Here is a 72,089-nt window from a genome sequence, read left to right on the forward strand (position 1 = left end):
GCCCATGTGAAATTACATTCATGCCCTTTACATTTGCTAATGACTATAAGGTAATTCATCGAGGTCTAAATAGCCTTTTCCCCTTTAAGTCGGTTCCCTTTCCTGCTGTCATGCCGAAGCTCCCTTGCGCGTAGCTTCGGCGCTGCATCAATCTTCGTATTGTTCGTGCTTCTCCCACTGTGGTTCTGATCCGAGTCCGAAGGTACCTGTTCATGTATTACAACTCCGGAAACATTGTTAAATCATGTTTTGAGGACCTTCGGAAGACGAAGGCCCCCAACAACAACAGAGTGTATAGAGATAAATGTCACAATAACATCAGAGTATTTATTACATAGCGGAAGTCTAATTACAAAATAAAAGGTAAATATAAAACAAACTAAGGATCATCCTTGGTGCAAAAGTCAATTGGGGAAACGCCACCTAGATCAGATCGAACTCCTCGCTTTGTGGCTCCTCCTGAACCACCTATTCTTCTCCTGTGGGGGGTGTGAGATAGCAAGGGTGACCTCACACATGATCATAGTTCAACAAGTTGTGGGGAAACCAGTGGGCATGAACTCACCAAAGGTGGGAGTTCATGTGATGTGTAAGGCTAATCAACAACAGGGGTTAAAGTTGAGCATTGCATTTAATTAGTTGGTCAAAATTTTATTAGCAGTTACTAAATGTAAGTAAATACCAAACCTTAAATAAAATAATAGAACAAAATTAATACATAATCCCATGCAATGCAAATGAAAAATTGAATTTAAGTTCCATAAATTAATCATGCGAGAGTCCTGAGCTACTCATGACCGCGAGCACGGCTAGTATACCAGTTTTACACTCTACAGAGGTTGTACCCTGTACCCACAAGTCATGTTACCCATCTGCCAAGGGATCGCGACTCCCATACACCTCTACCAAGGAAGCGAGGCAGGGCAACACTACAAGGCCTTTACAAAGTTCCACTAGCTTCCGAAAACCCGCTACAGTTTATGGGAAGAGCACTTGCAAGAATCCCCCATCTGACCGCCATCGCAGCAAAATCAACCTGAGAACCTCCTTGCATGCAATCCCCTACTGCCCTTGCCCCTTTCGGGTAAGGTAGTCTTCCACTAGCTTTCCTAGTTAGTTGGCCAAGGGCGTCCCATTAAACCCTTATGGTGGCACATGTTTCTCAAGTTAAGCTCCATGTTCCAATTAACATTAATGATCTTGACATGAACATAAATGGAATAACAAAATAACTGGAACATGGATATAATGAAATATTATCCCAAAACCATGTAAAGCAATAGCAAAACTACCCAAGTGATTCATGGATAACAAGGTAAAGAGATAAACAATCTAGGGTGACCTATCAGGTCCCATCAAAATTAAGCCTATGCATGGTAAATGATTATAAAGAACATTATTGGGTAACAAAAGTGAATCAAGGGCACAACTTGCCTTCAATGAGCTCCTGCTCGGCTACTTCTATCTGCTGGTCACCAGGATCCACAGTCATAGGTTCTTCTACTCGCCACAATACAAACAAGCACAGTATATAGAGAAAATTAACATCACACCAAACATATAAACAAAATACACAGTAATAATCTACACATTAAAATAAAATCCTAGGAACAAGAATCATATTTTTTGGAGTTATAGATTTTAAGATATGAATTTCCAAAGGTTTTATGTACTTGAAATAGGATTAAGTGAGAAATTAATTTTCTTGTTGTTTTCATGTCAAAACAGAGCCTCTAAGTGATAGAGAATAAAATTACAAAATTTTAGAAGTTGGAATGAATCAATTTGGAGCAAGTATAGATTTTCTATGAATTTATCAAGTTCTAGCAATTATTTCCATATTAAAAATCCATTTTCCAATTCATTTAATCAATTTAAAACAGCTCTGGACTGGGCCTCAATTAAACAGGAACACAGGGGGCTCGGGGTAACTTTTCCAAGACATAGAGAACAGTTGAATATGGATGGCGGGTTGAATCTCTAATTACCAGGGGGCTCTTTAACATAATGTACCCGCGAAGGGGTACCATTGATTTTCAGTCGTCCGATTAGAGGCTAGCGACCCATATTTAATCTAACATAAAACGAAACGGTAAGCGATCCCCACCGTTGGATCGGAGATCTACGGTCTGCGCTCCTCATAACCGAGTCCTAGCCTCACTCGTCCGATTTGGCATCAACGACCCAGATCTTATTTACGCGAACCAGTGTCCTGATTCTAATCTGAGCCGTCGCTGGTGGATCCAACGGCCGCGGACTCATCCTCCTCCCACAGCACTGCTACAAGGCGGCGCGTTCATCCGCGGCGGACGCCATCGCCGGTGACAGCCAAATCCGGCACCCCGACCCACATTACCCCACGTGACTAGGGAATTACAGAGAGGAAGTGATGATGATCTAAATCGAACACGCCATACCAGGTATTGTCGTCTCGACGGTGTAGGTCACATTGTATGGCAGAGCCGCGGCGAACCTCGATCACAGCGAGAAATTGACTCCCGATATCTCCGTCAAACACGTCCCTGAGCTCAAGCACCGTCGGCGGCTTCACCCCGATGACCCAGGCAACACCCAGAAGGGAGTACGGCGGTATGGGCGGTGTTTGCCGCAATGGCGCGATTCTTTGACCGCACAAGAAGCCAGAGGTGATGGGGAGGAGAGAAATGACAGGGAACTCACGACGCAACTATATGGTCTTCGCACGTAGAGTACGGGGTCGCGATTGGGTTAGTCCCTGATCGCACGCGCAGAGTTCGCCGCGGACCCGACGGATGCGCGTGTTGTTGCGACGGCTACGGGGTCGTGATGACAGTCGGGTCCCATGCTTCAGCCGCATCAGGACACTGACCTGCGCGGAGACGCTGGCGATTAGGGCCCAGATGTCGGCATGGAAGCACAGCGGCAGCGCGGTGGCCTGCTGTTAGCTGGGCCGGCGCATGCGGTCTGGTGGTCCGAGCGCACTGAAGTTGGCCCAAGCGAGTTTTTATCCTTTTTCTTTTCTTTCCTTTTAACTTTTTCTTTTAATTTCTAGAATTCAAATTTGAATCCAATTTTAAATGTGAACTTATATTCATTTGAAATGTACAAATTGAACCCAATAATATGGATGGTTTAACTATTTTTTTTATATATACATATTTCTTCATTTTTGTATATAAATTCTCTTTCTCTTCTCTAAACTTCAATTTGCAAATTGGGGTTAAATCTCCAAATTTTGGATTTTGATATATTCTTTTTTACACTGTTTTTTATATAGTCACAAAAATGCACACAGCATGAAACCTCAACATGATGCAAAATTTTGTGGTATGTCTTTTAATAATTATTTGTTTTTAAATGTGGTGATCACATGTGATGATGCATAATGGTCAAACTCACATATAGATGAAGTGAAATTGTGCCCCTTTTTATATTATCTCATACCAATTACAATTTGGGTATTACATTGAGTTTGAACTTAGACCCCATCAATCTTATGGATGACCTTGGATTCTTGCAAGGTTCCTTTAGCCATTCTTGCATCTTCTTGACTTCCGTATATTGATATGATGCCTTGGTTGCATGGTATCTTCATACAAACATAAGCTGAATGTAGGACTGCTTCAAAAGCCAGTGCTCCTCTTCCAATGATTGCATTATATGGGAACTCCATATTAATGATAAAAATACAAATTCTTATATTCTGGTGTTGTTGGTATAGCCGAAGGTAATCGACATAACTGATTTACCGAGAGCCAAGACTTACAGAGTGGGTAAGATGATTCTTAGATTTTATCTTCTAGTTCTTGTATTTGTTTGAAGGCTCCTGTAAAGGTGATTCTGATGTACTGCCAATGTTGACCAAGACATTATGGACTACGAAGCATGTCTGTGTGGGTTATCTTTGAGCTGAAGGTCTTCTTGAGAGAATGTGGTTGGTATATGGGACCGCTTGGATTTAATGTAGGGCCCTTGGACACCAACATTCTGCACCGTTCTCTGGGCTTCTATCTTTTGTTGATTGGTTTGATCCTTCGTCCCCTAGTGATGGGGAACATATACTTGTCCGAGGTTGATGACGAACCTTCAGGGCTTGCCATGGTCTATGTTGTGGCCATGAATTTACCAAAGCTGGGCATCAATGTTGGTCACATGTTTTTTATTTATGAAAGAGATAAAAAACAAGGCAACACAAATCAAAAGATTCTCCCTTCACCCATTTGTTATCCTTGGAAGACTAACAACTGGGAGAAGGTGTATAAAGATCATAACAACTTGATATTTTAATCCAATCTAATCCTATTCATTTTTGTTGTTCGATATTTCATGTTGAAAAAATTGATTACATATGTACCTTTGGCGTTACAAAGCAAGGTACAAAGACAAGATTAAATAGCTTCGAAGTCTAAGCGAATGGGTTATCCCTTAGACTTTTAAAAAATACCCCTATGCATAGCACTATGGTTCTATTTATAGTGGAGAGATACAACTTCGTATAAAATTACAAACATATCCATAAATCCTATACATATGAGCTACAAATCTTGTAAGGCTAATGTCGACTTTTCCTCTCTCGTACCGCGCCAACCAATCTTTTGGAATCTTCTTGCCCCTTCTGCTTCGTGAGTTAGCGCTTCGGAGACGATGCTTTTTCTCCCGTTCGTCCTATTCAGTAGTAAATCTATCGAGGCTAAAGTTGATTAGCTTTGTCACTTCCTTATATGTTGTTGTAGACGAAGTTTGAGTTCGCTACATGTTAAAAAATACTTGGAGCATGTTTAACTGTTGGTACAATGTTTCGAGGACCTTTGGCTAGGGAGGCCCCCAATAGGTCTCTGGTAAACAATCATAGCATGAGTTCATGAATCTCCTTAGGACTAATTCCTAGAGATGGACTTCTTGTGTAGCCAATTATAGAACTCTTTCGGTGCAATTTCTAATAGCTAAGATGGTAAAAGAGTTGATCCATTTCAAGAATTTGTCTATGAAAACTATTTGTGCACATAGTTGAATTGATCCCCGAATTCCTAGTGGTGGTATGTAACACCTCAAAATCCTATTTTGAAATTTAGGAATGATTCTTTAAAAGTATAAGAATTAAAATGCCCTTAGTAAGTGTTTTGTTCCCTTTGAAAAATTCTCATTCCCTAAAAAGAACAAATAGTAATATCAAAATATTAACCTAGACCTAACCTTTGAAAACTAGAGTTTGACTTAGATAATAATAATAATAATAATAATAATAATAATAATAATAATAATAATAATAATAATATGAAAAGACCTTTAGTTATCTAATGGTGTGAATTATTCCTTACTAAATTATATGTTTTAAAGCATTTTACTTAAAAGGAATAGAGCAATAAACAAATAAATAAAAAATATAGATTTCCCTTGCATCCATGGTGAGTATTTTTAATTCTGCATCTGATAAAGTGTTTGAAATCCACAACCAAATTTTAATGTGGAATTCAAAACTAAAGTAGAAAAGAAATAAAAAAGAAGAAAGCTCACCTCTACTCGTTGGGCCAATCTCCATGTCCCGGCCCAGCTAAAACCGCGATCTCCATTCGCTCTGTGGGCCTCGTGACCGGCCCAGCCTCGCACCTGCCAGCCCGTGTGGGCGCCGCGCTCGCATGTATCGCTGCCTGGCGGGGCCCGCCAGTCGGCCACCGTCCGCATCACCCCTCGCCCACTGCCAGCAAGGCCCGCATGACAACTTCTTCCCTTGTAATAGGTACGCAACAGACTCGAACTCATCTCCCAGATGCGAAATAGAATGCGCATAAGCCCCGGCCAGATAGTTTCCTCCTATCCGATCCTTACCCCATGCGCGTGCATGAATGTCTGTGTCGGCGATCCTTATATGTTCACCTGCGATCCTCTTCGTACATCATGTGCCTAGCACCGAGCGATTCGCCGCCGAGGACCATGCGAGCCATGATGAAGTGAGGATCGCCGCCATGATCAAACCACCTGAGGGCTTGTTCGGTTATTCCCAATACACATGGATTGGATGGGATTGGAAAAAATTGTGAAGAAATTTGATTTGTTTGGGTTTCAAACCCATCCAATCCCACTCAATTCACATGGATTGAGAGCTAACCGAACAAGCCCTGAATGTGGCAGCTCAACCATCATATTGTGGCCGAAGGCGCTCTCCTAGTCACGTAGAACATGTACGTGATATCAGCCGGACGTGAGAAGCAGTGGTGCAGAGGTAATTTCCTCGTCAGAGAGGTGGGCGCCGACACAGACCACACTGCTCGGTGGGCAGTGGACGTCGCAGATCCATCATGGGTAAAAACATCCCTGTTTGAGTCACCATATGCTCCGTGCATTACTTAGCACCTGTCATTTGGGAGTTTGAGCATATAACGCCTCGAATTTGAGAGTTCAATTTTTCTTTCTCCAATACTCACTAAATTCAGGCGTTACCTTTCCTCTTTCCTTTTCTTCTCGCTATGCTTTGTTCTTTTTCAAATATTATAGCGAGATTTAGCTCGAGACCTTGTGTGAGAAAACCCTAAAAATATATTCCTCGGTTGTTGCATCATGCCGGACCATGATTTTCTTGCTTGTGGTTGAGTGATTGGTGAAAAGCATTCTCGGAGTGGAACTTAGAGCTAAATGGGAAAATTAGGAAAAGAATAAAAAAGGAGAATTTCTCTCTCTCCCCCCCCCTTTTGGGCCGGCTTCCAGCCGCGGCCCAGCCGGCGCCCCGCCCCTCCCCTCCCCGTCGTGGGCCCCGCTAGGCGGCCCAGCCGACCCACGGCCCAGCGCCCCGCCGCATCCCCCCCCCCGCGCAGCACGCGGTAAAAACAGCCGCCGCCGCCACCCCTGGTGGGGCCCGCCAGTCAGCCCCACCCCCTCCCCAAACTGCCTCCCTCTTTCTCTCTCTCCCCTATACCCCTCGCGCACGTCTCCTTCTTCCCATTGTAGCTCGTTTCCCCCTCCCCTCCACCTCGACGCCGGCCTCGCCCCCCGCGGTAAGCCCCCTCCCACCTCTTCCCCTCGCCCATCCCCTCCTTCCCTTCCCCGGCCGCGGCGCCGTTCGGCCCGACGCGGCGCGTCCGCCTCGCCCAGCCCCTGGCGCGCGGCTCGACCCCCGCCCCGCCTCGTCCCTGCCCCGGCGCGGCTTCTCCGCGCGCCTCAGCCCGCGTCGCCCTGGCGCGCCCGCTCCCGCCCCGCCTCTCCCCGCGGCCTGGCACGCGCGTCCACGGTGGCGCGGCCCGGCCACCGCGCCCCGGTGCGCTCGGCCCCCTCCCCGCGGCGCGGCCCACCCGGCACGCTCCCCTGGCGCCGCCGCGGCTTGCCCAGCTCGGTGCGGCGGCCCGACGTGCCCCAGCCCCCAGCGCGCGGCCTCGTCTGGGCGCGCGACCTCACCCCTGTCTCGGCCCCTCCCCGCGCAGCGGTCGCTGCGGCGCGGCGTGGCGCACCCGCCCCTGCCCGCGGCGCCCGGTGTGCTCACCCGGCGTGCGGGCGCCCGACTCGTGTGCCCCGGCACGGCTTGGAGCTCGGCCCGGCATGCCTATGGCGCGCGGCCTTGAGCTCGGCCAGCGAGCGGCCCCCAGCGTTCGGCCCCGGCGTGGCCCGACGCTGCTCGCGGCGGCCTTGCCCAGGCGCAGCTCGCGGTGACCCGGCGCGACATCGTGGTGCGCAGGTTGCCCAGCGCGGCCCCGCCCTGCGCACGGCGTCTTGGCGCGGTTCGTCGTGCTCTCGGCGCGACGCGTAGCTCCCTACCATGTTCGTGACGTGCCCGTCTACCCCTAGCCACCCGTCTACCCCCCTTTATTTTATGCACGTCGATCATGTTATTTATATTAATGAAATGGAACTCTACTCAGAAATTGATCACGTTAGTTATCTCATGTAGTTAATCATTGACTTCGTTTAATGTCGACCAATTGAAAATAGTTGTAACTCTATTAGTGCATGTGATTAATACCTGTTAGTATGGCTAGGTAGAACTAGATGAAGTAATGATTAATTATACACCTACCTGTAATACGCTTTGACTATAGCTTTAACCACTACGAGACCTTCCTTCTTCTCTTTCTAGTAGTTGCGAATGCAAATCGTATATCATATTTTATGCATATTTAACTTATCTGCTCTCTTGTATGGTGTACTGTTTATTTCCTAATGCAAAGAGATGGATGTATGTTTGCGCTCGCATAGATAACAGTCTGGTTGAGGAGTCCGAAGAACTCGCAGGAGAAGCCCCTGAGCAGCAGCTGGTTGGTGGAGGCAAGTGTCCCTTGACCCACTTATGCCCAATACATTCCTTAATTCACTTTCCGCATTTACACAGTTTATACCTAAGGATTGACTAGCTTTTGTTATCCATGTCCTTGTTTACCTATTTGGGTTGGATTATTATGGTTTAGCTTTATGCTAGTGCTTAACATTAATTAATGAACATGATGAGATTTATTTATGATAAGTTGTTTTCCCTCTTATTTATGATGATATACTTGTGGCAATTAAGGGGACTCGAGTGGTTTATCGAGTGCCTCTTCGTAAGGACCTGTTCGTTGGATGACCGCCCGGGAAAACAGTGCAACCATGAGGGTGGAATGGGACGCCCTTAGCTGAATAATTAGAGGAACCGGTGTGTAGTTCGCTTCGCCGTCGTGCCGTTAATGGGGCTCGGTGTATGCGGCTCGCTCTGCCATGGTTGGTTTGCCCCTTGGGGAGGAGTGCGGTGCATTTAGGAAACCTAACGGGCGGCTACAACCCCATGAAATCTTTGTAAAGGCTACATAGTGATACCCTGCTGGGTCACCTTGGTAGTGATCAATGGAGAGTCATGATCTCCGGGCAGAAAGGGCGTCACGACTTGTGGGTAAAGTGCGCAACCTCTGCAAAGTGTTATGAACTGATATATCAGTCGTGCTCGTAGTTATGAGGGGCCAAGGGAGCTCCATTGATTAGTGATACTTGATCAGAGATGTTTGGATTACAGGTGGTGATGAGAATTATGGTTTTGGTATTGACTATGGTAATGGTAAGTGGTATTCTTTCCGTTTGGAAAGGGTACATTTGGGTTAATAACTTGGGTTAATACTAAAATCTGGCTCTCTCTACTAGTAATAATAATCTGACAAACTAAAAGCAACTGCTTGACTTACCCCCACATAAAGCTAGTCCACTACAGCCAAACACGACATTTGCTGAGTATGTTGATGTGTACTCACCCTTGCTCTACACACCAAACCCCCCCCTTCCCCAGGTTGTCTGCGTTGCAACCACTGCTAAGGAGAAGATGAATCCGTGGAGGAAGACTTCTAGGAGTTCCAAGATTATGACGAGTTCTAGGCGTGGGTTAGCGGCAACCCCTAGTCGGCTGCTTGTGAAGGCCGCGTGTATCTACGTTTCGTTTTCGCACTTTGATTATTGTTAAAGCCTATGTGGATGTCTCAGACATATTGATGTAATCAACTATTATACCTTCTTTTATGTTATTATTTTAGCACTGTGTGATGATGTCAAGTTATGTAACTGCTGTGTACGTGAATTGCTGATCCTGGCACGTACATGGTTCGCATTCGGTTTGCCTTCTAAAACTGGGTGTGACAGAGCACTTGGAGAGCTTATCGACAGACACCAGCCATGGCCACCGCCGTATGAGGCGTGGGGCCACCACATGACGCCTTCGTGGGGGGGGAGTTGGTCTTCGAACCGACCGTGGGTGGTCTGGATTAGAAGCCACCATACCATATCGCTACGACTGATCGCGACCGTTGATTATGAGGGTGGGTGATGATCTGAGCATTTTAAAATAAGAGCCGTAAATTCCCAATCTATGACCACCATCATGTACTAGTTCGTAGTGGATGAAGTCTAATCAGGACGCTTGGTTTAGGATCAAACGGTCATAACATGTCCATACCCCCTTGTCGCAACAGAAGTATAAAAGAGCCCGTGGCATTTATCAAAATAAAACCTATCGTCCTCTTTAGTTCTAAGGGTACTACGCTGGGGTCCTAGAATTTACAAAATTGCCCCTAGCATTCAAAAAAGGGACATTTACATTCCACCCACTACTCTAGACGTGTTGCTCAGTTCTACCCCCGTCCAAATTCTGTACTCAGTTTTCCCTCCCACCTGCACACTTCCCTCATCAATCACCTCACGGCGGCATTTCCTTCCGTCAACGTTCTTACAGGTGGGTCCGAAGCCTTACACGTGGGACCCGTCCACACTTTCCTCTTCTCTTCCCCCAAATCGAAATCGAGTTCCCCAAATCGAAATCGAACAGCACGCACCAGGCGGCTCCCCTCCACCACGCCTCCCTCGAGCGGCTCCCCTCCACCGTGCCTCCCTCGAGCTGTGCGGCTCGACGACTCTCCGACGAGCGTGGAGGTGAGTTGCCGCGGTGAGCTTCCGCACCGGCGCTGCGACCCGGCGGGCGAGCTCGACGCATTGAAAGTCGCCTAGAGGGGGGGGGGGGGTGAATAGGCAAATCTGAAATTTATAACTTAAAAAACAAGCTACAAGCCAGGGTTAGCGTTAGAAATAAAACTGAGTCCGAAAGAGAGGGCGAAAAGAAATCAACCAAAGAAATAGAGCGGATGACACGGTGATTTGTTTTACCGAGGTTCGGTTCTTGCAAACCTACTCCCCATTGAGGTGGTCACAAATACTGGGTCTCTTTCAACCCTTTCCCTCTCTCAAACGGTCACCTAGACCGAGTGAGCTTCCTTCCTTGATTTCCCGGGTCACTTAGACCCCGCAAGGACCACCACACAATTGGTGTCTCTTGCTTCGCTCACAAGGCTTTGAGAGTAAGAATGAGAGAAAGAAGAAAGCCAACCAAGCAACAAGAGCAATAAAAGAACACAAGCCGATCTTCTCACAAGTCCTAAAAACTAGAGTTGAATTGTGGACTTTGATTTGATCGGAGGCTTTGATTTGTGTCTTGGAGTGTTTGAGTATTGCTCTTGTATTGGATGAGGAGTAGTGAATGCTTGGATGCCTTGAATGGTGGTGGTTGGGGGTATTTATAGCCCCAACCACTAAAACAGCCGTTGGGGAGGGTTGTTGTCGATGGGCGCACCGGACAGTCTGGTGCGCCAGCCACGTCACCCAACCGTTAGGGTTCTGACGGTTTCGACCGTTGGAGCTCTGACATCTTGGTGCACCAGACAGTCCAGGGCCGCACCAGACAGCTACTGTTCTGTGTCCGGTGCGCCTCTGGCGCCTACTCTGACTTCTGTCGCGAACTGTAGCCCTGTCAGGACACTGTGCAGTCGACCGTTGCGCTAATAGCCGTTGCTCCGCTTGGTGCACCAGATAGACCGGTGGCACAATGGACAGTTCGGTGAATTATAGCGGAGTGCGCCTGGAGAAACCAGAAGGTGAAGAGTTTGAGGTCGATCCACCCTGGTGCACCGGACACTGTCCGGTGCGCCAGACCAGGGTTCTCTTTGGTTTCTTTTGCTCCTTTCTTTTGAACCCTAACTTTGATCTTTTTATTGGTTTGTGTTGAACCTTTGGCACTTGTAGAACATATAATCTAGAGCAAACTAGTTAGTCCAATAATTTGTGTTGGACATTTCAACCACCAAAATCATTTAGGAAAAGGTTTGACCCTATTTCCCTTTCAATCTCCACCTTTTTGGTGATTGATGCCAACGCAAACCAAAGCAAATATTTAAGTGCAGAATTGAACTAGTTTGCATAAAGAAGTGCAAAGGTTGCTTTCTTTCTTTTAATATTTTGGACCACACTTGCACCACTTGTTTTGTTTTTGCAAATTCTTTTGGAAAATCTTTTCAAAGTCCTTTTGCAAATAGTCAAAGGTATATGAATACGTTTGTAAGAAACATTTTCAAGATTTGAAATTTTCTCCCCCTGTTTCAAATGCATTTCCTTTGACTAAAACAAAACTCCCCCTCAATGAAATTCTCCTCTTAGTGTTCAAGAGGGTTTTAGATATCAATTTTGAAAGAGGTCATACCAATTTGAAATTATATCAAAAATAAGATACTAATTGAAAAACTTCTTTAATACCAATTGAAAGACTGCTTAAAAACTTTTTGAAAATTGGTGGTGGTGCGGTCCTTTTGCTTTGGGCTAATACTTTCTCCCCCTTTGGCATGAATTGAAAAAAAACAGATACTTTGTGAGTGAAATATGAGCCCTTTATACTTTCTCCCCAATGGTATTAGTAATAAGAGTGAAGATTATACCAAAGTGGAGAGCGGTGCGGAGTGACGGCGAAGGGTAAATAACACCGATAGAGTGGAGTGGAAGCCTTGTCTTCGCCGAAGACTCCTTTTCCCTTTCAATCTATGACTTATTATAGAAATACACTTGAAAGCACATTAGTTATAGACATAAAAGAGATATGATCAAAGGTATATAAATGAACTATGTGTGTAAAGTGTTAATCAAAGTTCCGAGAATCAAGAATGTTTAGCTCATTCCTAAGTTTGGTAAAGGTTTTCTCATCTAATGGCTTGGTAAAGATATCGGCTAATTGTTGTTTGGTGCTAACATAAGCAATCTCGATATCCCCCCTTTGTTGGTGATCCCTTAAAAAGTGATACCGAATGGCTATGTGCTTAGTGCGGCTGTGTTCAACGGGATTATCCGCCATGCGGATTGCACTCTCATTATCACATAGGAGAGGTACTTTGCTCAATTTGTAGCCATAGTCCTTAAGAGTTTGCCTCATCCAAGGAAATTACGCGCAACAATGGCCTGCGACAATATATTTGGTTTCGGTGGTAGAAAGAGCTACTGAATTTTGTATCTTTGAAGCCCAAGACACCAGGGATCTTCCCAAGAACTGACAAGTCCCTGATGTGCTCTTTCTATCAATTTTACACCCTGCCCAATCAGCACATGAATAACCTATTAGATCAACGGTGGATCCCTTGGGGTACCAAAGACCAAACTTAGGTGTATGAACTAAATATCTCAAGATTCTTTTCACGGCCCTAAGGTGTACTTCCTTAGGATCGGCTTGGAATCTTGCACACATGCATACGGAAAGCATAATATCCGGTCAAGATGCACATAAATAGATTAAAGATCCTATCATCGACAGATATACCTTTTGATCTACGGATTTACCTCCCGTGTCGAGGTCGAGATACCCATTGGTTCCCATGGGTGTCTTGATGGGTTTGACATCCTTCATTCCAAACTTGGTGAGTATGTCTTGAATATACTTGGTTTGGCTGATGAAGGTGCCCTCTTGGAGTTGCTTGACTTGAAATCCTAAGAAATACTTAAACTCCCCCATCATAGACATCTCGAATTTTTGAATCATTATCCTACTAAACTATTCACAAGTAGATTTGTTAGTAGACCCAAATATGATATCATCAACATAAATTTGGCATACAAACAAATCATTTGCATTGATTTTAGTAAAGAGTGTAGGATCGGCTTTACCAACTTTGAAGCCATTAGTGATAAGAAAATCTCTTAGACATTCATACCATGCTCTTGGGGCTTGCTTAAGCCCATAGAGCGCCTTTGAGAGCTTATAGACATGGTTAGGGTACTCATTATCTTCAAAGCCGGGAGGTTGCTCAACATAGACCTCTTCCTTGATTGGTCCATTGAGGAAGGCACTTTTCACGTCCATTTGGTAAAGCTTAAAGCCATGGTAAGTAGCATAGGCAAGTAATATGTGAATTGATTCAAGCCTAGCTACGGGTGCATAGGTTTCATCGAAATCCAAGCCTTCGACTTGCGAATATCCCTTGGCCACAAGCTGGGCTTTGTTCCTTGTCACCACACCATGCTCATCTTGCTTGTTGCGGAATACCCATTTGGTTCCTACAACATTTTGGTTAGGACATGGAACAAGATGCCATACCTCATTCCTTGTGAAGTTGCTGAGTTCCTCTTGCATTGCCAACACCCAATCCGAATCTCTTAATGCATCTTCCACCCTGTATGGCTCAATAGAAGACACAAAAGAGTAATGTTCACAAAAGTGTGTGACACGAGATCGAGTGGTTACCCCCTTATGAATATCACCGAGGATGGAGTTCACGGGGTGATCTCGTTGTATCGCTTGGTGGACTCTTGGGTGTGGCGGTCTTTGATCCTGCTCTTCTTGATCATCTTCCCTATCATTATCATCTCCCGCTTGATCATTGTCCTCTTCTTGAGGTGGCTCATCCTCTTGATCTTCATTGTCATCATCTTGAGCTTGATTCTCATCTTGGGCTGGTGGAGATGCTTGCATGGAAGATGACGGTTGATCTTGTGCTTGTGGAGGCTGTTCGGATTCCTTAGGACACACATCCCCAATGGACATGTTCCTTAGCGTGACGCACAGAGCCTCTTCATCATCTAGCTCATCAAGATCAACTTGCTCCACTTGGGAGCCATTAGTCTCATCAAACACAATGTCACAAGAAACTTCAACTAATCCAATGGATTTGTTGAAGACTCTATATACACTTGTGTTTGAGTCATAACCAAGAAAAAAGCCTTCTACAGCCTTAGGAGCAAATTTGGATTTTCTACCTCTTTTAACAAGAATAAAACATTTGCTACCAAAGACTCTAAAATATGAAACATTGGGCTTTTTACCGGTGAGGAGTTCATATGATGTCTTCTTGAGGATTCGGTGCAGGTAGAGCTGGTTGATGGAGTAGCAGGCGGTGTTAATTGCCTCAGTCCAAAACCGGTCTAGAGTCTTATACTCATCAAGCATGGTCCTCGCCATGTCAAGTAGAGTTCTATTCTTCCTCTCCACTACACCATTTTCTTGAGGTGTGTAGGGAGAAGAGAACTCATGCTTGATGCCCTCTTCCTCAAAAAAACCTTCAATTTGAGAGTTCTTGAACTTCGTCCCATTGTCGCTTCTTATTTTCTTGATCCTTAATCCGAACTCATTTTGAGCTCGTCTCAAGAATCCCTTTAAGGTTTCTTGGGTCTGAGATTTTTCCTGTAAAAAGAATACCCAAGTGAAGCGAGAATAATCATCCACAATTACAAGACAATACTTACACCCGCCGATGCTTATGTAAGCGATCGGGCCGAATAAACCCATGTAGAGTAGCTCAAGCGGCCTGTCGGTCGTCATGATGTTCTTGTGTGGATGATGGGTACCAACTTGCTTTCCTGCTTGACATGCGCTACAAACCCTATCTTTCTCAAAATGAACATTTGTTAGTCCCAAAATGTGTTCTCCCTTTAGAAGCTTGTGAAGATTCTTCATCCCAACATGGGCTAGTCGGCGATGCCAGAGCCAACCCATGTTAGTCTTAGCAATTAAGCAACTATCAAGTTCAGCTCTATCTAAATCAACTAAGTATAGCTGACCCTCTAATACTCCCTTAAATTCTACTGAATCATCACTTCTTCTAAAGACAGTAACACCTATATCCGTAAAAAGACAATTGTAGCCCATTTTGCATAATTGAGAAACTGAAAGCAAATTGTAATCTAAAGAATCTACAAGAAAGACATTGGAAATGGAATGGTCAGGTGATATAGCAATTTTACCAAGTCCTTTGACCAAACCTTGATTTCCATCCCCGAATGTGATAGCTCTTTGGGAATCATCATTTTTCTCGTAGGAGAACATCCTTTTCTCCCCTGTCATATGGTTTGTGCATCCGCTATCAATGATCCAACTTGAGCCCCCGGATGCATAAACCTACAAAACAAGTTTAGGCCTTGTTCTTAGGTACCCAAACGGTCTTGGGTCCTTTCACATTAGAAACAAGCACCTTGGGTACCCAAACACAAGTCTTGGAGCCCTTGTGTTTTCCCCCAACATATTTGGCAACTACTTTTCCTGATTTGTTAGTAAGCACATAAGCAGCATCAAAAGTCTTAAATGAAATGTTATGATCATTTGATGCAACAGAAGATTTCTTTTTAGGCATTTTAACATGGGTAGAATGCCTAGAGCTAGAAACCTCATTCTTATACATAAAAGCATGATGGGAAACAAAATGAGTCTTCTTAGCATGAATTCTCCTAATCTTGTGCTCAGGATAACCAGCAGGATATAAAATGTAGCCCTCGTTATCCTGAGCCATGGGAGCCTTGCCTTTAACAAAATTGGACAATCTCTTAGGGGCATTAAGCTTGACATTGTCTCCCTATTGGAAGCCAATGCGATCCTTGATGCCAGGGCGTCTTCCATTATAGAGCATGTTTCTAACAAATTTAAATTTTTCATTTTCTATCTCATGCTCATTAATTTTACTAGTTAGTTGTGCTATGTGATCATTTTGTTGTTTAATTAAAGCTAGGTGATCATGAATAGCATCAACATTAACATCTCTACATCTAGTGCAAATAGAGACATGACTAACAGTAGATGCAGAGGGTTTGCATGCATTTAATTCATCAATCTTAGCATGTAACATGGCATTCTCATTTCTAAGATTGGAAATAGAATCATTGCAAACATTTAAATCTTTAGCCTTAGAAATTAGTTTATCATTCTCAATCTTGAGGCTAGAAATTGATTCATTCAACTTGTCAATCTTAGTAATCAAACTAGCATTATTATTTTTAAGGTTGACAAGATAATCATCACAAACATTTAATTTCTCAACCTTAGCAATTAATTTGGCATTTTCAATTCTAAGGTTAGAGATAGTGTCATGGCAAATGCTAAGCTCACTAGTTAATTTTTCACACTTCTCTAATTCCTGAGCATAAGCATTTTTCACCTTAACATGTTTTTTGTTTTCCTTAATAAGGAATTCCTCTTGGCTATCCAAGAGTTCATCCTTCTCATGAATAGCACCTATCAATTCATTCAATTTTTCCTTTTGTTGCATGTTTAGGTTGGCCAAAAGAGCAAGTAAATCATCCTCATCTTCACTAGAGCTACCCTCATTACTAGATGTTGTATATTTAGTGGAGGCTCTAGATTTTACCTTCTTATTTTTGCCGTCCTTTGCCATGAGGCACTTGTGGTCGACGTTGGGGACGAGGAGTCCCTTGTTGACGGCAATGTTGGCGGCATCCTCGTCAGAGGAGGAGTCGGTGGAGCTCTCGTCGGAGTCCCATTCCCGACATACGTGAGCATCGCCGCCCTGCTTCTTGTAGTATTTCTTCTTTTCCTTCCTGTTTCCCTTCTTGTCGTCGCCCTTGTCACTATCACTTGATATAGGTGAAAGTCACCTAGAGGGGGGGTGAATAGGCAAATCTGAAATTTACAAACTTAAAGCACAAATACAAGCCGGGGTTAGTGTTAGAAATATAAACGAGTCCGAAAGAGAGGGTGAAAAATAAATCATAAGCGAATAAGAGCGGATGACACGGTGATTTGTTTTACCGAGGTTCGGTTCTTGCAAACGTACTCCCCGTTGAGGTGGTCACAAAGACCGGGTCTCTTTCAACCATTTCCCTCTCTCAAACGGTCACTTAGACCGAGTGAGCCTTTCTCTTCAATCAAATGGGACACTAAGTCCACTACAAGGACCACCACAACTTGGTGTCTCCTGTTTTGATTACAAGTGATTTGAACACAAGAAAGAAGGAAGAAGAAAAGCAATCCAAGCGCAAGAGCTCAAAAGAACACAATTGTCTCTCTCACTAGTCACTATTTGATTGGAATGATCTTTGGACTTGGGAGTGGATTTGATCTCTTGTTTGTGTCTTGTATTGAATGCTATAGCTTTTGTATGAGGTTTGAAGGCTGAAAACTTGGATGCAATGAATGGTGGGTGGTTGGGGGTATTTATAGCCTCAACCACCAAAGTGACCGTTGGTGAGGGCTTCTGTCGCATGGCGCACCGGACAGTCCGGTGCGCCAGCCACGTCACCCGACCGTTAGGGTTCGACCGTTGGAGCTTCTGTCTTCTGGGCCACCGGACAGTCCGGTGCGCCTTCAGGCGCCTGTCCTGACTTCTGCGCGCGCAGGCGCGCACTGTAGCGCATTTATTGTTCGTTGCAGATGACCGTTGGCGCTGTGTAGCCGTTACTCCGCTGGCGCACCAGACAGTCCGGTGGCACACCGGATAGTCCGGTGAATTATAGCAGACCTGCGCCTGGGAAACCCGAAGCTGAGGAGTTTGAGCTGATTCACCCTGGTGCACCGGACACTGTCCGGTGGCACACCAGACAGTCCGGTGCGCCAGACCAGGGCACACTTCGGTTTCCTTTTTGCTCCTTTCTTTCGAAGCCTAACTTGTTCTTTTGATTGGTTTGTGTTGAACTTTTGGCACCTGTAGAATATATGATCTAGAGCAAACTAGTTAGTCCAATTATTTGTGTTGGGCAATTCAACCACCAAAATCATTTATGAAAAGGTTTGACCCTATTTCCTTTTCAATCTCCCCCTTTTTGGTGATTGATGCCAACACAAACCAAAGCAACTATATAAGTGCGAAATTGAACTAGTTTGCATAATGTAAGTGCAAAGGTTACTTGGAATTAAACCAATATTCATTTCATAAGATATGCATGGATGCTTTCTTCTTATTTAAAATTTTGGACCACGCTTGCACCACTTGTTTTGTTTTGAAAATTCTTTTTCAAAAACTTTTGCAAATAGTCAAAGGTTTATGAATAAGATTTTGAGAAGCATTTTCAAGATTTGAAATTTTTTCCCCCTGTTTCAAATGCTTTTCCTTTGACTAAACAAAACTCCCCCTTAATGAAATCCTCCTCTTAGTGTTCAAGAGGGTTTTAGATGTTAATTTTGAAGAGGGTATACCAATTTGAAATTATATCAAAAATAAGATACTAATTGAAAAATCTTTTCTTAACCCAAATTTGAAAGACTATATTTTTGAAATTGATGGTGGTGCGGTCCTTTTGCTTTGGGCTAATACTTTCTCCCCCTTTGGCATGAATCGCCAAAAACGGATACTTGTGAGTGAAATATAAGCCCTTTTCATTTTCTCTCCCTTTGGCAAATAATAAATGAGTGAAGATTATACCAAATTGGAGAGCGTTGGGGAGCGACGGTGAAGGTTGAATAATTCGATGGAGTGGAGTGGAAGCCTTGTCTTCGCCGAAGACTCCGATTCCCTTTCAATCTATGACTTAGCATGAAATGCACTTGAAGAACACATTAGTCATAGCAAATGAAAGAGAGATGATCAAAGGTATATAAATGAGCTATGTGTGCAAAACATCAATCAAAATTCCTAGAATCAAGAATATTTAGCTCATGCCTAAGTTTGGTAAATGTTTTCTCATCTAATGGCTTGGTAAAGATATCGGCTAATTGTTCTTTGGTGTAAATATATGCAATCTCGATATCCCCCTTTGTTGGTGATCCCTCAAAAAGTGATACCGAATGGCTATGTGCTTAGTGCGGCTGTGCTCAACGGGATTATCCGCCATGCGGATTGCACTCTCATTATCACATAGGAGAGGAACTTTGGTTAATTTTGTAACCATAGTCCCTAAGGGTTTGCCTCATCCAAAGCAATTGCGCGCAACAATGGCCTGCGGCAATATACTTGGCTTCAGTGGTAGAAAGAGCTACAGAATTTTGTTTCTTGGAAGCCCAAGACACCAGAGATCTTCCCAAGAACTGGCAAGTCCCTGATGTGCTCTTTCTATCAATTTTACACCCTACCCAATCAGCATCTGAATAACCAATTAAATCAAAAGTGGATCCCCTGGGGTACCAAAGGCCAAACTTAGGAGTATAAACTAAATATCTCAAGATTCGTTTCACGACCCTAAGGTGAACTTCCTTAGGATCGGCTTGGAATCTTGCACACATGCATACGGAAAGCATAATATCCGGTCGAGATGCACATAAATATAGTAAAGATCCTATCATCAACCGGTATACCTTTTGATCTATGGATTTACCTCCTATGTCGAGGTCAAGATGCCCATTAGTTCCCATGGGTGTCTTGATGGGCTTGGCATCCTTCATCCCAAACTTGGTAAGTATGTCTTGAATGTACTTCGTTTGGCTAATGAAGGTGCCCTCTTGGAGTTGCTTTACTTGAAATCGTAGAAAATACTTCAACTCCCCCATCATAGACATCTCAAATTTTTGAATCATGATCCTACTAAATTCTTCACATGTGGATTTGTTAGTAGACCCAAATATGATATCATCAACATAAATTTGGCATACAAACAAATCTTTTGCAATAGTTTTAGTGAATAGAGTAGGATCGACTTTTCCAACTTTGAAGCCATTAGCGATAAGAAAATCTCTTAGGCATTCATACCATGCTCTTGGGGCTTGCTTGAGCCCATAAAGCGCCTTAGAGAGTTTATAGACATAGTTAGGATACTAACTATCTTCAAAGCCGGGAGGTTGCTCAACATAGACCTCCTCCTTGATTGGTCCATTGAGGAAGGCACTCTTCACGTCCATTTGATAAAGCTTAAAGCCATGGTAAGTAGCATAGGCAAGTAATATACGGATTGACTCAAGCCTAGCTATGAGTGCATAGGTTTCACTGAAATCCAAACCTTCGACTTGGGAATATCCTTTGGCCACAAGTCGGGCTTTGTTCCTTGTCACCACACCATGCTCATCTTGCTTGTTGCGGAAGACCCACTTGGTTCCTACAACATTTTGATTAGGACGTGGAACTAAATGCCATACCTCATTCCTTGTGAAGTTGTTGAGTTCCTCTTGCATTGCCAACACCCAATCCGAATCCCTTAATGCGTTTTCTACCGTATATGGCTCAATAGAAGACACAAAGGAGTAATGTTCACAAAAATGAGCAACACGAGATCGAGTGGTTACCCCCTTATGAATATCACCGAGGATGGTGTTCACGGGGTGATCTCGTTGTATTGCTTGGTGGACTCTTGGGTGTGGCAGTCTTGGATCCTCATCATCTTCCTTGTCTTGATTATTAGCATCTCCCCCTTGATCATTGTCCTCCTCTTGAGGTGGCTCATCTTCTTGATTTTCATTTTCATCCTCTTGAGCTTGATCCTCATCTTGGGTTGGTGGAGATGCTTGCATTAAGGAAGATGGTTGATCTTGTGCTTGTGGAGGCTCCTCGGATTCCTTAGGGAATACATCCTCAATGGACATATTCCTTAGCACGACGCATGGAGCCTCTTCATCATCTAGCTCATCAAGATCAACTTGCTCTACTTGAGAGCCGTTAGTCTCATCAAACACAATGTCAGAAGAAACTTCAACTAGTCTAGTGGACTTGTTAAAGACTCTATATGCCCTTGTGTTTGAATCATAACCAAGTAAAAAGCCTTCTACAGCCTTAGGAGCAAATTTAGATTTTCTACCTCTTTTAACAAGAATAAAACATTTGCTACCAAAGACTCTAAAATATGAAACATTGGGCTTTTTACCGGTGAGGAGTTCATATGATGTCTTCTTGAGGATTCGGTGAAGATATAACCGGTTGATGGCGTAGCAAGCAGTGTTGACCGCCTCGGCCCAAAACCAATCCGAAGTCTTGTACTCATCAAGAATGGTTCTTGCCATGTCCAATAGAGTTCTATTCTTCCTCTCCACTACACCATTTTGTTGTGCGTGTAGGGAGAAGAGAACTCATGCTTGATGCCCTCCTCCTCAAGAAAGCCTTCGATTTGTGAGTTCTTGAACTTCGTTCCGTTGTCGCTTCTAATCTTCTTGATCCTTAAGCCGAACTTATTTTGATCCCGTCTCAAGAATCCCTTTAAGGTCTCTTGGGTTTGAGATTTTTCCTGCAAAAAGAACACCCAAGTGAAGCAAGAATAATCATCCACAATAACTAGACAGTACTTACTCTCGTCGATGCTTATGTAAGCTATCGGGCCGAATAGATCCATGTGGAGTAGCTCATGTGGCCTGTCAGTCGTCATGATGTTCTTGTGTGGATGATGAACACCAACTTGCTTTCCTGCTTGACATGCGCTACAAACCCTGTCTTTCTCAAAATGAACATTGGTTAGTCCCAAAATGTGCTCTCCCTTTAGAAGCTTGTGAAGATTCTTCATTCCAACATGGGCTAGTCGGCGATGCCAGAGCCAACCCATGTTAGTCTTAGCAATTAAGCAAGTGTCGAGTTCAGCTCTATTGAAATCAACTAAGTATAGCTGACCCTTTAACACTCCCTTAAAAGCTACTGAATCATCACTTCTTCTAAAGACAGTAACACCTATATCCTTAAAAAGACAATTGTAGCCCATTTTGCATAATTGAGAAATAGAAAGCAAATTGTAATCTAAAGAATCTACAAGAAAAACATTGGAAATAGAATGGTCAGGTGATATAGCAATTTTACCCAATCCTTTGACCAAACCTTGATTTCCATCCCTGAATGTGATGGCTCGTTGGGGATCATGGTTTTTCTCATAGGAGGAGAACATCCTTTTCTCCCCTATCATGTGGTTTGTGCACCCGCTATCGATGATCCAACTTGAGCCCCCGAATGCATAACCTACAAAACAAATTTAGGCCTTGTTCTTAGGTACCCAAACGGTCTTGGGTCCTTTGACATTAGAAACAAGCACCTTGGGTACCCAAACACAAGTCATTGACCCCTTGTGTTTGCCCCCAACATATTTGGCAACTACTTTGCCTGATTTGTTAGTTAGCACATAGGAAGCATCAAAAGTCTTAAATGAAATGTTAGGCTCATTTGATGCAATAGGAGTTTTCTGCTTAGGCAATTTAGCTTTAGTGGATTGCCTAGAACTAGATGCCTCACTCTTATATATAAAAGCTTGATGAGAGCCAGAGTGAAACTTCCTAGAATGAATTCTCCTAATTTTGTGTTCGGGATAACCGACAGGGTATAAAATGCAACCCTCGTTATCCTGAACCATGGGAGCCTTGCCCTTAACAAAGTTAGACAATCTTTTAGGAGGGGCATTAAGCTTGACATTGTCTCCCTGTTGGAAGCCAATGCCATCCTTAATGCCAGGGCGTCTCCCACTATGAGCATGCTTCTAGCAAATTTAAAATTTTCATTTTCTAAGTCATGCTCATTAATTTTGGTACTAAGTTGAGCTATGTGATCATTTTGTTGTTTAATTAAAGCTAGGTGATCATGAATAGCATCAACATTAATGTCTCTACATCTAGTGCAAATAGTAACATGCTCAACGGTAGATGTAGAGGGTTTGCAAGCATTTAATTCAACAATCTTAGCATGTAAAATAGCATTCTCATCTCTAAGATTGGAAATAGAAGCATTGCAAATATTTAAGTCTTTAGCCTTAGCAGTTAATTTTTCATTCTCATTTCTAAAGCTAGCAAGAGAAGCATTCAATTTTTCAATATTAGTAATTAAACTAGCATTATCATTTCTAAGATTGGCAATTGAATCATCACAAATATTTGACTTCTCAACCTTAGCAATCAAATTAGCATTCTCAATTCTAAGGCTAGAAATAGTGTCATGGCAAGTGCTTAGCTCACTAGTTAATTTTTCACATTTTTCTACCTCTAGAGCATAAGCATTTTTAACCTTAACATGCTTTTTGTTTTCTTTAATTAGGAAGTCCTCTTGGCTATCTAAGAGTTCATCCTTATCATGAATAGCACTAATCAATTCATTTAATTTCTCCTTTTGTTGCATGTTTAGGTTGGCAAAAAGTGTCAATAAATCATCCTCCTCATCATCACTAGAGCTAGCCTCATCACTAGATGTTGCATACCTAGTGGAGGATCTAGATTTTACCTTCTTCTTCTTGTCGTCCTTTGCCATGAGGCACTTGTGGCCGACGTTGGGGAAGAGAAGGCCTTTGGTGACGGTGATGTTTGTGGCGTCCTCGTCGGAGGAGGAGTCGGTGGAGCTCTGATCGGAGTCCCACTCCCGGCAAACATGGGCATCGCCGCCCTTCTTCTTTTAGTACCTCTTCTTTTCTCTTCTCTTTCCCTTCTTGTCGTCGCCCCTGTCACTATCACTAGATAATGGACATTTTGCAATAAAATGATCTGGCTTACCACACTTGTAGCAAACTTTCTTGGAGCGGGGCTTGTAGTCCTTCCCCCTCCTTGGCTTGAGGATTTGGCGAAAGCTCTTGATGATGAGCGCCATTTCCTCGTTGTCGAGCTTGGAGGCGTCGATGGGGACCCTACTTGGTGTAGAGTCTTCTTTCTTCTCCTCTGTTGCCTTGAATGCAACGGGTTGTGCCTCGGGTACGGAGGAGGAGGCGCCTTGCTCGATGATCTTCTTGGAGCCTTTGATCATCAATTCAAAGCTCACAAATTTTCCTATTACTTCCTCGGGAGACATTAGTTTATATCTTGGATCACCACGAATTAATTGAACTTGAGTAGGGTTAATAAATACGAGTGATCTAAGAATAACCTTGACCATCTCATGGTCATCCCATTTGGTGCTCCCGAGGTTGCGCACTTGGTTCACCAATGTCTTGAGCCGGTTGTACATTGCTTGTGGCTCCTCCCCTTGGTGAAGCATGAAGTGACCAAGCTCCCCCTCGATCGTTTCCCTCTTGGTGATCTTGGTCACCTCGTCTCCTTCGTGCGCGGTTTTGAGCACATCCCAAATTTCCTTGGCGCTCTTCAACCCTTGCACCTTGTTATACTCCTCTCGACTTAGAGAGGCGAGGAGTATAGTGGTGGCTTGGGAGTTGAAGTGCCGGATTTGGGCAACTTCGTCCGAGTCATAGTCTTCATCCCTCGGCGATGGTACCTGTACTCCAATCTCAACAACATCCCAAATACTAGTGTGGAGTGAGGTTAGATGGTGCCTCATTTTGTCACTCCACATATTATAATCTTCACCATAAAACATGGGTGGTTTGCCTAATGGGACGGAAAGTAAAGGAGTACGTTTTGAACTGCGAGGATAGTGTAGGAGAATCTTACTAAACTTCTTGCGCTCATGGCGCTTAGAAGTGACGGACGGCGTGTCGGAGCCGGAGGTGGATGGCAATGAAGAGTCGGTCTCATAGTAGACCACTTTCTTCATCTTCTTTTTCTTCTCGCCGCTTCGACGTGACTTGTCGTGTGTAGGGGATCCCTTCACCTTGTTGCCGGACTCCCCGGATGAAGCCTTCCCATGGCTTGTGGCGGGCTTCTCGCCGGTCACCATCTCCTTCTTGGCGTGATCTCCCGACATCACTTCGAGCGGTTAGGCTCTAATGAAGTACTGGGCTCTGATACCAATTGAAAGTCGCCTAGAGGGGGGTGAATAGGCAAATCTAAAATTTACAAACTTAAAGCACAACTACAAGCCGGGGTTAGCGTTAGAAATATAAACGAGTCCGAAATAGAGGGTGAAAAATAAATCACAAGCAAATAAGAGCAGATGACACGGTGATTTGTTTTACCGAGGTTCGGTTCTTGCAAACCTACTCCCCGTTGAGGTGGTCACAAAGACCGGGTCTCTTTCAACCCTTTCCCTCTCTCAAACGGTCACTTAGACCGAATGAGCCTTTCTCTTCAATCAAATGGGACACTAAGTCCATTACAAGGACCACCACAACTTGGTGTCTCTTGTTTTGATTACAAGTGATTTGAACACAAGAAAGAAGGAAGAAGAAAAGCAATCCAAGTGCAAGAGCTCAAAAGAACACAATTGTCTCTCTCACTAGTCACTATTTGATCGGAATGATCTTTGGACTTGGGAGAGGATTTGATCTCTTGTTTGTGTCTTGTATTGAATGCTATAGCTCTTGTATGAGGTTTGAAGGCTGAAAACTTGGATGCAATGAATGGTGGGTGGTTGGGGGTATTTATAGCCTCAACCACCAAAGTGACCGTTGGTGAGGGCTTCTGTCGCATGGCGCACCGGACAGTCCGGTGCGCCACCGGACACTGTCCAGTGCGCTAGCCACGTCACCAGACCATTAGGGTTCGACCGTTGGAGCTTCTGTCTTCTGGGCCACCGGACAATTACTATTCACTGTCCGGTGCGCCTTCTGGCGCCTGTCCTGACTTCTGCGCGTGCAGGCGCGCACTATAGTGCATTTATTGTTCGTTGCACACGACCATTGGCGCTGTGTAGCCGTTACTCCGCTGGCGCACCGGACAGTCCGGTGGCACACCGGACAGTCCGGTGAATTATAGCGGAGCTGCGCCTGGGATACCCGAAGCTGAGGAGTTTGAGCTGATTCACCCTGGTGCACCGGACACTGTCCGGTGGCACACCGGACAGTCCGGTGCGCCAGACCAGGGCACACTTCGGTTTCCTTTTTGCTCCTTTCTTTTGAAGCCTAACTTGTTCTTTTGATTGGTTTGTGTTGAACTTTTGGCACCTGTAGAATGTATGATCTAGAGCAAACTAGTTAGTCCAATTATTTGTGTTGGGCAATTCAACCACCAAAATCATTTATGAAAAGGTTTGACCCTATTTCCCTTTCAATAGGACATTTAGCTATAAAGTGATCGGCCTTACCACACTTGTAGCAAACCTTCTTGGAGCGGGGTTTGTAATCCTTCCCCCTCCTTTGCTTGAGGATTTGGCGGAAGCTCTTGATGATGAGCGACATTTCCTCGTTATCGAGCTTGGAGGCATCGATGGGGAGCCTACTTGATGTAGACTATTCTTTCTTCTCCTCCGTCCTTTGAATGCGACGGGTTGCACCTCGGGTGTGGATGAGCCACCTTGCTCGATGATTTGCTTAGAGCCTTTGATCATCAACTCAAAGGTCACAAATTTTCCTATCACTTCCTCGAGAGACATTAACTTATATCTAGGATCACCACAAATTAATTGAACTTGAGTGGGATTACGAAAAACAAGTGATCTAAGAATAACCTTGACCATTTCATGGTCATCCCACTTGGTGCTCCCGAGGTTGTGCACTTGGTTGACCAAGGTCTTGAGCCAGTTGTACATGGCTTGTGGCTCCTCTCCTTGGTTGAGGATGAATCGACCGAGCTCCCCCTCGATCGTCTCCCACTTGGTGATTTTGGTCACCTCATCCCCTTCATGTGCGGTCTTTAGTACGTCCCAAATTTCTTTGGCACTCTTGAGCCCTTGCACCTTATTATACTCCTCTCGACATAGAGAGACAGGAGTATAGTGGTAGCTTGGGAGTCAAAATGCCGGATTTGGGCGAATTCGTCCGAATCATAGCCTTCATCCCCTATGGATGGTACCTGTGCTCCAAACTCAACAATGTCCCAAATGCTAGCGTGGAGTGAGGTTAGATGGTGCCTCATTTTATCACTCCACATACAATAATCTTCACCGTCAAAAACCGGTGGTTTGCCTAGTGGGACGGAAAGTAATGGAGTACGTTTAGAAATGCGAGGGTAGCGTAAGGGGATCTTACTAAACTTCTTGCGCTCATGGCGCTTAGAAGTGACGGACGACGCATCAGAGCCGGAGGTGGATGGCGACGAAGAGTCGGTCTCGTAATAGACCACTTTCTTCATCTTCTTCTTCTTGTCGCCACTCTGATGCGACTTGACACGGGGAGGTGATTTCTCCCTTCCTTTGGCACCGAACTCCTTTGATGGAGCCTTCCCGCGGCTTGTATCCGTTTCCATCTTCCTCTTGATGGATCCTCCCGACATCACTTCCAGTGGTTTCGACTCTAATGAAGTATCGAGCTCTGATACCAATTGAAAGTCGCCTAGAGGGGGGGTGAATAGGCAAATCTGAAATTTATAACTTAAAAGACATGCTACAAGCCGGGTTAGCGTTAGAAATAAAACTGAGTCCGAAAGAGAGGGCGAAAACAAATCAACCAAAGAAATAGACAGGATGACACGGTGATTTGTTTTACTGAGGTTCGATTCTTGCAAACCTACTCCAGTTGAGGTGGTCACAAAGACCGGGTCTCTTTCAACCCTTTCCCTCTCTCAAACGGTCACCTAGACCAAGTGAGCTTTTTTCCTTGATTTCCCGGGTCACTTAGACCCCGCAAGGACCACCACACAATTGGTGTCTCTTGCTTCGCTCACAAGGCCTTGAGAGTAAGGATGAGAGAAAGAAGAAAGCCAACCAAGCAACAAGACCAACAAAAGAACACAAGTCGATCTTCTCACAAGTCCTAAAAACTAGAGTTGAATTGTGGACTTTGATTTGATCGGAGGCTTTGATTTGTGTCTTGGAGTGTTTGAGTATTGCTCTTGTATTGAATGAGGAGTAGTGAATGCTTGGATGCCTTGAATGGTGGTGGTTGGGGAGGGTATTTATAGCCCCAACCACCAAAACAGCTGTTGGAGAGGGCTGCTGTCGATGGGCGCACCAGACAGTCCGGTGCGCCAGCCACATCACCCAACCGTTAGGGTTCTGACGGTTTCGACTGTTGGAGCTCTGACATCTTCGTGCACCGGATAGTCCGGGGCTGCACCGGACAGCTACTGTTCAGTGTCCGGTGCGCCTCTGGCGCCTGCTCTAACTTCTGCCGCAAACTGTAGCTCTGTCAGGGCACTGTGCAGTCGACCGTTGCGCCGATAGCCGTTGCTCCGCTCGGTGCACCGGACAGTCCGGTGAATTATAGTGGAGCGCGCCTAGAGAAACCCGAAGGTGAAGAGTTTGAGGTCGATCCAGCCTGGTGCACCGGACACTGTCCGATGGCACACCGGACAGTTCGGTGCGCCAGACCAGGGTTCTCTTCGGTTTCTTTTGCTCCTTTCTTTTGAACCCTAACTTTGATCTTTTTATTGGTTTGTGTTGAACCTTTGACAACTGTAGAACATATAATCTAGAGCAAACTAGTTAGTTCAATAATTTGTGTTGGACATTTCAACCACCAAAATCATTTAGGAAAAGGTTTGACCCTATTTCCCTTTCAGGGTGGGCGCGACCAGGAGCTCGATGCAGGCGAGCGCGGCGCAGGCGAGCTCGACGTGGGTAGGTGAGGACGGGCGCTTTGCGACCGTATCTCTGACGAGCACTGCACGGGCTGATCTCGGCGAGTGCGGCTAGACCGGGTCTTCGGCGAGAGGCACGAGCGAGGCTCCAGCGTGCTGCGTGGCCATCCTCATCCGGCGTGCTGCGGGTGAGGCTCCTCTGTGCGTGTGCTGCTCTAGCTCTGGTCAACTGCGGCTACCCTGATTGTTGAGCTCGGTGTGTGATGCTCTAGTTAATTGAGGTATGCAGCAAGCTTGAACACAAGTTAATTGATGTTGGGGCTAATTTACTAACTAGAATAATTTTGTTGTCAACTAGGATGAATTCGAATACTTCATTTGTGTTGAATGTGAGAAGGAAAACAAGTAGAAGATTGTATGGCAGTAGTAAAAAAGCATTTGTTGGTGGTTTAGGTTTTGACGTGGGTGCAGATGTTACCTGGACTTTGGAGCAATTTAGCAAGGCTATATGTGATCAGCAGGCTTGGAATGTCGATGATGAGGTGCAGTTCAGTTACTTTGACAAGTTTGAGAATAAGTTTGTCAAAATTAATAGTGACTTAGATTTATCTCTAATGTTTGCTATGCATATTGGAGAAAGGTCTGTTGTTATTGAAAATGATGTGGATATTGGAGCAAGGGATAATCAGGCAATACACTCTCAACCATCTTATAGCCAAAAACATCCAATGTTTGACTATGATGTTGTTAATGACAATGAGGGTGAGAGGTTGTATCCAGATTTGGTTCAAAGCCATCCAATGTTGGCACTAGATCACAAACCTGCACAATTTGAGGGCACTGACCAAGAAGAGGAAGACGAGACCATTGACATGGGGATGTCTGGGCATGAAGATGATGAGGACAGATTAATGATCAATTATGACAAGGACAATCCTTCCCTAGCAGAAGGCACCATATTTCCATCGATGGTTGATTGTCGGAATGCACTCGCTACTTATTGCATTAAGGGTGAATATGACTTTGAAATTGACAAGAGTGAGCCAAGCAGGTTGAGAGTGCACTGCACATATGTGAGGTGTAGATGGAGGATTCATGCCTCTAAGATGCGAGATAGGACACTCATTCAGGTCAAAGTGAACCCTTTTCCTCACACTTGTCCAAGTGTTGAAAGAAAAGAGACTTTGAAGATAGCTAAGAGTAGGTGGTGTGCTGATGTAATGTTGGAGTGGGTCAGAGACAACCCATGCATTGGTCCAACTGCATTGATAAAGAAGATACATGAGAAGTATAGATTTAATGTGCCTTACATGAGAGTGTTTTATGGTAAGGAAATGGCTCTAGACAAGATTTATGGTCCATGGCTCTAGACAAGAAGGTAGTACAAAAATGTTGGTGTTCTAATAAAACCTCAATATAGGAGTGAAAGTGCATTCATCCCTTTTGTGGGTTTTGGTGATTTGGATAACAACACATTTAAAGGTCTTACAAGTTTGCTAAGTGTTGAATAGGAAATTCAGTATGATGAACATACTTGAATAGTGTATAATGATCAGTGAACAAAGGTTCAACACAAGGTTAAATAACCAATGAGACAATCGTGAATATATGGACAAGACCTGAGAAACCACTATGCATAAATATGATCAGAATAGAGGTTGAAGTGATTAAGAGGATTGGTCAAGCCAAAGTGAACAACATATGAGGAATCGTGAATAGGCTTGGCCATATTACTATTAGTCCATATATGCTTCTATGATAATCAACTAGAGCTTGATTGATCTTAGCATTTATATCTAGATGACATTCAAGCAAGGTTCACAATATTGAAGAAATGATTCTCCCAATGGATGCTCAATATGATGTGACTCAAGAATGGCTTGATAGGGTGAAGACAGCAAGGAAAGGGCTTTGAGGGACTAAGCGAAGGTGAAGGCCAAGCGACGGCTTGTGGACCGAGGTACCATGGCTAAGGTGAAGAAGAGAGTACTTGCACTAAGCCAATGAACTAATCAGCTATGAAGAGTTATATTGTGTTGATTCATCAGTAAGGTAACTTGAGCCATGATTTGAACTCATATATGATGAAATGGTTCAAGTTACATGGCTTGATTTGTGTTTGCTTCAAAAGGTGAGACAAAGATGTTTGTGATCCTTATGAAGCAACACCATGGAAAAATCACACATGAGAAACCAATTAGTCAAGGAGATTACTTAATTATATTTTATTTAACTTGAATATCAGAATCGTCGTACTATCAAGGGGATCCAAAAAAAGGTTGGTGTTTGCCAAAGCTCAAGCCTCTAAATTCAAAATCTATTTTAAAAGCCAAAATTCTTTGGATGCTCTATGTATGCGGCTGTTGTTAGGATTGAGAAACGGAGAGTGTTCCTATTGAAAAGCAGTTGAGCTTCTTCAACTAAGTTGACCTTTTTCAGCTGAGTTGAACTTTCTCAGCTGAGTTGAGCTTCTTCAGCTGAGTTGAACTTTCTCAACTGAGTTGAGCTTCTTCAGCTGAGTTGAGATTTTTCAGCTGAGTTGAGCTTCTTCAGCTGAGTTGAGTTTTTTCGGCTGAGTTGAACGTACTCAGCTGAGTTGAGCTTCTTTAGCTGAGTTGAAGTTCTTCAGCTGAATTGAGCTTCTTCAGCTGGGTTGAGCTTCTTCAGCTAGGTTGAGCTTTGACTTCAGCTGAGTTGAACTTAACTTCAACCGTGGTCTAGGCAGATTCAACCGGGGCCCAGGGCAAGTTCAATCGAGGTCCAGGGAGGTTCAACCTAGGTCAAGGGCAAGTTCAACTGGGGTCCAGTGAGGTTCAACTGGGGTCCAGTGCAAGTTCAACCGGGTCTAGGGAGGTTCAACCGGGGTTTAGGGTAAGTTCAACTAGGGTTTTCTCCCTAGACCTCTCTGGTCAAAACCGGTTGAACCGGTCCTAGGGGAGGTTCAACCGGTGTCAAGGTCAGATGACCAGTCTGACCTGCTGACTAGTAGATTGTCTGTCAGTCTGACCACTAGGCGGTTCAACCGGTGTCAGGACCTATTGACCAGTCTGACCTGTAGTCTACCAGTATGACTGGCAGACTGACTATCAATCTGACCACTAGGAGGCTGAACCGGCCTTGGGGGCCGTTCAACGTGCACTGCACATAAAATTTTAGTCCAACTGCGAGTTTTGGAGCCCACCTATATATACTCAGTCCAACGACGAGCACATACCAAACTCCATTTCTAACTTGAGAAACAACTCCCACTTTTTTTCACACATCTCTTGCCTCACCCGTTTCAAATCTTTGGAGAGAAATCTTTGAGTGAGATTGAGAGCTATGGTTTTTGTGCTTCATCTCCAAATCCTTCTTGCTCTTCTTGATTCGAGCTTTGGTACTACATTGAGTTCTTTATGGATTCATTACTCTTGGAGGTTGTAGCTCCTAGACGACTTGGTGTCGCTTGTGAGTCTCCAAATCTTGTGGAAGACCACAAGAAAGTTTGTATTACCCTCTCGTGTGAGCAAAGATTAGTGTGTGGGCTTGACCTTTATGGTCAACAAAGGGAGGATTAGGGTTGAAAGAGATCTGGCTCTTTGTGGGCGCCTCAACGAGGAAGTAGGGCACCTTGGTGGTGTGACCAAACCTCGGGATAAATCTTGTGTCTCTTGTGTTCTTGCTCATTGTGTTTGTTCGTGTTCTTCATTCTCTCACCATTCCGTGGAAGAATTGTTAATATCTTTTTGGTCTGTGGATTTTGAGAAGTGCCCTTCTCAGATCTACTACTTTGAACCATGTGGATCATCTAGGACATCCCATTTGCAAAGTTAACTAGGTGAATTTCGAGACTAATTCAGTTTTATATCTCATTCTTTAGTTGCGCTCGTGCAAATCGGTTGAAACCAGTTTTGACACCAATTAAACTGGTTTTACCCAATTTGTTTCTAGTTTTTGTCGAAAATATTTCTGCTTGCCTATTCACCCCCCTCTATGCAACTTTCAAGGAGTGAAAGGCTCAAGAAAGATACCAATCTCACAAATTTTGAGAAAAAATGAAAATATTGTTTAAGGAAAATGGACATCAGTCTTTTATAGTTTGGTCTTGGTGTTTGATGATCAACATGACCATTTGAATTAACAATGAATGCTAGTGTTTTTGGATGTAGTTCAAAGGGTGCAATGTGGACCTAGACATATTTTTTGATTTGATGATATGGATTATCAACATCTCAAGAAAAACATTAGAAGTTGTGAAAGATCTATAAGTACATGCAAAATTCCAAGACACAAGATGGAACTAAGACACGGAGATTCTAAAAAAACAAAATGGAAGAGGGTTCTATAAAGCATCGGACCAACCTTGAGCGGCATCAGACCATACGATCAAGCAAAGCCTAGAGGGGTGATCATAGGATCGTCAGACTTGTCATCAAACCAAGATAGGAAAAGGGTGTCTGACCAAATCACATTGTCCATGTTCAATTTAGTGTTAGATCGATACAACACAAAAGCGTCAAACCTGTGGATAGAGAGGTTTTCAGTGATCAAAAAGGTCTTCAAGTAGGATTTGGGGTGTCGAACTATGCTTCAAGATGGGTGCCCCAACGGTTGATAACAGCTAACACTAACATAGTAGCCATTAAGAGTCATCGAACTCTAACTTAATGGCCTAGTGACCATGTTTAGAATAGGTTGAGGCCCCTTTGGAACGTAGGAATTTCATAGGAATTAGTTCAAAAACAAAGGAAAACATAGGATTTAGGAAAAAAATCCTTTGTTCCAAAGGGAGCATGATAGTGCGCAGATATGTATGTTGAAGTTTCTAAAACTATGTCTCACCTTGGGGCTACAAATATGACATCAACCAACCATTTGTCATGTGTGAGAGCTAAAGAACATAGCAAAAGAGTTAGTGCTCCATTATTTTGTTCTCCACTTCCATAGTGCTTAGTGATATACTTTGCGATTATTGTATGTGATTCGCAAAATGCTTTTATTAGTTAGATCACCATGCATGCACTTCCTCTTGGTTTAGGCATAGTGTTTAGTGAGATTTGCATATTTCTTAACACATGGTGCTTGTACGTACCATTATTATACTTAAAGGGGCTTGTGTCTTATGATACCGCACCAATCATGTTCATGGTGTGGCCACCATTGTGTAATACGTGGAATGAGGCCCACGACAGTTTAGTAAAAAGCTTGATAGTGAAGACAGAAGGGAGTAGTCCTAGAGAAGATATTTTGGGGACCCATTGGTATGTGGAAAAGTCATGAAGGCTATCCATGAAGTTACCTGACAAGGAGATTGGCTCTTGCAAGGGCATCCTTGCAAGGGGTTCTAATGAGTACTAAGGGAAAGCGTGAATTTCTCAATATCTCATTAAAAATTCCAAAGTCACGAATGGGAGTTTGCATCTCTATCTAAAATAAACCTTCATACTTTATTTATTTCTTAGTTAGGATGTGTGCTTATTTTCCTAATTTATCTTACTTTGCAACCGATAGGATTGAACCTAGGTTCCATAACCTTTTCGCGGTAGAGATAGTAACACACCTAGAAAAAACATAGTTGCACATATAGATAGATTACTTTGTTGCTTAAGTTTTGACATAGTGAAAACTAGAGGCCTTAGATTAAGTAGATTTTTAAGTTGTTTGATTCACCACCCTCTTAGTTGTCATGGTCTCTTTATATGGCTTCGAAGAAAAATCTAGAAGGTAACCATTCTTAGTCCAAGATGTTTTCTGTTCAACATGTTGATGGCATTGATTCCCTAACTTCATATACGGGTGTTAGTTTTGGGAATGATGCTTTTGAAACTTTTGATCTACTGAAAAACCTAGAAATGATAGACTACAAATATATAAAATAAAAGTCAAATTCTAAAATCTCTCAATTCGAATCTATTATGAATAATGAGAACCTAAACTCCGCCCTCCTTATAGAATGGATCGAAGAAGAGCCTTCTGAGCAAGAATAATTTATCTTTGTTGCATCAAAGAAAAAACTCAAGAATAGAATGAAAAGATAAAATCTCCTTTCACAAGAAAAAGAAGGTTCTTGCATAGGAAGGTATTAGTTTGCCTAATAGAAGAGTTAGAGTTATTAAACCTTTTACCTTTTGAAACGCGGACAAAAGAAGAAATGACATTACAAGCATTGATATGGAACCATAGATGCCTAAAAAGGGGTAAATACATTTCGAAATAATCTCTTCTCTCAATATAATATTCATTTTTTAGCCTACAAGAGACTATGGTGGAAGACTATGATGAAAAAATCTTAAAATTTTTATCCGAACTAGAACTACCTTTGGTTATGGAACTGGTCCAAAGGTAGATCTCGGGTAATTGTAAAAAGTATAAATATAAACTTATATGACATTACATCATTTAAGTGAGGTGATTATATGATTTAGGATAACCTTCAGGATAATCAAAATAGAACAAAATAAATCTAATGGTAGTTTATTGTGTTGCTTAGGAAGAAATAAAATTGGCTTTTTAACTGAACATTCTCATTTTAGTGCCTTTAATTTTGGACCCCTCCTAATTAGTAACATCAAAATCATTATGCATGCTAAAGAGAGAAACAAAAACAATGGGATACATAAACATTATGGCCTCTTTAACTGCTTCTTACACTTCCATGTGTAAAAGGGAATGATACATGACCGATGGACTCTTCACTTAGTCTAATAATTAATAATTTCCTATCCTTGAAAACATGATTGGATTTTAGTATCCAAATAATGGGAAGATATTTTTCCTTACACTTTTATAAAAACTTCCTAGAGAAGTTTCTAATCATAACCCCATGCTCATTTTTTCTGAATCCAAAACCAACTAAAGCACATCTAATTCATATTTGAAACAATTGGTTAAGCAATTCCGAGTTTTTTAACTAGGCTAAAAGCATATTAAAGTTTCCATGTTGAGCTAAATCAGCACTTGACAAAATATAAGGAAAACTAAAACTTATAAAACAATATTTGAAGTCTAGGGTTTCAACCTTTATGATTAGTTAAGAAAGCAAAGAAAAGGGTTCCATGTGGAGTTATCCAGCTTGGAAATTCAGGAAGAAAATGTTGATCTCTCTAATGAACAATGGCAGAAAAAATGCCTCCATGGAGAGAACCATAAACTTAGAACTAGAAGAAATTTATTGGGTTAACATGTGCCATGAACATAGGTTGTTTAAATACAACTTGAATACCGGTGAGGCCACTAGAGGGGGGGGGTGAATGGGAGCCACTATAAATTATTGACTTGTGAGCACATGACTTTGATTACTACTAAAAAATCACCTTCTTGCAATGGGCAAAAATCGTTGCGAAAGGCACCAATTGCGATAGAACAACTGTCGTTGCCTGCTGTTGCAGAAAACAGAGTGGCAATAGGATATAGCAACAATTTTACGTTCTGTTGCAATTACTACATCTTTTGCAACGTATTCAAGTGTTGCAATAGTTCGGTTTTACAATGGACTATTCTGTTGCAATAAGTTATATTGCAACATTTACGATAGTTGCCAAAAACTCTATTGCCACAACATATTTCATGGTAATAAGTGTTAATGTCACGTTTAAATCTGTTGCAAATGGTTTTGTTACCACATGATGCTTCGTGGCAACAAAACACTAGTGCCACACAAGTGACTCATGGCAACAAGATGTATTGCAATGCAAATAATTTCGTTGCATTTGATCATTTTGCAACATAATGTGTCTCGTGGCTACATGATCTTTTTGCTATAAAAATTATCTATGGTAAGAACCGTTATAACAACAACAAAAAAATATCATAACTAATGATGTTGCAACAAGAATAAAAGGTTGCGACTACTGAAGTCCCAACGAAATAGATCCATGGTAATTACATCTTATTGCAACAAAAAAATCATTGCAACTGAACCATCCAACAACTAATAAAACCGTTGCATTTACACATATTCAAACCCACAATTTATACGACAATGCATTTTGCATTTCTATTGGGTATAAAATGTTATGAAAAGAATTATATTTTACATCAGTAACGTCAGAACCAAAATTGACAACCATAATATTTGTCTCTTGTCTCATATATTAACTATATCCATACCATAAGTTGTAACAAATAGGTTGCACCAAATAAATAGTGGCCAAATACAAATTAATTTGATAACATAGCTCACAATCACAGCATCCTCGTACTAGCTTGGATTGTGATAACATAGATAATAAACTACTCAGGACTAGCAAATTATTGGAAGTTTTTTTTGCCATCGTGTACCCCTCCATCCCCTCCATTGATGCAAGCAATGGTTAGCTAGGCTGACGACGATATCACGACGACAAGGGATTCAAGCGAAGACTAAAGAGCGCGAATACTGAAGAGTGAGCTCCACTACGGAGGGAGCGCACAGAGCGGGTGAAGGCCTAGGTGCTCCCTCCGTCTCGGCGGGTTAGCGAGTTCCAACACTAAATTTAGCATTTGAAGAATAAACGATGATCGGGTATAGGTGGAGGGTACGTGTTACGAACAACCTTGGAAGCCTCGCATGAATAATTGTTCATAGTAAAAAAGGAGGTTTGCCATTACGTGAATAATTGTTCATAGTACAAAAGAATGTTTGCCATAATGTGTATAATCAGGGGCGGATCTACGTCCGGGGCTGCCTGGGCTGCAGCCCCGGTCGTGGTCCGCGAGCGAATAGGCCCAGTACAAGCAGTCGCATCTCCGCCTCCACTCCTCTAGCCGCCAGCCACCGCTCGCCCACTCCGCTCGCCGAGTCGCCGTCTCGGGGTCTTGCGTCTAGCCGTCTCCACCTCCTCTCGCCCTCTCCGGTCGACGGTCGTGGACTCATGAGTTGTGGGCGCTGCCGCGCTGGCTCCGTAGCCTGTAGGCTCCCGCAGGCCCGCCTCCGGTCGTGGACACTCGCCGTCTCCAGTGGGCGGTCGTCGTCTCGTCGTCTTCCTGGAAGCAGAACAGTGCACTGTTTTGAATTGTTCTGTTGGCAGACATCTTTGGATTAATGTTTAAATTATATCTTGTGTCATATTAAATATCAGTTATATTGTTTTTGTTTGGTTTAAAAAATTTTATAGCCTTAGCTTAGTAGCCCCCTCTTGGATCAATCCTGGATCCGCCACTGTGAATAATTGTTCATAGTACAAAAGGAGGTTTGCCATAACATACATGCCTTAGAAGCCTTAATTAGAATCCTCACGTGAATAATTGTTCATGGTACATGTTCAAGTAAATAATTGTTCATGGTACATGTTCAAATACTATATGGCATTTGTTTAGAAAAATTAAACGATGGGAACGAGAGAGTATTGAGTATGTGTATACGTGCAACAATACTGATGTGTATACGAGAGAGTATGAGGTTGTATGTCTGAGTCATCTCCGAGCCGTTCGACACGTCTGTGGGCATCTACCAGAGATTCCCTACTAGGGATACGGAGACGCCCCCATTCCATCCTCATCTGCTCGCTCCGTCTCCCGGTTCATGCCATCCCCATACGGCCACTAACTCCTACATTCCACAGATGTGTTTCCGTAGCAATTCCTTGCCTGGTGGGAAACTCAGGGCAGATTTGAAGACTGCCGGCAAAGATCCAGCGAGGAGGTGGCGTATCCATCCCAAAATCGCAACATCTGGACTAAGTGAAGGAGCTGAATAAGCACGTATCACCCTCGTCGTCCTCGCCGCCAATGCCTCCACGGCCGAGGCGCCACTCGTCGTCGCGCACAAGAATGCTTCGCTCTACTGCCAGATCCGATCCGCGCGCGTGAGTATCGCTGGTCCCCCATAGCTGAGATGTGGTTTGTTACTTATGTAGTCTGCTGATCTGGCTCTTCTTTTTTTGGAGATTTGAACACACCTTCAATTCAATTGATAGTTTTGCCGAGATAGTGGACGAAGAAAAATGCCAGTCCACGAACCCTATCCATCCGCCGTCCTCGATGAGCAGGTCCACCAGATGCTTCACAACTCGCGTGCCGAGCTCGACGCCCCATCAGCAGCTTCCTCTCTCCAGGGTGTAGGCAAGTCCCCGAACACTATCCCTCCGCCCGTCACACTGTTCCCGATTTCTAGCCTAATTTATGTATGTGCATGAATAATTAGTTTATAGGTTATGCGCCATAGCTTTTATGTCTAAAAGAATTGTGACAATTGTGCTTGGTTTTACCTTTTTAGTTTCAGTTCTGAAAATACTTGTACATAAGGTGTAATTATGACAGTTCTGAAAAAAGGAAAGGGAAAATTTGTGTTGTACTCTATAAGTAGAACAATGTTAGTGGCATTAACCAATTTCTTGTGTGAGAAGATAATTGTACCCATTTCTATGTGTAATGTCTTCTTGTTCCCATTTCTTTTTCTAGCAGCTAATTGTTCCTCTTCCATTTCCAATGCTTTCAGCCATTTGCCTCTTAATGAGGTTTCAGCTTCAGAATTGGTGGTGCCATTTTCTCATGGACAACCCAAAGCAGCCAGGCGCCTATGGTGGGTCTCAGGTAACTAAACTCTATGGTGATGTTGTTGTCAGTCTGGTAAACCATAGTTGTCTCAATTTTTCAAATCCTTAGTGTATTTGGGATGCTTAGCAGAATAAAAAGATTACTTCCAAGTATGTGTGTCAGTTGGCGCATACATTATTAAGAATATAAAAATAAGAGGTACGTGATTGTAAGATCATTACAAATGAAATATATAATAGTTACACGATTGTACGTGTTTGCCTCAATTCAGTGTGTGCCAATAGTCTGTGACTTTTCTTTTAAACAAAAAAATCATCATCATTTGCGTCTCGTGATGAGTCCATAGGTGCTACATATCCATCATCAATGTATGTGTTGTCTTCTTCATCCTCCTCATCTGCTAACCCAATATCATACGTTTCTTCTATAAATTCATCAAGCGCTTTCTCAATGACACAAGCATCACCGGTTACACCTTCCATGTCAGACCTTCTCCACTTCACCAATACTTCATCACTGCTTGAAACACTCATGCCTTCCAATCCCACATCTATTGAATCAAGATCAATTTCTGAATTTTCAGATTCTGGCATGGCGAACAGATTTCGGGGTTTCATTCTTACAACAGTGCACCAATCTTTTTTCTTTGTACCATTGACATAAAATACCTGCTCAGCTTGTGAACCAAGAATATAAGGCTCATCTAAATAGCACAACCGAGTTTTATCAATATCAATAATTCCATACTGATCCCTTTGGTAGCCTCTTCCTTTGTTCTTGGCGGTAGGAACATGTAACCAGTTGCACTGAAAGAGGACAATTTCCTTTCCTTGAGGAAAATCTAGTGCAATAATTTTTTTAATCACACCATACCAGTCAATATTACCGGAGCTTTCATCTCCTTTCACAACAACACCACTATTTTGTGTGCATAGGTTTTGCTCTATTTTTTCTATACGAAAAAGAAATCCATTGATGAAGCATCTGTTGAAAACACGAGCCCGATGGTCTGGTCCTTGTGAAAGTGTGTAGAGCAGGTCACTTGTCTTCCATTATTGATTTAGTTTGCTGATCTGCAGCCAACGAAATATGCTTAAGTTATTTGCAAATATAATATGGAGCAGCAGTTAGTGGATGACATTACAAATAAAACAAATTACTCACAACCCACCTTTCGCTCGAACCAGCCTACAAATTGTTCCTTGTGCCTTTGATCAACATTCCGTGTACTTAATTATTTTAGTTCGTCCATATGCTCGCTACAATATTTTAAAATAGGGCTTCAGGTAATTCAAATTCTATGAAACATGCCAATGCATAGTATCAAAAAATAGATTTTGAAATAAGATCTTACTTTATCCATTTAGTAGCCTCATCACAATTTTGTAATATGTAGTGCCTCATCCGCTGCAGCTCACTCCTAGAAAGTGACTCGACAGTGAATCCTTTCTTAGTGTAGTCAATGTTGGCAAATATGCTTAGGCCAGATGGTGGTTCACTCACAGCAGCAGCTTCATGACGGTCTACATGATTAAGCTTGGTTTCCACGTCTTGCAAGAAGCGACTGCAAAATGTCATGCACTCCTCTAATATATATCCCTCAGCTATCGAGCCTTCAGGGTGCGCTTTGTTTCGTACATAGGCTTTAAGAGTACGTAGATATCTCTCAATTGGATACATCCATCTATAGCACACTGGTCCACCAAGTTTAGCCTCTTCAGCTAGATGAATTGGCAAATGGATCATTATATCAAAAAAGGCTGGTGGGAAAATCATCTCAAACCGACAAAGGGTTTCAGGAATCGAGGTGCTCAACTGCTCTAAATCTTCAGCACTCAGCTCCTTTGAACATATTGCATTAAAGTACCTACTAAGTTGAATCAATGGAAGAGCAACATTTTCTGGCAAAACATTGCGAATTGCAATGGGTAATAGTTTTTGAAAAATAACATGACAGTCATGAGTTTTTAGACCAGATACCTTACACTTGTTCACATCCACACTCCTCTTAATGTTAGAGGCATAACCATCAGGCATCTTCACACCTTCTAGGAATTGGCATAACCATGTCATCTCATCCTTACCCAATGTGTAAAGTGCTGATGGCAAGGTGTATTTTCCATTCCCAAGCACAATGTGTTGATCCTTCCTGATGCCTAAATGCTCCATGTCAAGTCGAGCCTTCTCGCCATCCTTAGATTTCCCTTCCATACCTAGCAAAGTCCCCAATATGATGTCATAAATGTTTTTCTCAATGTGCATCACATCCAAATTATGCCTTACGAGCAATTTTTCCCAGTATTGTAGTTCAAAAAAATACTCTTTTTCCTCCAATTGTGCCATCTAGTTTCTTCCTCACGCTGCTTCCTTTTCCTTGTAGACTTCCCAAAAGTGATTTGCTCAAAACTTTCATACTATTGCAGAACCCCTTCACCACTCAATGGCACTAGAGGCTCCCTTGTTTCCACAGTATTGTTGAAACTGGCCTTGTTTTTGTGCCACCTATGATCCATAGGCAGAAACCGACGATGTCCCATGTAGCAATGCTTGGATCCACATTTCAACCATAAGAAGTCGGTATCCTTGTGGTAGTATGGACATGCAAACTTGCCTTTTGTGCTCCAGCCAGATAACATCCCATATGCTGGGAAGTCATTTATTGTCCAGAGAAGAATTGCTCTCAAATTAAAATTCTTCTTCTCCTTGGCATCCCATGTCTCAACACCTTTTTCCCAAAGGTCTTTGAGCTCATCAATCAGAGGCTGCAAATATACATCAATATAGTTTCCTGGAGAGTTTTTACCGGGTATCAACATTGACAACATCCAGAAAGGTTGTTTCAAACACAACCAAGGTGGCAAGTTGTAAGGGATTAAAATGACAGGCCATATAGTGTACGCAACATTGACCATCCCAAATGGATTGAAGCCATCAGATGCAAGACCCAACCGAATGTTACGAGGATCAGTAGCAAAATCTTTGTATATGTTATCTACATGCTTCCATGCCTTAGAGTCAGCAGGGTGCCTCATTTTGTTATCTTGGACTAAGCCCTCCTTGTGCCAACGCATATATTCAGATGTGGTCGAATTCATATACAACCTTTGCAATTGAGGAATAACTGGGAAATATCTTAGGATTTTCCGCGGGGCACGCTTGTTGGTTGCCTCCTCATGATGCCCAGAAATCGTTGGTTGCCATCTAGACTCACCACATGTTGGACATGTATCCATGGCTGCATATTCTTTCTGAAACAACAAACAATCATTGACACGTGCATGTATCTTTTGGTAGTCAAGGCCAAAATCATGAATAACCTTTTGTACTTTATCCAATGTGTCCGGAACACAGTGGCCTTCTGGGAGAACAAGCCGAAACAACTGAAGTACGACCGCTAATGCACTTTTACTAAGACCAAACATGCATTTAATCTGAAAGAGCCTTACTATAAAAGATACCTTAGTGACCTCCTTGCAACCTGGATACAATTCCTTCTTTGCCTCTGTTAATAGATTAAAGAATGCCTTTGCTTTTGCATTTGGCTCTTCATTAATATTTCCTACGATGTCTTCGTGTATAGCACCACTGATTAGTGTTGAAACTAGTTCGGTCACAGAACCACTGTCACCTGTTTCATCATCATTGACAACTGCTGCAGCATTGCCCTCATCTGAATCATTTGCTTGGTTTCCTTCTTCGATGAAGCTCTCATCAAACCCTCTAATAACCAAGTGACTATGAACCTGAGATTGTGTTCTGTAGGACATGCATCGACATCTTGAACATGGACATGGTGCAGTTTCTCCTCTAGCAGTGCCACCAAATGTAGTTTGTATGAACTTTCTGAAATTTGTTTGCCACTCATTTGTCGTGAAGTGCATGCGCATCCAACTCCTATTATTCTGAGACATGGCTTTCTAGTATAAGATAGGAATCACTAGCCGGGACCTATAACAAAAAAAACAAAGTTAAACTGATTTTCAGTCATAACCAGTATTGAGCTTTAAAGTTTAATGATAAGTTATTAATTCATGCAATATGTAGTCACTAGCAACAACATAGTTTTCAAAATCCTATTTACTCTCCTGTTAGCAAGTTGACATGAGATGTTTGTGGTATATATGTAGATATCTTGATGTGTAGCTGCTAAGTGATTTCCAGCCATTCAAATGTTATTGACATGCATATATACAGAGGGAAACTGAAGCCATAGAAAACATTACAATTGGTGACAAGGCCTGTGATGTTTAATAACACAATGTAATACTATCTAATTCCATATATTTGTTACAAGGTAATGTGTGCTGAATTGCATTGAGAGAAAATAATTAAGTGTGTTGTGCATAGGCATTTGTTTGAAGCAATGTGCACATCACAACAATTCTTGCTATCAGTCACACTTGAAAACATTTTGGTGCCGACATGCCTAGAATTATTTTGGTGCCGACGCTAATAACAGTTTCAGAATTTTCCCTTTGCATAATTGTAGTTTCAGAATCACAGTTTCACATCCATTTTTTTTAAAAAAGGATCGTTAATACTAATATCTTTGTGCAGTGTAGTTCATCAGTTCAAAAGGCAGTTTGCACATCTTGAGGAGCATCATAGTGAGAAGGAGAAAGAGGTTCTACACTGCAAAGAGAGCATGCTTCTTTACCAAGGTACATGATTCATGAGTGCAGTGTACCTTTGATGTGTGGTTAGGGTTCTTTTATAGGAGGAATAAAAATGTGGCATTACTAGTTACTACCAACGCGTATCATTGAATTCATAGAAGAATAGTCATACACAACAATTGCAGTCCCTCTTAAATAGCCTCCTAGTACCTCCATTATAATTTTTTCTATATGAGGACAATAGTACTTCCATTTTATTTTTTTATATACCAGTCCTGTACGCCAAACCTCGTAGTAACAAACTTTTCCACATGACAACAATCTTGTTATACACATGTGCTACATGCTTACATCACTGAAAGAATTTTCTTACAACAATCTTGTTATAAATGGAGCATATTGATTTAGGACCCAACTCGCAGCTGGAAGATACTTTCAGTTTAGAGTAAACGCAAGAGTTATTTAAAAAAACACTTGCCAAGTTACTGATTGTACCAATTGAGAAAAAATGAGTAGGGAGCATATTCAGTTTCTTGATTGATATTGCTGTTATCTATCATAGTCATAAGAACCCAAGCTACACAAGCAACTGAGACAACAAAACCAGGTTTTTTTTGTCAAGGATATTGCTTTCTTAGTTGGTTATTCATATTAACTAGGCATATGAGAACATCGAGAAATACAGGACAATGGTTTGGCACAACTTCCACACACGAGCCACTGCAATGTTGTCCATTAACTTTATATATTATCGTAAATGCTTTAATCTCTTCTATGCCATCCTTCCCTATTATCACCATTAGTTCACATTTATTTTGACTCTAACGGACATGATGTGTAATTTTTATGCAGGTACAACAGCCATAAAACTGAATATTATTTGGCTAGAACCTGAAATGGCGGAAACTCTCAGGAATCATGGTGCAACCGTGCATAGATCACTTGTCTAAACTAGTTACATCGTTGTGATTAAGAATAAGGATTACCTGATGGTTGTCTCCTATTTTCTGTTGTAGTGCAAACCGTCTAAAGCTAACTGTTGGATGGGGTTGGCGAAGGTGTGCTTGAATAAGGATCACCTGAAGGCGTGGAGTCCCTGGCTGCTGGTTGTTGTGTGTCCTGGCGGGCGGTAGTTTGAGTCCACTGCAGGCAGTGGCGGCTGTAATATGTACTAGTATAGGCATGCAGACAACAATTGGAAATTGTATGATTCATGTGATCATTTTCCTTGTATTCTTTTCTATTGTTGGTTATATATCAGATTTTAGAAGATTCTTGTGATCCTTTTCCTTGTATTCTTTTCTATTGTTGGTTATATATCAGATTTTAGAAGATTCTTGTGATCCTTTTCCTTGTATTCTTTTCTATTGTTGGTTATATATCAGATTTTAGAAGATTCATGTGATCTTTTTCCTTGTATTTTATTCACCTGCGTGTTTTATTGATGTGTGTCTCAGAGAACAGAAACTTCTAGATTGTTCTTTGTATTTTTCTTGTAACATATCAATAAATTGAATATATTTCCCATCGCGATCCAGACACAGAACGCAAAGTTGGATCATGGCTTAGACATGTCGCGCGCGGCAGGTCCGTATATACTACGATTTACTTGGCCTTACGCAGACATGAGAGTATATGACATAGGGTGGCCTCACCCTCCCTGCACGCCCGGTCGGTTTGGATGAAAAAAAAGAATTCTATGCACATGCCGCGTCTCGCTTTACACTGCTACTAATGCTACCACTTTACTGATGTTGTAATATCCAGTGAGCCACTAGGGACATTTTGCAACAACTGTTCTAGTGATAGCAATAACATCTTTCTCTTGCAACGAAAGTCATGATTATTGCAACACACAAATAAAGTGGCAAAAATGTGCATATATTGCAACCACTTTTAAAGGCTGTGGCAATAACTAACACGTAATGCTACAACTTTACTGATGTTGTAATATCTGGTGAGCCACTAGGGACATTTTGCAACAACTATTCTAGTGGTAGCAATAACATCTTCATGATTATTGCAACGCACAAGTAAAGTGGCAAAAAAGGTGCATAAATTGCAACCACTTTTAAAGGTTGTGGCAATAAGTAACACCTAATGCTACAACTTTATTGTTGTTGCAATATCCGTGTGACACTAGAGTAATTTGGCAACAACTGTTCTAGTGGTCGCAATAACACTTTTCTCTTGCAACGAAAGTCATGGTTATCGCAATGTACAAAAAAGTGGCGAAACGGTCCATATATTGCAACCACTTTTAAAGTTCATGGCAATAAATAATATCTAATGCAACAAAAATATTGTTGTTGCAATATCTGTCGTGGCATTAGGGTGATTTTGCAACAACTGTTCTAGTGGTCGCAATAACACCTTTCTCTTGCAACGAAAGTCATGGTTATCGCAATGCACAAAAAAAGTGGCAAAACGGTCCATATATTGCAACCACTTTTAAAGGTCGTGGCAATAAATAACATCTAATGCAACAAAAATATTGTTGTTGCAATATCTGTCGTGGCATTAGGGTGATTTTTTAGTAGTGGATCCTAAAATTAAACTTGGAAACCCTATAGGGCCTCAAAGCGGCAGATCAGAGTATAATACAAACTAGTGTCGTTTGTATGCACCAAAAACCTTAAGAAATGCAGACCTAACTTCCTAGGAAAATTAAATTCAAAAGCACGAGGAAGTAGGCGCAACAGTGCTGGGCAGAGGCGTGATAATGCCAGACCATGCAGTGCCTTGCACACGTGCGGCAGTGTCGCGCACCGTAAATTTCTCAGGATGATCTCAAACTTCACAGTTAGTTTGCGCAGGGTAAAAGATGTTTACTGGTGAAGTATGAACCAAAGCAAAACAAAAAATTGAAGCGCGGATCAAAAATCCTGAGAGAGCTAGGGTTTTGTTGGGGTTTTCTCAAAGCGAGCTCAAAGAGAATTCAACTCGGATCACGACCAAGAACTACACTGTAAGGGCGTACACATTGATCCAAAGAGTCTATCTCCTCACAAACCAATCCAAAACAACACCCAAGAACTCAAAGGTTCTCCACAAATCCACAAGAGAAGGGAAGGGAAGAACACGAGATTGAAACAACTCTAAATTTCAGCAAGGATGCAAAATTGAGATGGAAAAGTGGCAAAAAATGTGGGCCATACCGGTGACCCTTCCTCGAATTATGCAGATCACAAAAACAGTCAATCATTACAGAATCATTGTGGATCCATCGGCTCAATAGGTGACTACCTAGAGAGGAAACTAGGAGTTCAAAACAAATGCTCTAAACAAAATGGCAGCCAAGAGAGATAGGTGTAACAACAGCCCTAAGCCTCTATTTTCATAGGGTTATTTCCATTTTCTAAATTACCCCTTTTTACATAGAGCCTATTCACTCCACTGGGGCAAAATACACCAACTCCTAGGTTTTTGATCTGACGGCTACGCGTGACATAGGAAGTTGCTTCGCGTTGACGCACCCTTCGCTGTGATACCATGTGCCGCCACTGATTCCCACTAGAACCGCTGCCGTCGAGTTCTGGGGCCCAAACTTAGCCAATCCCACCATCCATAGCGCTAGGTGGTTTTGAGGCCTAAACCACTAAACCACTCTGAATATCGCACCGCGTGCGTATCCCCCACGTCCTGAACACGTGTCCCGCCAGTCCTCAACCATGGAGGCAACACGACTCACTCTGCCACATCCTCGTGTGAGTGTGTGTCTCAGGTGTCAGCCACCATGGCTTTCACTCGACTACTCCAGTTCGCCAGCCAAGACCCAGCACTCATCTTTCACCGCACCCAATCCATTATCATGAGCCTGCATGACCTTCACCTCATTCATCAACCATCATCACTCTGCTCAACACCTGCACACCACAAGCCAACTGACATGATTGCTGATACATTATCTGTAACACCCCGGGGTCCACCAACACCCTGGAATGCTACTAAACAACACTTCTGACACCTATATATAAAATTTCGGCAGCATCCCCCTTGCAAAATTGCATAAATGAGGGGGCAACAGTGTATAAACATATATCATGACAAAAACATACTAAGTATTATTAATCGGCTAGCAAAGAGAAGTTAAACATACGACATGAAGTGAATTAACTAGTGCGCACGACTAGTTAAAAAAACAAACTTCCTTTGACAATAAGTTTCTAATTAAATCATGGCTGCGCCTGGGCAGCGTTATTGTGAGAGTGAAAGTGGACGTGCTGCTACTCCCCTCATTTCCAACATGTATCAAGTACCTGCATTGAGTAATGCAAGAGTGAGATGACACATCTCAGCAAGTAAAATAATATCAAACTGTTTAACCACATAAGAACATTGTTTTACCACCACTTGATTCCACAACCTTCTTATTACGAAGGTCCAGCACGTATACAACGTACAACACACCTAGTCACCACACCTCGCAGGTAGAAACCACAATAGTAACATAGTAATGTCACACTTCATATATACCTCATGAGTGCAAATGTCTGCAAATGCAAGGATGACTTCTGCCTTCATACCTCTAAGGATATGAAGCCGCATCGTACCCCTCCTCGGGCAACGTACGATGATAAAAATGTACCGGTACGGTCGGACCATAAGATCACGACATAACTTCAAAATGCAAGATGGATGATGCGATGAGCATGTCATGCCTACAACACTTCATATAACGTGATTCAAAAAAATACTTCAACTTCATCCAAGATGGGAATCAACCACATATATCATTACCAAATTATGATCATCCACAATATTAGACAATTGAGAATTAATACTTCCAAACAAATAAACTTCATCATAGAATTCAATGATTAACATAATTAAAACTTATGCATACTCAATGTCAGGGAATATGATGCAACCCAAACGGTAGCAACCACCACTGTATTTACTTGCCTTTACCGGAAGTTCGGGCAAATTCCTAAGTACGATCCGGAAGTCCACCACCTGTTTTTGACACACAACTTAGTGCACCAATTTCACATAATCAGGCTCATAAACGACGCCGCACCTACGCACAAACTCAAACCCCGCCGCGGGTTACATCTCTCCCCACACCCACCAAACTGCAGCGGCGCTGCTTAATAATTTCATAACTTTAAAATTATGACAGCAGTAGTAACAAACAAAAACTCCAGAGGCATCTACATGAAATTCCCCACAAGTTTTGTATACAATTTATAATTAAATTCCAACATCTAATTAGCCCAAAACAGTCCACAAGATGAACCCTGTAATCTGTTTTTTTTTGTCTTTTGGACAGCGACATACCCGGATTCAAACAGCGATATCTTTTAAAATATAATTCCAAATCAAGCACATAAGTACTTATTGGAAAGATAAGACAAAGCCCTACATGATTATCATACTGGTTAACACTAATTACCCACGAAAAATTCACAGAAACTGCTAATACTACTGCTGTTCACCCACCTGAAAAATCTGTTTTTTTTGGACAGCAACGTAACCGGATTCAAACAACGATATCTCCTAAATTATAACTCCAAATCGAGCGCATAAGTACTCGTTGGAAAGGTATGACAAAGCTCTACATGATTCTCCCACTGATCCCTACTAATTGCCCACGAAAAATTCCCAGAAATCACTAGAACTACTGCTGTTCGTCCACCCACTAAATTTCTGGACAGCACCTCTACCAAATCGCATAGGTAAACATGTAACCAATTGGATTGCAGCACAAATACAACAAAATGATCACGAAAATCACCTTGGGTTCCTCCTTTCCTCCTTCTTTTCTTCCTTCTTCCTCCCTCCAAACTCCCATGGAAGACTCGCACCCACACGACGGACACCAAGCGGGGAGGCTCCACCTTGGAGAGGAAGAGGTGGGGGGGGCTAGGGTTGAGGGGTGGCGCTGCAATCACTTGGGGAAGAAGGAGAGGGATTGGGGCGGCTGCAAGAGTGGAAGAGAGAGGGGAGGGGCGGCCAAAGGGGTGGGGGAGTGAGAGGGAGGGGGCGGCTAGGGTTTAGGGGGGGGGGAACTAATGGGCTCCCCACCGCCGGATCGAGATCCACGGCCCAAACTCGCTCTCACGTCTGCTCCCGACCCCAACGCACAAATCCAACAAGTATTCTACTGTTTTATTGGTGAATGCTTCCTAAAAAACTCCAACCCCAACTAAACAGGTCACGAAAGAAAAGGGAAAAATACATTTAACTTCTTTTCAGAAAATTGGGTATCACACTTTATCCCCCTTAAAAAGAATTCGACCTCGAATTCCGACGCTTCTATCAGAACGACAAGGAAAGATCAATAAATCAACAAAACTCACTCATAAAGAAAGGTTCGGGTACTTCTGCCGCATCAGCTCCTCAAGCTCCTAGGATTCTAAGATACGCAGCAGACGACACTCAAGAGTCTGGTCTTGCTACATAGGAATCGACTCTAGCTCGATTTGATGGTCTGGATTCCGCAAATACTTCCTCAACATAAAGACATGGAATATATGGTGTACTCTGATCATAGACTCCGACAATTGTAGGTGCTAAGCCAAGCTGCCAACTCGGGCTAAGATAGTAGACGGTCCTATATAACTCGGACAAAGCTTTCTTAACACCAAATCAACATTGACACATGCAAGTACTTCAATAAATATATATATATATATATATATATGAATGCAATACATACTGTGCTCAAATAGCCTAAACCAAACCTATCCAAACAAGAGTAACTTCAAAAGATCAATGTAATGCTTGCATATTTCTAGACAGCAGCACAACGGTTATTTGTTTTCCTCATAACTCACAAAATATTCATCCAATAGAAGTAAACTAGGACTTTATGGGAAGCTTACAAAGTCCACTATACCCTTGGTATTATCATCACCCCAAGATTTGAAACTTAAAAAGGCCAAACAATGCGAAACGTAAATTTTGTCCAGACTTGAACAGAATTCAACTACTCACTTCAAAAATCCATAATTGGAGTCTCATTCATCCCATTCAGGCGCTCCTAGACTTTTTAGAAAGCCAGTAAAATTGTCTATATTTCATTTATAAACCTATCAGGTTAATTCAGTGAATATCAAGATCAAAAGACATAAGAAAGGCTTTGCTGTCCAAATTTGGACAGATTCAAAGATTCCAATTAAAACAAATGTAGCTTAACTTATAGGTCACCAAAAAGGGTGATCCAAAATTTGTTGGAAAGCTTAAGGAAAGTACTACCACTTCTTTATAATTTATAAGAACTGATTCGAAGTTTAACTTGGGCAGACAAGGTCAGTTTCGAAATCTGTACAGAATCTGGACAGATTCCAAGACTAGACTTGAGAAAATCATAACTCCCAAACTACTAGACCTATGGTCATGAAATTTTACACAAGTAAGATGAAGAAGTTGGCTACAACTTTTTATATACAACACCTCTACCGAAAACATGGTGTAATTCATTGAACTAGCGGCATAACCAAAACTGGTCATGTAGTCCCAAACAACAAGCAATAGATTTATTCAGGTTCTATACTCTTCTAAGATTAAGTGTTCATCGAAGGACTAATAACTTTAGGTTCTTCATTACGAGACACTTAGAGTCAACATAAGGGTAGAAGCAATATGCTTACTTTTTAAATCATTTTAAGCCTGATCTCACATCATGCAAGCAAGAATCAATTTAAGTATACTATGCCTGCCCATATATCCATCCAATAACTCAGACAATCTGCATCTCCACCTAGACTTCACACGACGTAACTATTTCATACTTACGCAAACACGCCAAGACCAGAAAACATGGCTTCACAACAATACGTACTGGCCTATTCAAATATCCCTCACTATCTCTCTGTTTTAGCCCACGCTCCACATATACAATAACAAGATAACTATCACAACCACTACATCTATTCCCTCCCACCATACAACATAATTAACATGGATTGCGAAAGAGCTCACCATAACTAAACCAAACTCCCAAAGAAATATCCCTAAATAGAAAATTGACAATCAACAGCACAAATGCTCATTCTGTCTCTACCTCTTTCACTATAAAAGCAATGATAACAAAGAAATATTGTAAAATCATCTAAACTTCATGACCTAAAACTTTTGTATTCAAAGGATAAACAAAGTTTTTTTATCTCCATTTTTTTAATTTGGCTTGTAAGGTGACATACATGATCTGCCACCAGAACCTGACGGAACATGACCCATAAATTCAAAACCTCATAACTCTCTACATCTAACAAAATTTTACAAATATAAACTCATTGAAAAGATTATAACATTCCCTAAAACTTTTATTATAATGAGTGTCTCAGAATTGGTTTCCAAGCTGATAAAACAATGCAATTGCTTTGTTGCAAAACTGATAGGTTAGAAACAATGGACAACTAAAATTCAAAATACTATAACTCCTGCTATACTCAACTTAAAACTACAACGAACACGCGTTGGAAAAGTTTGGAAATTGTCCACGACTTTTGCAATAAAGTTCCACCCAAATTTATCTTTATAGCCCTCAACTCTGCATGACCTACAGCTAAACTCAGCCTGAGATACTGCACATCAGAGATTCGACTTATATCCGTACAACCACCTCTCCCAATCTATTTAACAGACAATTACAAGTAAATACCCATTAAAAGGTACTAAGAAAAACTAAAAGTTTTTCTTAAAGAGAATTCCCAAATTTGGGCTCTGAAACTATCAAAACGCGGTTGATTTATTAGTGGTTTTAACGACACCTAAAGTTCAGACACAACGGTGCAACAATTTCAGAGTAGCCTAACTCCAATTATATGCAATGAAAATTACAAACCAATACTCTTTGGGAAGATCATGAAATTACTAAAGCTTTCATAATCCAACAAAACCCAAAATTTACCGTATTCAATGTCTATACTTTTGTACAAAATTAAGGCTGCTATAGGAAACCCATAACTCTCAAATGTTTAGACCAAACTGGGTGATTGAGCATCCTATGCAAAGATGAAGAAACCTACTATAAAACATTCTAGATAAGTGAAGCCTGATTCAGCCTCCAACTAATTTAAAATGACTCCCAAAACAAAACAACACCTTACCCATAATAAAAAAACAATATAAAATAAAACCCAAGGCATTGGCAGGTGCGACCAATATTAGGATTTTCCACTACCAAATGGGGATGCAACTCCCCAAAGCCTTTAAGCAACACTTTACCTAATAGGTTAGAACACTAAGCACCACAATCAACGAATTCAACAACCTCATTTGTTAATGCCACTAAGGTCAAACATCCATGTATCGACAATGTATGAAACACCTGACATACCCGTCTCTAGCACTATAAAACATGGTTGTTATTACACTAGAATCCAACTATTAGAGCTCTCCACAACTATTCTGTTGACGTGAAGCAAATGGTGCTCATGTCATGTAACGTATTTTCCTCCTCTCAAAAGAGATAAAATTTGCAATACTCATAAAGCAATGGAGGGATAACAAGAAAAACTAATGTACTTCTTGACACATACTCATGCAAAAGCTTCATAAATATTACTTTCAATACTAAAATAATAACACGATACTATGCTCAACAGGAGTAATTGGACGTCAATAAGACAATCCACATAACCAAACTACCTCGATTAACCTCACATACAACAAAACCTACTATTACTGCACTTGAACAATTTGTACTTCGTGATATCACAGGATGCATTCAAAGTAGTAGACATACATGATCTATCAAACCATCATTCATATAAGAAAAATCTCAATCTGATGCAACAACCCCATCATTAAAGAGATCGATGACTAACAAACATAAGCAACTCCCAGTTAAGCATTGACTTCATTTAAGATAAAGCGGTCCAAATAATGATTCAACAAGCATGCATAGAGAAACTGCTCATAAAAAAAATCAAACTGCCATACAATGTTGGCAAATAAAAAAAATATAAAACGGGATGTCAATATCGCCCACATGACTAGCCTGCAACAACTAAAAAATATGCATAGCCTTTATGGCTATTGAAACAAGCCATAGAAGGAAAACATGCACGACATAAAATCCACTTGAAACCACCCTATTTATTGTTAAAAATAAGGTTGCACATAATAAGAAAACCTATCAGGTAGACATGGTTGGACTTATCAATCTACGTCATGTCACAAATTCACTCGAGTTTTACCAGTCTAAAGATTTCATAGACATTACAACGTTGCATCTGCTCCATAGAGACAAACCAATTTTATACTAATATCAAGTTAGCAAGTAGCCACACTAGCCTAAAAAAATGAGGCGCAAAGCATTGCACCCATGGAAATATTACATTGATAAGTTGGGTTGTAACCCAACAGTCAATCAAACTCAACAACACCATAAAACTACATTATATAGTGTTTTCACACTACACCAAGTCGGATTAGACCCACTATACACAAGCTCAATAAACAATTGGTCCTATAAGTACAAGAACCCAAGAATCCTTTTGGGAAAAAACATCCACAATCAAGCATATAGAAATATATGATGGTAATAGCTCAGAGATTTGAAAACATTGCATCCCAAAAAAAACATCATGACGATATGTATATAAAACAAGTACATTAGTAGCCTCACTTGCATAATATCTTCAATAACAACCACATCAAGAAACCAATAATAAATAGAAGTAACATATCATATCAAGCATTACGTCGTTAACGACATACCCCATCAAACCATAAAGGGATTTGGAGTAAGGAAGTTCTAGTCATCTATACAATAAAATACTAATATGAAAGAGATACGAACCCATACCATTCCTATATGTGCAAGTGTGTCAAATTTATCTTCAAATTGCATAGAATCTAAAGCCTATCCTCTGATACCAACTGTAACACCCTGGGGTCCACCAACACCCCGGAATGCTACTAAACAACACTTCTGACATCTATATATAAAATTTCGGCAGCATCCCCCTTGCAAAATTGCATAAATGAGGGGGCAACAGTGTATAAACATATATCATGACAAAAACATACTAAGTATTATTAATCGGCTAGCAAAGAGAAGTTAAACATACGACATGAAGTGAATTAACTAGTGCGCACGACTAGTTAAAAAAACAAACTTCTTTTGACAATAAGTTTCTAATTAAATCATGGCTGCGCCTGGGCAGCGTTATTGTGAGAGTGAAAGTGGACGTGCTGCTACTCCCCTCATTCCCAACATGTATCAAGTACCTGCATTGAGTAATGCAAGAGTGAGATGACACATCTCAGCAAGTAAAATAATATCAAACTGTTTAACCACATAAGAACATTGTTTTACCACCACTTGATTCCACAACCTTCTTATTACGAAGGTGCAGCACGTATACAACGTACAACACACCTAGTCACCACACCTCGCAGGTAGAAACCACAATAGTAACATAGTAATGTCACACTTCATATATACCTCATGAGTGCAAATGTCTGCAAATGCAAGGATGACTTCTGCCTTCATACCTCTAAGGATATGAAGCCGCATCGTACCCCTCCTCGGGCAACGTACGATGCTAAAAATGTACCGGTACGGTCGGACCATAAGATCACGACATAACTTCAAAATGCAAGATGGATGATGCGATGAGCATGTCATGCCTACAACACTTCATATAACGTGATTCAAAAAAATACTTCAACTTCATCCAAGATGGGAATCAACCACATATATCATTACCAAATTATGATCATCCACAATATTAGACAATTGAGAATTAATACTTCCAAACAAATAAACTTCATCATAGAATTCAATGATTAACATAATTAAAACTTATGCATACTCAATGTCAGAGAATAGCATGCAACCCAAACGGTAGCAACCACCACTGTATTTACTTGCCTTTACCGGAAGTTCGGGCAAGTCACTAAGTACGATCCGAAAGTCCACCACCTATTTTTGACACACAACTTAGTGCACCAATTTCACATAATCAGGCTCATAAACGACGCCGCACCTACGCACAAACTCAAACCCCGCCGCGGGTTACATCTCTCCCCACACCCACCAAACTGCAGCGGCGCTGCTTAATAATTTCATAACTTTAAAATTATGACAGCAGTAGTAACAAACAAAAACTCCAGAGGCATCTACATGAAATTCCCCACAAGTTTTGTATACAATTTATAATTAAATTCCAACATCTAATTAGCCCAAAACAGTCCACAAGATGAACCCTGTAATCTGTTTTTTTGTCTTTTGGACAGCGACATACCCGGATTCAAACAACGATATCTTTTAAAATATAATTCCAAATCAAGCACATAAGTACTTATTGGAAAGATAAGACAAGCCCTACATGATTATCATACTGGTTAACACTAATTACCCACGAAAAATTCACAGAAACTGCTAATACTACTGCTGTTCACCCACCTGAAAAATCTGTTTTTTTTTGGACAGCAACGTAACCGGATTCAAACAACGATATCTCCTAAATTATAACTCTAAATCGAGCGCATAAGTACTCGTTGGAAAGGTATGACAAAGCTCTACATGATTCTCTCACTGATCCCTACTAATTGCCCACGAAAAATTCCCAGAAATCACTAGAACTACTGCTGTTCGTCCACCCACTAAATTTCTGGACAGCACCTCTACCAAATCGCATAGGTAAACATGTAACCAATTGGATTGCAGCACAAATACAACAAAATGATCACGAAAATCACCTTAGGTTCCTCCTTTCCTCCTTTTCTTCCTTCTTCCTCCCTCCAAACTCCCATGGAAGACTCGCACCCACACGACGGACACCAAGCGGGGAGGCTCCACCTTGGAGAGGAAGAGGTGGGGGGCTAGGGTTGAGGGGTGGCGCTGCAATCACTTGGGGAAGAAGGAGAGGGATTGGGGCGGCTGCAAGAGTGGAAGAGAGAGGGGAGGGGCGGCCAAAGGGGTGGGGGAGTGAGAGGGAGGGGGCGGTTAGGGTTTAGGGGGGGAAACTAATGGGCTTCCCACCGCCGGATCGAGATCCACGGCCCAAACTCGCTCTCACGTCTGCTCCCGACCCCAACGCACAAATCCAACAAGTATTCTACTGTTTTATTGGTGAATGCTTCCTAAAAAACTCCAACCCCAACTAAACAGGTCACGAAAGAAAAGGGAAAAATACATTTAATTTCTTTTCAGAAAATTGGGTATCACATTATCTCACACTCTGGTTAGTCCCCTAAATGCCCCAGAGTGCTACCCTTTGACAATCATTCATCATCAACTCAAACCACAAGGACAAGTCAACCTTGTGTTCGCAATCTCCCCCTTGATGAGTACATTGTCAATACCATCACATGAACATATATAAGCAGAAAAAGGAAGAAGAAGAGAAACACTCTCGAATGACCAAAAGCTAGGTAAAGACCAAACAAGTCATCCAAAGCAAGCAAAACTTGGTCCCCAAAGAAATGGGCAATGGCTCAACACGAGCAAGCAGAAAATGGCTAATCCTCAAGGAGAGGCAAAAGCAGGGCTCAACACAACTAGCCAGCACATAAGGCCACATCGGATCACAAAATCAGCACAAAAGCTAAAAGCAAAGCTAGTTCCTCCAGAAAGAGGCAAACAGTTCAACACAACTAGCAAAAGCTCCAAAATCCTCCCCTGAGAATATCTCCCCTTATGAAAGCACTCTCCCAAAGCAAAGGTCTCCACCTTTGATGATGGGAACAACAGAATCCCAAAATTGCAAAAAAATCTCCCCCTTGATAGGAGACCGAAAATCTCAAAATCTCTCCCCTTGTTGACAAGTGAACTCATCAAGCACAAAAGAGGGTAGAAACAAAACCTCCCCCTTGACAAGAGAACTCCCCGTGAGAGAATGCAAAATTGCAAAAGAGAGGAGAAAATAGAGAAAGTGCAGGAGCTTCAGGAGTATATCAGTTAGAGTGTAAAAATGCTTTAAGTGGTGTTGTGCTATGTGTGCAACAATAAATGCACATGCTAGCAAATAACCAAACTGGTCATATGCACAATAAAATGTGAAGTGTAAGCATTTTGATTCAGTTTTAAGTAATTCAAAAGAGAAGTTCACCACTAAAGACAACACTAGGCATAAATTAAGTAGGAATTCAACTAAGTGCCGATCAAGGTAAACCAGGTGAACTACCCTAAACAACAGTCACTCATCATGCTAGAAACATATTTGAAAATGATACTAGCTGATTTTTTCAAGATTTATCGGAATTTGCAGTGGATTATAAATTGCAACGAAAAGCATGTGAGTGCGAGAGGTTGTAAGTATTGTCATGGTCTAAATTTTTCAACTGGGTCTAGCCTATGCAGAAAAGCAATCAGAACCTAGAAATACCTGTCGATCATCCACTACCATACTCAAGTTCATCCAAAGGTACAAATGGAAGCAGTCTCGATACAAAGAGGTGGAGACAAATGCAAACTCATTTCAATCTTTCTAATTTTTCACATATCTTGATATTGATCTTAAGCACAGAATTTATGATTCAAGATAGTGAATGACTAAGAGCATGAGACATAGCCACCTAGCATACTAGAGACAACACAAAGGATTTCAAACACCTGCTAGGTGCCAATCTCAAATGATGAACATTGTCGGTACCCTGAAACAGGGGTACCCCTTTCTACAGTGTGAAGACACGGTGCCCATGCGGCTACCTCTAGTCGCGTGGTAAACAGCGCCCGACCCCACCACGTGGTCGACTCTCGGGTCGCAACGCGGCCAAAAAGACGATATACTCCAGGGTATTAACAGTGGGTCCGGACCTCCATAGGGAAGTACCAGACCCCTGTACGTATGGACCGGACCTCCGGGTAATGTCCAGAACCTCCACAGGCGTGCCTGGATCCCTGGACGGGCCCTAGACCCCCCCCTGTGCAGGGTCCGAGCCACACACAGCAAGGTCCCAGGACAGAACATGCACAGGCCTTGCACATGACCCAGGCGGGGGTCCGTGACGACACGTGCCCGGACCCAGTCTGGTGCGGACCTATCCGCTTGCGCCACTGCTCCCAGCCCGGGCAGAGACCCGATGCGGCCACGTGGCCTACTACGCGTAACGTAAGCCAGCGGGCGGAGCCTGATGTAAGGCCCCCGGGTTACGCGGCCCCGACATTTATTGCGGATAAGGCACACCGCCTGTCCATCCCGCTGACAGGCGATGTGCCGCCTCAGCATTTAATGAGCCCTGTCCATTCCACTGGCAGGGTGTGATGCCTCAACATTTAATGTGCCATGTCCACTCCGCTGGCAGGCGGCGACCAGGTCGTCCCGCAGGCGGCGTGCATGTCTATTCCATTGGTAGGTAATACGCCCGTGCTGCGGAGTGCACTGTCCTCATCATCACTCATACGTTGCCAGGGAAGCTTCCGCTGCACGCCAATGCTACGCAGACTGCGGATATCGGGGCACAAGGAGATTGCACTGGGACTAGCATTAGTTGCTACAAGTATGACATCCGTTATGTCCTTGGGCCCGCATGTCGGGGCTCAGCACCCTTGTACGTGCCCCCTTGAGCTATAAAAGGGGAGGCACTCAACGTTACAAGGCTCAGACACACTTAGACCCAGCTCAGGCTCACAAGTTCATACAAGCTCTCAACCTCGATACATCACACAGTGGAGTAGGGTATTATGCTCCAGCGGCCCGAACCACTCTAAACCCTTGTATGTTCTTGTGTTCGTTCATCACTTAGCAGACAGGCAAAACGCTTAGGCCCCTCCTCATCTTAGGATTTAGGGCGGGTGCATTCCGCCACCTGGCCGAAGATTTCCTCTCCGACATTTGGCGCACCAGGTAGGGGCCTAGGCTTTAGGTTTTTTGCTTGTTCTTCGGCTCGACGCCATGGTCCACATCATAGAGCACCATGATTTCTTGCCCGAGGACTTCGTGGTGGAAGAGGCTGCTGCCTCTTGCACACCGTGGGCCAACAACCTCCCAGCGCTTGGTGCGGCCACTGCTGTGCACTCTGTGCGGCATCACACTCCTACGCAAACGTCCAGGACGTCTAGGGCTGCGCCTGGGGCGCTGTCAGCGGCCAGAGAGTTGCTGCGCCACCCTCCTAGTTCCACAGCCTCCCCGGGGGCCATGAAGTAGTGGCGCGACGACGTCGACCGCCTGCTTGGCATGGCGCACTCTGCCTCAACCAGGCCAAGGCCTCGGTCATCCCGGCGCCAACATGAGGTGTCGGCATTAGTGCGCTCTCCCTCGGTGACGGCCACGCCGACTGAGGACCTGCGGGCGGAGCTCAACAGCCAGCGAGCAGGCGAGGACGCCCCAATCTATATGGAAAGGTCTAATGACCTGCGGGTGGAACTCAACAGCAGGCGTGCGGGCGAGGATGTCCGCGTCTCTCTCGAGAGGGCACGTGAGCACCGACAAAATGTCGAGGGTCGCAACCTCGAATATGACTTCACTGTGGTTGCACCACAGACCCCAACGGGCACCCGGATCTAGGCGGGTGTCCCATTGGCCGGCGTGGGCTGCGCCGCGCTGGCGGATCATCTCCGTGCGATGACCTAGCCATCCAAGTTCCGGCCACACCTTCCAGAGAAGTACGACGGTACGACAAATCCATCAGAATTCTTGCAGGTTTACGTCACCGCCATTATGGTAGCCGATGGAGACACCACTGTGATGGCAACATATTTCCATGTTGCCTTGTCTGGGCCGGCCCGGACTTGGCTTATGAACCTTTCCCCAGGATCGATCTACTCCTGAAAAGAGCTCTGCGCGCGGTTCACGACAAACTTTGCCAGTGCTTACCAGCAGCATGGCATGGAGGCTCACCTCCACGCAGTGAGGCAGGAACCCGGAGAAACTCTCCGGGCCTTCATCTCCCGCTTCAACAAGGTACAAGGCACCATACCTCGTATATTAGATGCTTCCATCATCACTGTTTCTGCTAGGGGGTACGTGATGAAAAGATGTTGGAGAAGTTAGCCACACACGACATGGAAACTGTCTCCACTCTCTTCACTCTGGCCGACAAGTGCGCCAGAGCTGCCGAGGGCCGTGCATGGCACTCGGCGCCACAGACCGGAGTCGCCCAGACGGGAGGCTCCGGTGCCATCACCTAGGACGGCAAAAAGAAAAAGAAGAACCGCGGCCATGAGAAGCCACAGTCTGCTGCTCCGATTGTCGCAGCCGTGACTGGGGGCCGGAGCGAGCGCAACAAGTGCCCCCGGCCACAGGGAGGCAACAGCGGCTCATGCCCTGTGCACCCCAACGCCCGCCACAGCGCCTCGGAGTGCCACGAGATCATCAAGCTCGCGAAGCGCGTCAGCGAGCGACACGAGTAGTCGTCCAAGGATGGCTCCCCACCCCGTCGCCGGCCTGGTAAAGAGGGGGTCGACGACGGTGAGGTGGCCATGGGAGGACGAGAACTCGGGTATCAGTCACCCGAGGGGGACCTCAAGGACGTCTTCACCGGAGATTCCGACTCCGGGGACGACAACGACCGCCGCAAGAAGCTGTACGTCATGTACGGCGGGAGTTGAGAGCTCACCTCCCGTAGGAACGTCAAGTCTCAGCGCCGCGAGGTCCTGTCGGCGACTCTAGGGGTCCTAAAGGCTGCTCCACATCAACGATGGAGGAGCACCACCATCTCTTTCGAGGCATCCGACTGCCCCGATAACATGGCAGGGGCCGGTGTGCTACCACTCATCACCGCCCCTGTCATCGCTAATATGCGGCTGCACCATGTGTTGATTAACGGCGGGGCAGGCCTCAACGTCATCAGCCATGCTGCATTCAAACAGTTGCAAATCCCGGGGTCCCGTCTAGGACCCTCTCGCCCATTCTCCGGAGTGGGCCCACAGCCGGTGTATCCCCTGGAAGCATCGCACTCCCGCTTACATTCGGGACCGAGGAGAACTTCCGCACGGAGAACGTCGTGTTCGACGTCGCGGAGGTTAACCTCCCCTTCAACGCCATCATCAGCAGGCTAGCCCTGTATCGGTTCATGGCCATTTCCCATTACGGGTATTTGGTCCTCAAGATGCCGTCTCCAACTGGGGTCCTCACCGTAGGAGCGACCGCGCTGCCGAGCTTGCGACCGTAGAGAAGCTGCATGCCCTGGCAGCGGAGACTGCTCGCCCAGACGACGGAGGGGGGAACCCCTCGACCTCCGGCACCAAGGCGCTCCCCAAGGTGCCAAAGGTGCAACCATCCGGGGCAGATGGCGTCCCTGTTAAAGCCATCCGGCTTACTGAGGATTCCACCCAGACCACTCGCATTGCGGGTGATCTGGAAGAAAAATAGGAACTCGCGCTCATCGCCTTCGTCCAGGAAAATGCCGATGTGTTCGCATGGGAGCCGTCGCAGATGCCTGGGATCCCCAGAGAGGTGATCGAGCACCATCTGAAGATCAACCCCAACGCTAGGCTGGTGAGTCAGAAGCCTCGTAGAGAGTCCGTCGAGCGGCAGGACTTCATCCAAAAGGAGGTCCAGAAGCTGCTAGACGCTGGCTTCATTGAAGAGGCTCATCACCCAGTATGGCTGGCCAACTTAGTCATCGTCCCCAAAGCAAATGGGAAACTTCGTATGTGCATCGACTACACCAGCCTGAATGAGGCCTGTCCCAAGGACCCATATCCACTTCCACGTATAGATCAAATCGTGGATTCTACTTCCAGGTGCGACCTATTGTCGTTCCTAGATGCTTACTCTGGTTTCCATCAAATCTAGATGTCTAGGGAAGATAGGAAGCATACCGCTTTTGTAACAATGGATGTGCTTTACTGCTATGTTGTTATGCCTTACGGTCTGGAAAACGCCTTGCCGACATTCGTGCGGGCGATGAGTAAGACTTTCGGGGACCTAATTAGGGACAAAGTGGAAGTCTACTTCGATGACATCATGGTCAAGACTAAGAGAGGGTCGACCCTAGTGGAAGACTTAACCCTGGTCTTCGACAAGCTGCGAGCAACCCGCACAATGCTGAACCCGAACAAATGCGTCTTTGGTGTCTCCACATGAAAGTTGCTGGGGTTCCTGGTTTCGTACCGGGGCATTGAAGCAAACCCGGAGAAGATCAAAGCGATTGAGGCAATGAGGCCTCCGGCCCATATCAATGACGCCCAGAAGCTTACGGGATCATTAGCCGCCCTTAGCCGCTTCATTTTGAGGCTGGCTGAGAGGGCATTGCCTTTCTTCAAACTGTTGCGGAAGTCCGGGCCCTTCTCTTGGAACAAAGAGGCCGAACAAGCCTTCCAGGAGTTGAAGTAGCACCTGGTGTCCCTACCAATACTGGTAGCTCCGGAGCCAGGGGAGTCGCTGTTTTATACATCACAGCGGCCGCAGAAGCAGTAAGCATGGTGCTAGTCGTCAAAAGAACAACACCAGAAGGTCAGGAACCAAAGGACTCGGGAACGGCTGCAGGAGTCTGGACAGTCTAGAGGCCGGTCTACTACGTCAGCAAGGTCCTTCATGAAGCAAAAACCAGGTACCTTGAGACGCATAAGCTCCTTTATGATGTGCTTGTCGCGACCAGGAAGCTGCGCCACTATTTCTAGGCGCACAGGGTTGTGGTGGTGACCTCCTTTCCGTTAAGGGCCATCCTCCATAACTCTAACGCCACAGGCAACATCGCCAAATGGGCCGCGGAACTCGCTGAGTTCTAGCTAGACTTCCAACCTCACCACGCCGTAAAGAGCCAGGTCCTCGCTAACTTCATCGTGGAGTGGATGCCTCCCCCAAGTGTCTCTGGGGGTCCAGACCCTGATTCGAACCCCACATCTGCGGAGCCCAGGGGTCCGGTCTTCACCGAGCCCCACTGGACGCTCTACTTCGACGGATCCGCCCGCCAGCAATTTGGCTGAGCCGGGGTGGTCCTCATCGACCCAAGCGGAGATCAAGTGAAGTACATGGTGCACCTTGAGTTCAAGGCCACCAACAACATGGCAGAGTATGAGGCACTGATCTTCGGCTTGTCGGCCGCCCTATCCCTAGGGATCCGACAACTCCTGGTGAAGGGGGACTCCCAGCTGATCATCAAGCAAGTCCACGGGGAGTGTAGCTGCAACGAGCCCAGGCTCGCAGCCTACCTAAGAGCACCTAGAGGGGGGGGGTGAATAGGTGATCCTGTAAAAACTTCAAACTTAAGCCACAAAAACTTGTTAAGTGTTAGCACGATTATTGCCAAGTGGCTAAGGTGAAGTCTCAACAAAACACAGTACCACAAGAGAATCAAGCACAGAGTGACACAGTGGTTTTATCCCGTGGTTCGGCCAAGACCAACGCTTGCCTACTCCACGTTGTGGCGTCCCAACGGACGAGGGTTGCAATCAACCCCTCTCAAGCGGTCCAAAGACCCACTTGAATACCACGGTGTTTTGTTTTCCTTTCACTATCCCGTTTGCAAGGAATCTCCACAAATTGGAGTCTCTTGCCCTTACAAGTATATGATCACAAATGAAACACAGAGTAAGGGAGGGAAGCAACACACACAAATCCACAGCAAAAGCGCACACACACGGCCAAGAATCGAGCTCACAAGACTATCTCAGAGTTCTCACTTAGAACAGAGCTCGAATCACTTAGAAACACAAACGAATGCGCAGAGACTTAGTGTGGATGATCAAGAATGCTCAAAGGTTGCTTGTGTGTCTCCTCCATGCGCCTAGGGGCTCCTTTTATAGCCCCAAGGCAGCTAGGAGCCGTTGAGAGCAAATCCGGAAGGCCATCCTTGCCTTCTGTCGTCGGGGGCACCGGACAGTCCGGTGCACACCGGACACTGTCCGGTGCCCGATTTGTTTCCTTAAACGGCGAAGACGACCGTTGCAGACCGTTGGCAGATCTGGCGCTGTTGGCGCACCGGACATGTCCGGTGCACACCGGACAGTCCGGTGCCGTCTTCCGACCGTTGGCTCGGCCACGTGTCCCGCGCGGATTGCGCGGCCGACCGTTGGCCCTGGCCGACCGTTGGCTCACCGGACAGTCCGGTGCACACCGGACAGTCCGGTGAATTTTAGCCGTACGCCACCGGCCAATTTCCCGAGAGCGGCCAGTTCGAGTCGCGCCAGCCTGGCGCACCGGACACTGTCCGGTGCACACCGGACAGTCCGGTGCTCCAGACCGAGCTGGGTCTTGGCAGCACACAGCCAAGTCCCTTCTCCTTTTCTCTATTCTTCTTCTTTCTGTTTCTAACACTTAGACAAATATATTAGTACTCAAAACCAATGTACTAAGGCTTAGAAACATACCTTTACTTCATGATTTTCACCTTGTTCATCCATGTACATAAATTCCCAATTAAGCACATGTGTTGGCACTCAATCACCAAAATACATAGAAATGGCCCAAGGGCACATTTCCCTTTCAATCTCCCCCTTTTTGGTGATTTATGCCAACACAACAAAAAGCAACTAGAACAAGTGCAAAATCACTTTAAATAAAAACTCAAATTGGTTTTATTCAATTTTGGCATATATGGATCATCCTTTGCCACCACTTGGTTTGTTTTTGCAAATCAAACTCAAATCTCTATCTCTAAGTCAAACACACATGTTGAAGTATAAAGAGAGTCATTCCAAAAGAGATTGATCAAAGATTTCAAAAACTCCCCCTATTTCCCATAATCAATACTTCTCCCCACAAGAAGCCAACTTTTGACAAGAGAGACAATAAGAGACAATAAAAGCTTTTGACAAAACAAAAACTCTATTCTACTATTTTCAAAATCTCTCAAGTGGTAGCTGATCCATTTATCACTTTGGCCTTTATTTTCTCCCCCTTTGGCATCAAGCACCAAAACGGGATCAATCTTGGCCTGTTAACCCCATTGCCTCACCAAAGTCTTCAATTAAGAGCAAATGGCAATAAGATTTCATGAGATGAACTTGGAATTAGTTACCCTCTCATCGGAGTGCAGTGGAAGTCTTTCATGGTCCAAGTCCACCTTTTCCCTTTCAATCCTCCTTCGAGACTAAATTATCAAACTCAAGCACATGGTTAGTCTTAAAGGGTCAAGTTGTAACACATCTCCCCCTACACATGTGCATCACTTTGCAACGGACTTGTGAGGTCCAGGGAGTGTTTGTACAACTTGAGCACCATAATAAGCAACATAATGCAAAAAGGAACATGATCAAAAGCATAACTACATGTATGCTACAATGCAATCCAGGTTCCGCGAATCTAAGACATTTAGCTCACTACGCAACCTGCAAAAGGTCTTCTCATCTAGAGGCTTAGTGAAGATATCGGCTAGCTGGTTCTCGGTGCTAACGTGAAACACTTCGATATCTCCCTTTTGCTGGTGGTCTCTCAAAAAGTGATGCCGGATGTCTATGTGCTTTGTGCGGCTGTGTTCAACAGGATTCTCCGCCATGCGGATAGCACTCTCATTGTCACATAGGAGTGGGACTTTGCTCAGATTGTAGCCAAAGTCCCTGAGGGTTTGCCTCATCCAAAGTAGTTGCGCGCAACACTGTCCTGCGGCAACATACTCGGCCTCAGCGGTGGATAGGGCAACGGAAGTTTGTTTCTTAGAGTTCCATGACACCAGGGACCTTCCTAAGAATTGGCACGTCCCCGATGTACTCTTCCTATCGACCTTACATCCAGCATAGTCGGAGTCTGAGTATCCAACTAAGTCAAAGGTAGACCCCTTTGGATACCAGAGCCCGAAGCAAGGCGTAGCAACCAAATATCTAAGAATTCGCTTCACCGCCACTAAGTGACACTCCTTAGGATCGGATTGAAATCTAGCACACATGCATACGCTAAGCATAATATCCGGTCTACTAGCACATAAGTAAAGCAAAGAACCTATCATTGACCGGTATGCTTTTTGATCAACGGACTTACCTCCTTTGTTGAGGTCGGTGTGTCCGTCGGTCCCCATCGGAGTCTTTGCGGGCTTGGCGTCCTTCATCCCAAACCGCTTTAGCAGATCTTGCGTGTACTTCGTTTGGGAGATGAAGGTGCCGTCCTTGAGTTGCTTCACTTGGAACCCAAGGAAGTAGTTCAACTCGCCCATCATCGACATCTCGAATTTCTGCGTCATCACCCTGCTAAACTCTTCACAAGACTTTTGGTTAGTAGAACCAAATATTATGTCATCGACATAAATTTGGCACACAAACAAATCACCATTACAAGTCTTAGTAAAAAGAGTTGGATCGGCTTTCCCAACCTTGAAAGCATTAGCAATTAAGAAATCTCTAAGGCATTCATACCATGCTCTTGGGGCTTGCTTAAGTCCATAGAGCGCCTTAGAGAGCTTACACACATGGTCGGGGTACCGTTCATCCTCGAAGCCAGGGGGTTGCTCCACGTACACCTCCTCCTTGATTGGCCCGTTGAGGAAAGCGCTCTTCACATCCATTTGAAACAACCTGAAAGAATGGTGAGCGGCATATGCTAGCAAGATTCGAATTGACTCTAGCCTAGCCACAGGAGCAAAGGTCTCCTCGAAATCCAAACCTGCGACTTGGGCATAACCTTTTGCCACAAGTCGAGCCTTGTTCCTCGTCACCACCCCGTGCTCGTCCTGTTTGTTGCGGAACACCCACTTGGTTCCCACAACATTTTGCTTCGGACGAGGCACCAGTGTCCAAACTTCATTGCGCTTGAAGTTGTTTAACTCCTCTTGCATGGCCAACACCCAGTCCGGATCTAGCAAGGCCTCTTCTACCCTGAAAGGCTCAATAGAAGAGACAAAGGAGTAATGTTCACAAAAATTGACTAATCGAGATCGAGTAGTTACTCCCTTGCTAATGTCACCCAGAATTTGATCGACGGGATGATCCCTTTGAATCATCACTCGAACTTGGGTTGGAGGTGCCGGTTGCGCTTCTTCCTCCACCACAAGATCATCTTGTGCTCCCCCTTGATCACACGCCTCCTGTTGATGAACCTGTTCATCGTCTTGAGTTGGGGGTTTCACCATAGTTGAGGAAGAAGGTTGATCTTGCTCTTCTTGATCCTGTGGTCGCACATCACCAATCGCCATGGTTCGTATAGCGGCCGTCGGAACATCTTCTTCATCTACATCATCAAGATCAACAACTTGCTCTCTTGGAGAGCCATTAGTCTCATCAAATACAACGTCGCTAGAGACTTCAACCAAACCCGATGATTTGTTGAAGACTCTATACGCCTTTGTATTTGAGTCATAACCTAATAAAAACCCTTCTACAGCTTTGGGAGCAAACTTAGAATTTCTACCTTTCTTCACTAGAATGTAGCACTTGCTCCCAAATACACGAAAGTAAGATACATTGGGTTTGTTACCGGTTAGAAGCTCATACGACGTCTTCTTGAGGAGGCGATGAAGGTAGACCCTGTTGATGGCATGGCAAGCAGTGTTCACGGCTTCCGTCCAAAAGCACTCGGGGGTCTTGAACTCTCCTAGCATCGTCCTCGCCATGTCAATGAGCGTCCTGTTCTTCCTCTCTACCACACCATTTTGCTGTGGTGTGTAGGGAGCGGAGAACTCGTGCTTGATCCCTTCTTCTTCAAGGAACTCCTCCACTTGAAGGTTCTTGAATTCGGACCCGTTGTCGCTTCTTATCTTTTTCACTTTGAGCTCAAACTCATTTTGAGCCCTCCTGAGGAAGCGCTTGAGGGTCCCTTGGGTTTCAGACTTATCCTGCAAAAAGAACACCCAAGTGAAGCGGGAAAAGTCATCAACAATAACTAGACCATACTTACTTCCCCCTATGCTTAGATAGGCTACGGGTCCGAAGAGATCCATATGCAGCAGCTCCAGGGGTCTTGAAGTGGTCATCACATTCTTGCTGTGATGCGCTCCTCCCACCTGTTTCCCTGCTTGACAAGCTGCACAAGGTCTATCTTTTTCGAAATGAACATTGGTTAGACCTATCACATGTTCTCCCTTTAGAAGCTTGTGGAGGTTCTTCATCCCCACATGTGCTAAGCGGCGATGCCACAGCCAGCCCATGCAAGTCTTAGCCATTAAGCATGCATCTAGACCGGCCTCTTCTTTTGCAAAATCAACTAAATAAAGTTTGCCGTCTAATACACCCTTAAAAGCTAGTGAACCATCACTTCTTCTAAAGACAGACACATCTACATTTGTAAATAAACAATTATATCCCATTTGACATAATTGACTGACAGATAGCAAATTATATCCAAGACTCTCCACTAAGAATACATTTGATATAGAATGCTCATTAGAAATTGCAATTTTACCTAGCCCTTTTACTTTGCCTTGATTCCCATCACCGAATATAATTGAATCTTGGGAATCCTTATTTTTGACGTAGGAGGTGAACATCTTCTTCTCCCCCGTCATATGGTTTGTGCATCCGCTGTCAATAATCCAGCTTGAACCCCCGGATGCATAAACCTGCAAGGCAAATTTAGGCTTGGGTCTTAGGTACCCAACTCATGTTGGGTCCTGCAAGGTTAGCACAAATATCCTTAGGGACCCAAATGCAAGTTTTGTCTCCCTTGCATTTTGCCCCTAACTTCCTAGCAACAATTTTCTTATCCTTTCTACAAATAGCAAAGGAAGCATTTAAAGCATAATAAATTGTGGAAGGTTCATTTGCTATTTTCCTAGGAGCATGAATAACATTCCTTCTAGGCACATGATGAATAGCATTTCTTTTAGGAACAACATTTTTCCTAGTAACATTTCTATCATACACATAAGAGGAACTAGGAGCAAACATGGTATGAGAATCATAAACATATGAATCATAAGCATCATGACTTACATTTCTAGTTTGTCTTCTATCATGATACAAAAATGCATGGTTCCTTTTAGCACTAGTAGCCATAGGGGCCTTCCCTTTCTCCTTGGCGGGAATGGGAGCCTTATGGCTTGTTAAGTTCTTAGCTTCTCTCTTGAAGCCAAGTCCATCCTTAATTGAGGGGTGTCTACCAATTGTATAGGCATCCCTTGCAAATTTTAGCTTATCGAAATCATTCTTGCTAGTCTTAAGTTGAGCATTAAGACTAGCCAGTTCATCATTAAGCTTGGAAATTGAAACTAGGTGTTCACTACAAGCATTAATGTCAAAGTCTTTACACCTAGTACAAATTTCAACATGTTCTACACAAGAATTGGATTTGTTTGCTACTTCTAATTTAGCATTTAAATCATTGTTGACACCTTTCAAAGTAGAAATGGTTTCATGACAAGTAGATAGTTCAAAAGAAAGCATTTCATTTCTCTTAACTTCTAAAGCATAGGATTTTTGTGCCTCAACAAATTTATCATGCTCTTCATACAACAAATCCTCTTGCTTTTCTAAAAGTATATTCTTTTCATTCAAGGCATCAATTAATTCATTAATTTTGTCTATCTTAGATCTATCTAAGCCCTTGAACAAACATGAATAATCTACTTCATCCTCATCACTAGATTCGTCCTCACTTGAAGAAGCATAGGTAGAGTTGCGAGTACATACCTTCTTCTCTCTTGCCATAAGGCATGTGTGACGCTCGTTGGGGAAGAGGGTTGATTTGTTGAAGGCGGTGGCGGCGAGTCCTTCATTGTCGGAGTCGGACGAGGAGCAATCCGAGTCCCACTCCTTGCCTAGATGCGCCTCGCCCTTTGCCTTCTTGTAATGCTTCTTCTTTTCCCTCTTGTTCCCCTTTTCCTGGTCACTATCATTATCAGGACAGTTAGCAATAAAATGACCAAGCTTACCGCATTTGAAGCATGATCGCTTCCCCTTGGTCTTAGTCTTGCTTGGCTGTCCATTGCGACCCTTTAGCACCGTCTTGAATCTCTTGATAATGAGGGCCATTTCTTCATCGTTGAGTCCAGCCGCCTCAATTTGTGCCACCTTGCTAGGTAGCGCCTCCTTGCTTCGTGTTGCCTTGAGAGCGAGAGGTTGCGGCTCGTTGATCGGACCATTCAAGGCGTCGTCCACATATCTCGCCTCCTTGATCATCATTCGCCCGCTAACAAATTTCCCAAGAACTTCTTCGGGCGACATCTTGGTGTACCTGGGATTTTCACGTATATTGTTCACCAAGTGAGGATCAAGAACGGTAAATGACCTTAGCATTAGGCGGACGACGTCGTGGTCCGTCCATCGCGTGCTCCCGTAGCTTCTTATCTTGTTGATAAGGGTCTTGAGCCGATTGTATGTTTGCGTTGGCTCCTCGCCCCTTATCATTGCGAACCGTCCAAGCTCGCCCTCCACCAACTCCATCTTGGTGAGTAAGGTGACGTCGTTCCCCTCATGAGAAATCTTGAGGGTGTCCCAGACTTGCTTGGCGTTATCCAAGCCGCTCACCTTATGGTATTCATTCCTGCACAAGGAAGCTAGAAGAACAGTAGTAGCTTGTGCATTCTTATGAATTTGTTCATTAATGAACATGGGACTATCCGAACTATCAAAATGCATTCCACTCTCTACAATCTCCCATATACTAGGATGGAGAGAGAATAGGTGACTACGCATTTTGTGGCTCCAAAATCCGTAGTCCTCTCCATCAAAGTGTGGGGGCTTGCCGAGTGGAATGGAGAGCAAATGAGAATGTGAACTTTGCGGAATACGAGAGTAATCAAAAGAAAAGTTTGAATTAACCGGTTTTCTTCTCTCGTAGTCGTTGTGGTCCTTTTGGGAAGAAGTAGACTCGTCGCTGTCGTAGTAGACGATCTCCTTGATGCGCCTGGTCTTCTTCTTCTTCCCTTCCTTCCGTCTTTGGCCCGAGCCGGAGTCGGTAGGCTTATCGTCCTTCGGCTCGTTGACGAAGGATTCCTTCTCTTTGTCGTTGATCACTATACCCTTCCCCTTAGGATCCATCTCTTCGGGCGGTTAGTCCCTTTGTGAAGAGAACGGCTCTGATACCAATTGAGAGCACCTAGAGGGGGGGTGAATAGGTGATCCTGTAAAAACTTCAAACTTAAGCCACAAAAACTTGTTAAGTGTTAGCACGATTATTGCCAAGTGGCTAAGGTGAAGTCTCAACAAAACACAGTACCACAAGAGAATCAAGCACAGAGTGACACAGTGGTTTTATCCCGTGGTTCGGCCAAGACCAACGCTTGCCTACTCCACGTTGTGGCGTCCCAACGGACGAGGGTTGCAATCAACCCCTCTCAAGCGGTCCAAAGACCCACTTGAATACCACGGTGTTTTGTTTTCCTTTCACTATCCCGTTTGCAAGGAATCTCCACAAATTGGAGTCTCTTGCCCTTACAAGTATATGATCACAAATGAAACACAGAGTAAGGGAGGGAAGCAACACACACAAATCCACAGCAAAAGCGCACACACACGGCCAAGAATCGAGCTCACAAGACTATCTCAGAGTTCTCACTTAGAACAGAGCTCGAATCACTTAGAAACACAAACGAATGCGCAGAGACTTAGTGTGGATGATCAAGAATGCTCAAAGGTTGCTTGTGTGTCTCCTCCATGCGCCTAGGGGCTCCTTTTATAGCCCCAAGGCAGCTAGGAGCCGTTGAGAGCAAATCCGGAAGGCCATCCTTGCCTTCTGTCGTCGGGGGCACCGGACAGTCCG

At 43.7% G+C, this 72,089-nt stretch overlaps 1 protein-coding gene across 2 annotated transcripts; it reads left to right on the forward strand.

The window, feature by feature from the left end:
- The first annotated feature begins 38,006 nt into the window (after positions 1-38,006).
- LOC103653605 (uncharacterized) lies at positions 38,007-45,075 on the forward strand. Of its 2 annotated transcripts, none has more exons than XM_008680460.3 (5): positions 38,007-38,370; positions 38,482-38,626; positions 39,003-39,097; positions 43,624-43,722; positions 44,694-45,075. In XM_008680460.3, the coding sequence occupies exons 2-5, from the start codon at positions 38,509-38,511 to the stop codon at positions 44,808-44,810; spliced, it is 429 nt and encodes a 142-aa protein (XP_008678682.1). In that variant the 5' UTR covers positions 38,007-38,370; positions 38,482-38,508; the 3' UTR covers positions 44,811-45,075. The 2 variants fall into 2 exon arrangements, with proteins under 2 accessions (XP_008678682.1, XP_023158122.1); XM_023302354.1 differs by having other exon boundaries at positions 38,023-38,370; positions 44,530-45,075.
- Positions 45,076-72,089: the final 27,014 nt, after the last annotated feature.

Source organism: Zea mays, chromosome 4 (genome assembly GCF_902167145.1).
Source record: "Zea mays cultivar B73 chromosome 4, Zm-B73-REFERENCE-NAM-5.0, whole genome shotgun sequence".
In the NCBI taxonomy this organism is placed as follows: domain Eukaryota; kingdom Viridiplantae; phylum Streptophyta; class Magnoliopsida; order Poales; family Poaceae; genus Zea; species Zea mays.

Bases quoted from the DNA above. Each gene is read 5' to 3' on its own strand.
- LOC103653605 (XM_008680460.3), top strand. From the start codon at position 38,509: ATGCCAGTCCACGAACCCTATCCATCCGCCGTCCTCGATGAGCAGGTC. The intron at 38,627-39,002 runs GCAAGTCCCCGA...CAATGCTTTCAG, and splicing joins TTCCTCTCTCCAGGGTGTAG to CCATTTGCCTCTTAATGAGG. The intron at 39,098-43,623 runs GTAACTAAACTC...TGTGCAGTGTAG, and splicing joins GCGCCTATGGTGGGTCTCAG to TTCATCAGTTCAAAAGGCAG.